General features: G+C 36.0%; 5 protein-coding genes and 3 long non-coding RNA genes across 15 annotated transcripts in view; 2 read left to right on the forward strand and 6 right to left on the reverse strand.

Moving 5' to 3' along the window:
- Positions 1–10738: 10738 nt before the first annotated feature.
- On the reverse strand, positions 10739–12015 carry LOC105046388 (uncharacterized). Its single transcript, XM_010924956.4, has one exon. It carries the CDS (start codon positions 11822–11824, stop codon positions 10973–10975), a length of 852 nt encoding a protein of 283 aa, XP_010923258.2. The 5' UTR covers positions 11825–12015; the 3' UTR covers positions 10739–10972.
- Positions 12016–15693: 3678 nt separating this feature from the next.
- LOC105046366 (very-long-chain aldehyde decarbonylase GL1-8) lies at positions 15694–24493 on the reverse strand. The gene is made up of 8 exons (XM_019850344.3): positions 24215–24493; positions 22240–22377; positions 19389–19534; positions 18991–19110; positions 18707–18919; positions 18541–18621; positions 16145–16221; positions 15694–16076 (listed from the first exon to the last, which is right to left on the reverse strand). Exons 1-7 carry the CDS (start codon positions 24476–24478, stop codon positions 16158–16160), a joined length of 1026 nt encoding a protein of 341 aa, XP_019705903.3. The 5' UTR covers positions 24479–24493; the 3' UTR covers positions 15694–16076; positions 16145–16157.
- A 2948-nt stretch (positions 24494–27441) lies between these two features.
- LOC105046365 (uncharacterized) lies at positions 27442–30381 on the reverse strand. Its single transcript, XR_832255.3, has 3 exons — positions 30224–30381; positions 27779–27935; positions 27442–27698 (listed from the first exon to the last, which is right to left on the reverse strand). It is a non-coding gene; the product is annotated as an uncharacterized lncRNA (long non-coding RNA).
- Positions 30382–33800: 3419 nt separating this feature from the next.
- On the forward strand, positions 33801–43152 carry LOC105046364 (BTB/POZ and MATH domain-containing protein 3). The gene is made up of 4 exons (XM_010924931.4): positions 33801–34533; positions 35167–35515; positions 38823–39099; positions 42794–43152. Exons 1-4 carry the CDS (start codon positions 34121–34123, stop codon positions 42988–42990), a joined length of 1236 nt encoding a protein of 411 aa, XP_010923233.1. The 5' UTR covers positions 33801–34120; the 3' UTR covers positions 42991–43152.
- A 1075-nt stretch (positions 43153–44227) lies between these two features.
- Positions 44228–45374, reverse strand: LOC105046363 (uncharacterized). Its single transcript, XR_832254.4, has 2 exons — positions 44691–45374; positions 44228–44571 (listed from the first exon to the last, which is right to left on the reverse strand). It is a non-coding gene; the product is annotated as an uncharacterized lncRNA (long non-coding RNA).
- Positions 45375–45397: 23 nt separating this feature from the next.
- On the forward strand, positions 45398–52445 carry LOC105046360 (ultraviolet-B receptor UVR8). 2 transcript variants are annotated; one of them, XM_019850685.3, is made up of 12 exons: positions 45398–45761; positions 46661–46734; positions 46838–46922; positions 47162–47287; positions 47391–47624; positions 47760–48005; positions 49360–49403; positions 50615–50797; positions 51109–51199; positions 51963–52006; positions 52097–52219; positions 52359–52445. In XM_019850685.3, the coding sequence occupies exons 1-11, from the start codon at positions 45521–45523 to the stop codon at positions 52217–52219; spliced, it is 1491 nt and encodes a 496-aa protein (XP_019706244.1). In that variant the 5' UTR covers positions 45398–45520; the 3' UTR covers positions 52359–52445. The 2 variants fall into 2 exon arrangements, with proteins under 2 accessions (XP_019706244.1, XP_010923232.1); XM_010924930.4 differs by having other exon boundaries at positions 47766–48005; positions 52097–52445.
- Positions 52289–56612, reverse strand: LOC105046361 (uncharacterized). 6 transcript variants are annotated; one of them, XR_012141719.1, is made up of 4 exons: positions 56029–56596; positions 55307–55542; positions 54647–54993; positions 52289–54556 (listed from the first exon to the last, which is right to left on the reverse strand). It is a non-coding gene; the product is annotated as an uncharacterized lncRNA (long non-coding RNA). The 6 variants fall into 6 exon arrangements; XR_012141718.1 differs by having other exon boundaries at positions 52289–54993; positions 56468–56612; XR_012141721.1 differs by lacking the exon at positions 54647–54993 and having other exon boundaries at positions 56029–56595.
- A 12283-nt stretch (positions 56613–68895) lies between these two features.
- The window catches only part of LOC105046359 (transcription initiation factor TFIID subunit 12b), a 12974-nt gene continuing 10227 nt past the window's right edge, over positions 68896–71642 (reverse strand). The window contains exons 7-8 of one of the 2 annotated variants that reach the window (XM_010924927.4): positions 69571–69606; positions 68896–69451 (exon numbers count right to left, since the gene is read on the reverse strand). In XM_010924927.4, the coding sequence (XP_010923229.1) occupies positions 69272–69451; positions 69571–69606 (216 nt within the window). In that variant the 3' untranslated portion in view covers positions 68896–69271. The remainder of the gene's footprint in view (positions 69452–69570; positions 69607–71642) is intronic. The other variant, XM_010924928.3, reaches the window with a different exon arrangement.

Raw genomic sequence — 71642 nt, forward strand, 5'->3', positions numbered from 1 at the left:
ATATTTGCAGCCATACTGGTATAAAAATAATATTTTTTTTATATTTTTTCTCATTATTTTATTTTTTTAGGTTAGGAGGGGCTAATCCTCACCTTTTCTATCCTATAATGATGAGTGGCAACTGATGAACTGATTTTTACAAGTAATCTTCTTGATTTTAAGTATTTACATAATCTAGTTTTCAAAATAATTTTTATCAATTTATCTATATTTTGTTTCCATTCAGGGGACCAGCAGACCAACATAATATCATGTACTGTTGGATGATAATTATTTTCTGCTGATACATTGCAGATGTTAACTAACAATCTTTATTACACGTGAGTTAAATTTTGATCGTGCTCTTATGTTTTGACAGATACTTTGTTTGGACCAATTTTTAAGTGATCCGCCAGCATTAGTTTTTATATAGAGTCTGATCTTTTTGATGGAGGATCAATATCAATTGATGGTTCTAGAGATCAGACTGTTATGGTGCATCATTTGCGGCAGATTAAGGACAGCTTTCAAGAAATTATGTTCTTCTCTTAAAGATGTTATAAAATTTTTTTGTCATAAAAGATTATTGGCCAAACTTTTTTGGGATGGTTTAGAAGTAAATGATATAATTTAGTCTATCGAACAGTTGATAAAGCTTTGTTCTTTATACAGTTGGAAGTTGACATTTTTTCTGAATCAAATTCCTCACGAGCATTTAATTTTTTGAGGCGGTTGCTCTTGGATCTTATAAACGATTGATTCGGTTATAGGTGAAGAATTTTGTTGCATCATCCAATAAAGTTTGGATACTGAAAAAATGATTCTTTTTCAATATCGAAAGTTATTTTTTAAAATTTTAAATTTTTTTAATTATTAGCGATGAAATTGTTTCATCATAAATAATGAAGTATTTATGATGAAAACTCATTTTTCATCATAAATAGTCAATTATTTATGATATTTTTCTCATTTCATCCCAAATAATTTGTAATTTTTATATTTTTTTATATTTTTTATTTTTTTAAAAATATTGATGATGAAAATATTTTCATCACAAATAATTGATTATTTATGATAAAAATTATTTTTTGTTATAAATACTATATTATTTATGATGTAATATTTTCATCATAAATTATCTATAATTTTTATATATTTTAAATTTCTTATTTTTTTAAAAATATTAGCGATGAATATATTTTTATCATAAATAATAGCTTTTTATAATAGAAATATTTTTTATCTTAAATATTGAATTATTTATGATGCAATATTTTCATCACAAATAATCTATAATTTTTAAATTTTTTAAATTTTTAATTTTTTTGAAAATATTAATGATGAAAATATTTTTATCATAAATAATGGACTATTTATGATGAAAAATAATTTTATATCACAAACACTATATTATTTACAATGTAATATTTTTATTACAAATAATCTATAATTTTTATATTTTTTATATTTTTGTTTTTTTAAAAATATTGGTGATGAAAATATTTTTATCATAAATAATTGACTATTTAGGATGAAAAATAATTTTTTACAATAAATACTATATTATTTATGACACAATATTTTCATCATAAATTATCTATAATTTTTATATTTTTAAATTTTTCACTTTCTTTCAAAATATTAGCGATGAAAATATTTTTCTAATAAATAATTAATATTTTATGATAGAAAATAATTTTTCATTAAAAATACTACATTATTTATGACATAATATTTTTATCATAAATTATCTATAATTTTTATATTTTTTATATTTTTTATTTTTTAAAAATATTAATGATAAAAATATTTTTATCATAAATAATTATCTATTTATGATGAAAAATAATTTTTTATCATAAATACTATATTATTTATGATGCAATATTTTCATCATAAATTATCTATAATTTTTTTTTTTAAATATTAGTGATGAAAATATTTTCATCTTAAATTATGGCTATTTATGATGAAAATATTTTTTCATCATCAATGCTAAATCATTTATGATATAATATTTTCATCATAAATAATCTATAAGTTTTATATTTTTTATATTTTTTATTTTTTAGAAATATTGATAATGAAAATATTTTCATCATAAATAATTAACTATTTATGATGAAACATATTTTTTTATTACAAACACTATATTATTTATGACATAATATTTTCATCATAAATAATCTATAATTTTATTTTTTAAAAATTTTTAATTTTTTAAAAATATTAACGATAAAAGTTTTTATCATAAATATTTTATTATTTATGATAAAAAAATATTTTCTATCATAAACACTTAATCATTTATAATATAATATTTTCATCAAAGATAATTTATAATTTTTTTATTTTTTATTTTTTTCAAGTATTAGTGATGAAATTTTTTTATCATAAATAACTGAGTATTTATGATAAAAAAAATTTTTATTATAAATACTCAATTATTTGTGATATAATATTTTTATCATAAATAATCTATAATTTTTAAATATTAGTGATAAAATATTTTCATTAAAAATAATATTATTTCTGATGAAAAAAATATTTTTCATCATAAATATTTAAATTATTTACGATAAAAATATTTTCATCATAAATATTTAAAAATTTAAAAATAAAATAAATATTTTATTATTTATGATAAAAATAATCATCGTAAATAATAAGTATTTATGATAAAAAAAAATTTCATCGCTAATATCAAACTATTTATGATAAAAAATTATTTTTATCATAAATATTTTATTATTTATAATGAATTTAATTTTTCATTATAAATACTCTTATTGTCGATGAAAATAATTTCATCGTAAATAATTTCATTGCAAAAATAGTCTTTTCTTGTAGTGAGATATACTTGGAAGTATGGACGACGTCGCTGTGATGATATAATCAGAGTATAGATTATCTTTTTCACCTTTGAATATCTTATTTCGGTATTATGAAGCACCTTGCTGGTGTAGTAGATAAGTCGTTGAATTCGATTTTCATCTTTTTGGATGAGTACCGAACTAACTGCTTCTGTTGAAGTTGTCAAATAGGGATACAGAATTTCTCTGATCTTTAATTTTGTAAGTAGTGACGAAGATGTCAGATATCTTTAGATCTTCAAAAGACTGTCGGCACTCGTCTGATCATGAAAATTTTTTTACTTATCTCAAGTTTTGAAAAAGGATAAATATCTTTCTGTCGATCTTGAGATAAATCGGCTGAGTACGACGATCCTTAAATTAAGTTGTTGTATCTCTTTCTTAGAGATTGGATACTTCATATTGATGATAGCCTTTATTTTCTCGAGATTAGCCTCAATTCCTCGTTGCGACATAAGAAATTCAAAAAAATTTTCGGAAGTTACTCCAAATGCACACTTGGTCAGATTCAATTTCATCTGATATCGTCAAAGTGTGCTGAAGACTTCTTCCAAATCTTGAACATGATCAGTAGTTTGAGGACTTTTCACCAGTATATCATCTGCATAGACTTTCATATTTCATCCGATTTGTACCTTGAATATTTTGTTGACTAGCCATTAATAAGTAGCTCCGGTATTTTATAAACCAAACGGCATTACTTTATAGCAGTAGATGTCTTTGTCGGTTATGAAGGCTGTGTGTTCTGTTTTCAGGTGCCATCCGAATCTGATTATATCCTGCAAAGGCATCCATGAAGCTTAAGAGTCGGTTTTTCGAAATTGCATCAACTAGTTGATCGATCTTCAGCAAAGAAAAATTATCCTTCGGACAGGCCTCATTTAGATTTGTATAGTCGATACAAATTCTCTATTTTCTATTGACTTTTCTCACCATCACTATATTGACGAGCCAATCGAGATAATTAACTTCTCTGATGAAGCCAGCTGCGAGGAGCTTGTCGACTTCTTCATCAATGATCTTTTGCCTTTCATGAGCAAAAGATCTTTTCTTTTATCTCACCGGCCTAACTTTTGGATCAATATTTAGCCTGTGAATTATTGTCTCCAGAGGAATGCTTGGTATATTGGTAGCCGACCAAGTAAAAATATTGGCATTTGCTCTTAGTGGATTTATTAATTGTTGCTGCTCTGGATCAGGCAGCTGCGATCCAATTTGAACCGTCTTCTCAGGATCTTCTTCTTTCAATAAGATGAAAATCAGTTGTTCAGTTGGTTCACCCCTTTTTTAATTTTCTTTTTGGTCCAATTTATTAAGGGACAAAGAGTCTTCAGATTTATTATTCTGTGTGGAGAGGAGGAAGCAGCATCGAGCAAGCTATTGATATCCATACATTTCTATAACTCTGCTTTTTGTTGGGAATCAGACCAGCAAAGGGTATGTTGAAACTACTGCTCATAGGGCATTAAGTCCAGATTGTCCGAATATGGCATTATAAGTCGAAGAAACTCGAACGACCGTGAATGTCGAGAGAACAGTACTCTATTGTGGATCTGTTCCTGCAGTTAGTAGGAGAGTATTTCTCCTTCCACAGTAACTGCATCTTCAATGAAATTGACTAATGACGTTGAGACTTTTCTGAGTCAATCAGTTGGTAGTCATATTCGGAAGAAAGTCGAATAAAAAAGAAAATATCAGTTGAGCTTCCATTATCAACTAAAATTTTTTTTACATCATAGTTTGCTATCGTCGTCAAAACAACGACAGCATTATCTTGGGGAGTTTATATTCTCCAGGCATCATCTTCCGAAAAAAAAATTATATTATTAAGTTATCATTTCTTCATCGATTCTTTTTCAGAAGTTGCCCCTCGATCTTTCTGTCGTCTCGAAATCATATTGATAACTTCCGCCATCGATCGATTGTTTATCATTTTCTCAACTTGTGGCTGAGACTATTGGTCGGCGAAAGGTTGAGTCGGACGATCTCATCAAAATTTTTTGAGGTAGTTTTGTCGAATCAGAGCCTCTATTTCATCCCTGAGTTGGATGCACTATTCGGTATCGTATTCATGATCATGATAAAACTGACAGTACTTCTTCCTATCACAGCTTCTCGATGGTGCTTTCATTGGTGGGGGGTGTCGAAGATACTCCTCTTCTTCGATCTCCATCAAGATCTACGTATGGAGAGCAGAAAGAGAAGTATAGGAGTCATACCTGCCATAATTATTCAGCTTCGGATTCTGTCATCAAGGTGAAGCTCGCTTATTGGTAGTCGGTCTACTTGATTCGATTCGAACTTCACTTTTTTTCTGCTTCTTTTTCTGATCTTTTTCGTCTGTTTGACGTCGGTCAGAAGCACCCTCATCCACACGAATATACTTGTATGCGCGCTCTAAAAGTTCAGCATAGGTCCGGAGGAGAGTCTTATCCAAAGAATAGATGAATCTGAATCCCCTCAGACCCCTCTTCATAGCCGATATGATCATATCTTTATTGAGATCTCTGACCTCAAGTATGGCCACGTTGAAACGAGCCATAAAATCTCTCAACGTCTCTGTCTCGTCCTGCTTAATGGAGAAGAGACTGTCCGATGTCCGTAGTACTTTTCGGCTGGTGCTGAAGTAGGACACGAAAGGATGCTCGAGCTGCTCAAAAAAGTTGATTCTCCCCGATTGAAGTCCGGAATACCAGGCTCGAGCAGCCTTCCAAATAGTTGCCGGAAAGTCAATGCATAAGAGGGCATCGATTGCCCCTTGAATCATCATGAGAGCCTTATAGCTCTCCAAATGGTCAATTAGATCAGTAGAGCCATCGTATGGCTCCATCTGTGGTATTTTGAACTAAGACGAAATTGGTTCATCCAAGATGTACTGAGAAAGAGATTGGACAGTACGAAAGTCATAATCATTAGAAGACTTCCGACCTTTCACTTGAAGTCGGACAAGCTGTCGGTCAATCTCCTTGAACTTGCACTCGTAATCGTCAAGCCGTCGTTATCAGGATACTCTGGGGGTAGAATCCCCCGAAGAATTTGAGAATAGAGAAGCAGAAGGTGTACGCGGCTTTTTCTCCTTCCTGATACTATGTACACAGGAAGGAGAGGGAGAATGCCGCAAAGAATGGACGGCTCGATGGGAGCGCCGAGAATGCAATTGTCCATCTCGGTGAGAGTGTCGAGACGGTCATCACTCTGGTGATGAGAAAGATGAACATCGTGGAGGACGATGGTTGTGCCTAGATGGCACTGAATGAGCCATCGGCTTCTCCACCGACGGTTACTGCTGCTGTTGTGTTTATTGCTGCTGGAGGCTTTGGACTGCCTTTGTTAATACCTTCATTTACTGCATTAATACAGCAATTTGTGCGTCTATGGTAACCACAGAACGTGAAGAGCTGGACTCTGTTAATGGAGGTGGGGGAGGAATATCTTTCCGGTGGAAAGACTGCCTCATAGATTCTGTTGAGTGTTGAGCTATGATTTTTGTCATGACCCCCTACTTGGCGCACCAATCTGTTGCGATCAATCTTCTGTTGCGCCCATCGTCGGAGAAGAGCACCTACAAAAAAGTCCACATTGATCGGAATTATGTTCGGCGGAGACCCTCCCATACTTAAGTCAGTGGAAAGTGATAAACAGCAGATAAGATAAGAAATTTGAATAGCAGAGTCTCAGCTCAGAATTATCTTATGAATGCTATTTATTTACCTCCTTTTTATAAGTGATTCAAATGTAACCGTCGAGTACATAGTCTCATTTTTTATGGCGCTAAAAGGCAATTATCTCAATTATCTGGCCATAATCATAGAGTTAATGGTCTGTTTATGCTCATTAATAATCGTGACATATAGTCGATAACCATTTATAATAGTTAGATACGTGGGTTCTGCACATTCCAGCATTATGTGATCATGGGATGGACGGTTATACCTGCCATTGATCACGTTCTGGTCTTCTACACTGACAGTTTCAAATAAGCCGACTATATGTTGGTAATAGTAGTATGTCGGTAGTCGTGGAGGTCCGAATGAGCATCGATCGGTAATTTTGACATACCGATGGTCTTCCATCGGAGATTAATCAAGTTGTTTGTTGATGATTGAGAATAGCCGACTATCGATCGGTCAACTGATTGTTAGTTGGTATATTATGTTTATGAGGCTGATGTATAGTCCCAACAAGCTCTAAGCAGAGCTTGTTGCTCTTTTAAACTGTATCTATAAATTTTGAGCTTTTTAGTCTAATAAAATGGGGGTAGCTCTGCTACCTCTTATTCATATCAAAAAAAAAAAGCTCATTTAAATTGACCATGAGCTGATCATATGATATTTTTGATTAGATTTGTTATACCTATGATTCAATATAAACGGATTAGATCTTTAGCCTAAGAATACTGCTAGTATTTAACCAGAATGGAATATGTGAGAATCCATCTAGGTGTGTATTAATACCATGGTAACTATACATTGGATAGGTTTGAAATACTTATACAAGACTAAAGAATCTAAATAACACCTTCCAACTAGTCTTTTTGGATGAAATTATAAGTTATTATATATTCATTCTCAACACCCACCCACCCCCGCCCCACTTTGATCTAATTCTACTATACATTCATATTAATTAGTATTCTTCTTTCTGGTCTACAATCAACTTGTTTTAGATACCAAACTTTTGAGCCGTAAAAAGTTATGAGCCTTATTTGTTGCCTCAGAAATTCTCAAGCGCGGTAAGTTTCCACACATGATACCTCAAGATCGTATCATCATTCAATCTAGCCATTTTAGTTCTTTAATGTATATCGGCAATAGATTCAAGAAATTTATATGTAGTTGTAGAAAAGATTGAGACTATCTTCACCACATAAAACACCTATGAACCTCTCACGCTACGGGGAAGATTTATCTTCCGAAGAGACATGTGATTCTCTATAAATTTATTAACATATAATTTATAGAGCCTGTTCTTTGTGTTTATAAATTTTAAACAACAAATACAAAATCACACCAATTAAAATTTTGGGATTAAACAGCAACACTTGAATGGAAAATGTTGTTATGGCCTTTAGCAAAGGGGACCAGAACCCTATGATAAGTATGAGAACTTCGTTCCAAAGACCGGACTAAATTTTTTTTGCAGCCTGCTTTTACTAAAAAGGTTCGAGGTTTCCATAAGAAACCTTAGAAATTCTAAAACTTTTAATGAGAATGTTCTAAATTGTATGATTGCATGAAGTCAGGGAGTCCCAAGGAGGTAGGCAATATTGATTACTGAGGAAACCCAATGTCTTCTTAATCCAAAAAGCCAGGAACAGATGACCTGTTCAGTACTAGCTAGGTTTTCTGATCTCCAAGTAGCCAATCACTTATTACCAAAAAGAAAAAAAAAAAAAAAGAAGTAGCCAACCACTTGATCTTTGCAAATCCGTCTTTCATTCGAGACTTGAAAATGTTAAATTCCTACACTTTCCAGTTTCCAACCAACAGTGATATACTTTCCTGCACAATAAGCAATCTATGCACAAATACTTGAAACATGATTTAAGATGCCCCTCACATAAAAGACTCGGTATATATAACTGAAATATCACGTACGTGATGCCATTACTTGTATCCAACAAATATTGAACAGTGCTTCTTATTTTAATTAATTAAACCATCTATATAACATTAATGCATGTTTTCATGAGAGAGGAGAGAGGAGAGGGAGAGGGGAAAGGAGAAGGGGGGGGGGGGGGGAGATGGGGGAGAGGGAGGGAGGAAGGGAGTGAATGAGAGAGAGAGGCATGTTTCTGTGGCTTTGAAAATGTCCGTATGATTGCATGCCTCCTGTGAGCAGGGTAGTGCATTTGGGTTCAGTGAAGTTAGAGAGAGAGAGAGAGAGAGAGAAATGAGAATCTACTACATACCATAAATCGAATAGATATAATGCTCCAGTTGTATATTGTCCAAAACCACTAATAAACAATTACGTATATCATGATCAGCATATTTTGATTTCAAATATTCTTCACCCTTCAGACCCTACTAAACGTTTCCAGCTTACATATACAAATATAACAATCCGCAGCATCTACAAAAAAACAATCCGCAGCATCTACAAAGCTCCTTGAGACAACCGAACCCCTCTTCACACATCACCAGGCACAAATCCTCATTCCCTTTGCTGAATTTTATAACGTTCACCTCCACAAACGACACTCCTCTACCCATGTGCTCTCCCATGTCCACTGCCTGCAGACTATCATATGTACTTCCTTAGATCTCCAATGCCCAACAACCAAGCACAACTAATAAGACAATGGAATGCCTATCCCCCTCCCTTGTAATGACCCTCTGTTACACAGATCCATCAGCCAACAGGGACCCAATTACCAACCCTATCTTTTGCTCTTTTATCACTCGTCTATTACACCAGTATAGCAATGAACACCAACGAAACCTTCTCTGAAACGCAACATCACTAGACCATTCACAGTTTCCCAGTTAACCTTTTAGGAGGACAGCAATTATATATCAGCCATAGTCTTAAATTCCTTTGCAGCTCATTTATGATAAAGTTGACGCTTCATTTGTCTCACTTTGCATTTTAGCTATATAAATGTACTGAAAGATCGCCAGGTATCGTGCATGTAATCTAGCCCTAGGCCTTGTTTGGCATGGGTAAGCTAGGGATGATCAGGGTTTAGATTTAGAGTCTATAGAAATATAAATAGGGGTTTATCCAGTGGGTGATACGTGCTAGAAGAAGAAACCAAAGGGGCGTAAAAGGCGGTTGGGGTCATTCCTTGGGGTTTTATAAATGAGTTATGTGTTAATACTATAATGGGATGATTCCATGAGGTTGGTGGGATTTTTCGGGGGGTGTGGACGTTGAGAAAGGGGAAAACAGAAAAACCAAGGGGTAGATTTAAGCTCAGAGATGGAGGGAGGCACGGAGGAAGAGAGAGAGAGATCTGGCCATATGCTGGACTGCTTCAGAAAAGGGAATCCATGGTCTTATATATCTTAAGAAAAAACTCACATGCATGTAGTTTAGTTCTACTGCTGGAATGTGTCGGTCAGAGAAGTAGGCTGGGGAAAGAAAAAAAGACAACCTCTCCATTTTCCATATGCACTTCAAGTCGAGTCAGTTTCCTTCATAAGTCTCTCTCTCTCTCTCTCTCTCTCTCTCTCGGCCCTTGAGTCAGTATCCTTCGCAAGTCTCTCTCTCTCTCTCGCTCTCTCCCTATCTCTCTCTCTCGCCCCCCACCAATCCCCCTTCCCGCACAAAGATCGATCTCTCTCACTGCACTTAGGATTGAGATTAATTTCCTTGCCTGGTGGTAAGGTCATCAAGACATTCACAGACACATTTAATGATCTACTCACCTTGTTTAGCTAATAAAAAGATCAGGCAACTTCACACAACACACGCTAGCTAGAAGTGGATGGTGATCAGGTCTTAGCTAATTGGTATTAAGAATTATCTTTTTCCCCCACTCAAGAAACATGATTATAAATCATTAACCCTCGCCCCAAAAATGCAGCAGCTGCGGTACTCAGGTTTACGAGAATAGAGAAACAAGCTGTTTAAAGTTATATTTATAATGAAATGAAATTTAATTTGCAATACTGGAGAACAACAAAGTACCAATCTAGAACGACCATTTTCTTGGTAAACATCTAGAAAGACCATTTCAAGTACTATGTGTATGAGTTTTCCAAGAATAGGGTTACTTGATGCATGATGATTAATTGTTAGACTGATCTAATGCAGAGAATGAAAGGACAAATAAATCATCAGCATATTACTGTTGCCCGTATGAGTTAATGCAAAACTAGATGTTTTTCTGAAAAAAAAAAAAAAAAAAGCAAACTAGATGTCACCATAGTGATAATGAACAGCTGTTGTGCCTTCCAGACAATCTCAAAAGAGGCAGCTATTTCATTCTAATATATGGTACCATCAGTGTTATTCTTATAATTTTTGACCACAGATAAATTTAAAGATACAACCGTTCAATCTGAAGATGAGCAAAGCCTTTGGCCAAAAGTTGAGAAGAAGAAGAAAGGAAAAGGAGAACAGAAACCAAGGATACAAACAGATACAGAAGCATGATGGATTTGCAATTCTATTTATATATCCTTCGGAAGCCGTCCAAGCCTAAGCTCAAGATCAAATTCTTCATCAGGGCAAGGACGAAGTTTAGGTACCTCAGAGTGGAGTTTTTGTTGGCCGACTGAAGCAACCCCCTTCAAGAAATATAGTGGATCGGTCCGCTGTCTCTTGCTACTAACCTTCTCCTCCTCATCGTTGCCTAGATTACTTGAAAACCGAAAACCTACTTCCCTGAGCTTCAAATTCTCTCTTCCAAGTTTCAATTCTGGCGAAGTTAGCTGTCGAGAGGTCGTTGGATCTGTGAGGGATCGAGTCGCAGTGAAAAGGGATGATTTCATTGGATTCTCCCGAATAATGGTCGAAGAATAAGGAGGAGAAACCAAGGAGTTTTTGCTCTTCTCTCTGGTGGATGCTGCTGAGACCCTTGGAGAGACAACCGATGCTACAACATCACAATTAGGGTTAGGGTTGCTGTTGCTTACCGGAGAGGGAACCTGGTCCAGATACCATGTGCCTAATGGTGTGCAGGGACTGTGGTGATGATGCTGATGAGTGTCAAGGCTTTCAGTGGTGGGGCTTAAAGATTGTTTGAGCCTCGCCCTGTCCCTCCGGTGTACGTTCATGTGACCACCAAGTGCTTGGGCCGATCGGAATTCCCGTCGACAGAAGCTGCATGCATAGGATCTTGGAGGCCAAACACAACCACCCAAGTGACCTGCAAAGTCCTCTGCGAAGGCTTGTTCTTCCCATGATTCTTTGTAGAAAGAGCTTTTGGAGATTTTGTAGATCGAAGAGCTGACATGGGGTCTCTCAACCGATTTCCTTCTAGTGCACATCCAATACCTTTTTTGCTCCATAGCGCTGTGCATGGATGGAGAAAAAAATTAAGAACTAAGAGGTAGACTTGAGCTTGGAAGAAGTTAGATGTTTGAGGAAAGGTGGATATGGATGGAGGAAAGCGTCTCCATCCTAGAGCTATAGATGAGTACTGGAGAATCTGGAGGGTAGGAAAAGCTCAGCTGAAAAAGTCTACTGAAGGTAGTTGGAATGGTGGGTTCTTGTATTTTTGGCTGGATTTGAGGCATATCTAGTTTGAACTACGGGTTCATCTTTCCACTATTAGTACAGTGATAGAGAATATTTTTTATTTTGAAATCGCAAGAAAGTTTATGTTTTCATGAGAAATTTTTTTTTTTTTGGTGAATTGCATGAGAAACAAATTAATTGGATCGAGTAGTGGGTGTTTAGCATCTCATTATGGGTAGCTTTAAACATATTATAGGGATGGTACAGCCACATTTTCATAAGAACCATGGTTGGTTGGAGTCGCCCCAATGATCAAACAGCTGAAACAAGGACCTACTTCTAACTACCTAGTTGTCACTCTCAGTAACGCTCCTCTTGAACCATTCTTTCTTCAGAAAAGGTTCTTCTCGCACGTTACCTGCAGTCCAGTAAATTTTACCAGGTCATTTAAGATTGATAACCAATCCACAATTCTAAAATCATTAGTGTTAGTAATTACTGATGACTGAAATGTAGCCATTTAATGGCAAACCATTGTGTAGTTCATTATTTTGCTTTCATACTTAATAGTCTTTTTTGAAGAAGACTCTCATACTTATAATCAGTAAATCTTTTGAGTAGAATCTGGACAATTTCCGGCGTGACGAACAAGCCAGTACTCAGGGATTAATTATATGCAGAATTCTACTGAAATAATGTAATAAAACTGTCCTTTCTTCGGTGTCCCATTTGTTTTTTATAAACGTTCAATCATTCTCCTCTATTAAAACGACATACATTCAATAAAATAATGAGTAACTTGTGCAGCTCAACCTTCATTTATGGGGTTTGTTTTGTTTTGGTAATCAAAATAAGAAGAATGCTTTAGTCATCTTCAAGGTTGTGTCGTTGCAATGGGTCAATTGAATCAATTAAATAACCCAGTACTTGCTATAGTGATTGTGTCTTGTGACCCTTGTCTTCCCCTTATTGAGTTTTTGAATTTTTTAGTTGTTCACAAAAGTGATTTCGCAAACAGCCGTTGATCAAATAGCCATTATTGATAGTAACAATAAGTAAATTATCATAATTACTCACAGTAGATCTCAAAAAAAAAAACAAGGAAAAAAAAAAGAATTACTCACTGTAAAGTGTAATAAGTCTACAAGTTTGAACTGAAGCTTGTGTCTCCTTGGAACCTCCAACTAATTAAAAAACGAATAACAGTATATCTGTGATGACTCCTCCCACAAGGTGCAAGATAGAATATGGAATGAATACCTTGCATCTCCCTGCTGCACTCATCCCTTAATTATCAATTCCAGAGAATTAGAAAAATAAGAAGAACCAAACACTTCCATAAAAAATCAGCCTGCCACTTCAGTGAAGTTTTGTTGTTCTTCACTAAATATACTAGTTAAATTATCCTCTATACATAGATTCTACCTAATATATATTCATTATCCACTTGTATTGGGCGAAAGAAGGAAGAAAGGACCCATCTCCTCAAACTTTACCTCCTGAGAAAGGAAAGTCTCTAATAAACACTGAGACATCAAATGATCCGACTGCTGGCGTGGACATGAGATCAGAGTCGCAAAATATTTCGGTTGAGACATGAAACTGAAACACTGAATGATATAATGATTGTTTAATAGCATTAAGATACCAACCAAAAAAATTCATCACTATCCTATGTATACTGGTTCAAAAACATGCCCCTTGAATTCAACCTTTTTTTTTCTTTTTGTGGGCCTTAAGTGGCAGCATTTTCCATACTTCCCTCAATATTTTAACTGACCTCTTGGACCCGTATTTAGATATTCTTCATACTCTGTAACAATCTCGACGAATAATATCCTTCACAAGGTAGGTTGTATCCATTTTTAGATTCTTCTCTTTGAGAGTAGTAGGTGGCGTTGCAGTCCCACCCTTTAAATAAAAGAGGAGGGGGAGAGAGAGAGAGAGAGAGAGAGCAATAAAAGTATAATTTTGAAGCTCTCATTGGAATTTTCTGGCATTCATGTTGAGCCAGTTGGACTGCAGTCTCGTAAGTTCACAACGTAAGTCTCGTAGTGGGTTCTGACCTGATCTATTGACTCATTTTTCTCTTGTTTTCACATCCTTTCTTCCAGTGTCATTTTTCGGATTATTCGTTGTTTTTCAAAAGAATGAAAGGAAACGCTACAAAGTCCAGCACTGAGATTTAGACCCAGCACGTAGACTTGGCCCATGATAGACGGAGTGCAATATTCCACCTGTGTTTACTTTGTCAAAGTCTTGGTATTTTTTCAGTGACAGGGTGTCGGTTGTGTCAACGTTGGGGCCTGGCACAAGCCTACCGATCGAATTCATCTAATGCGTAGGTCTTCTCATTGGCAAGGCTACATGCTAGCTATATTGCTATGGTACCAAACTCTTCGTTAGATGTTGGTCATTACTCCATTAAAGCGCAGGGACAAAACATGCTTGTTGAAACGGGTTGGCCAGCTTCCTATGGTCTCACAAAAAATTTTTTTGGTGTAATGGAAGTCATCGATGCCTATGTTAGGCTCTATAACATTAAATGCAACCATGTTATATTGGTTGCCATTGCGGTATTGCTTCATAAATAACTTAATTCGTATCTAATGCTTAGATTTTGCTTGCCTTCTTGCTTTTTAATAAACCGGTGCTAGTTGTGTCCTTAGTGATAAAAAAATGTAACATTTAGGAAATTCCAAATCTATATTTATGTAGACCTTGTGAATGAAGCATGCAGCGTTGCGCCTTATGATGGTGCCACGCCCAATTATTGGTAGAGGAAAAGTGACGCACTTGCATATCACCATGTATCATGGATGAGTGGATGTCGTGTGTATATGAGGCACCGAAGCAACATGACGGATCGGGAAGCGTCTGTAAGCATGTCTTGTTAGCAACAAACTGTTCCCCAAAAAATTTTGGGACGTTGTTTAATTTTTGGGCGGGGTTGGATATTTGGGATCCCCTGCCTTTCGCTTCTCTCTTCTTTTTTGTTCCTTTTTTTTCTCTCTCTCTCTCTCTCTCTTTGTTTTATTCTCCCTCGGTTTTTTCGAGTTCACTATTTCCGGCTTTTTTCACGTTTATCAGTGAGAAACTTTGGGATGGCTTGCCACAGTTTTGCTCAGAATCCCATATTGAAAGACACTGTTTGGTATAAAATCACTAAAATGACTGCAAGAACGATGCTCAATCGATTTTTTTTTATGAAATGCAAATCAGAATCTTTAATCAAAGGTTTTTGAATGAGACAAAATATCGAAAAACCTTGTTCTATCAAGCGTTTATAATATTCACCACCAAATTACTAGATTTGTTGCATTTTCCTTGAGATCTTTTTAACATAGCATTCAAATAATAGATATAACCAAGGAATTTTTTTCAGATGTGAAAATAATCATCCACCGTCCATTTCAAGAGTGTCACAAACAATATTGTCCTTGGATAACAATCTAATTTTCAGGACCAAAGCAAGGAGGGAACACGTCATTTAGATGAAGCTGAAGAGCTATTGGAACTTGTTGACCTCTTTGTAGGTCCATAAAGTACCATCCAGAATACGATGCGGCTAAGTCAGCTGGAAGAGCTATTGGGAACACAAGAAAAGCTCAGGTCCATAACCAGTCACCAAAGAAAGGGAAACGTTGAACCATGTGAGTATAGATTCATAGACAATCTCTAACCTAATGAATGGACTTCTTATGGTGAGATCTTGGAAAAAGGTTGAGCAATCCCCATGTATTGCAGAATGCCTCCAAGGCAAAGTAATCATATGGCCATTAATACATCACAGTTAATGTTGACCAGCAGCTCCAAAGTTGTTTCTCAGCAGTTTTAACATAAGCAAGATATTTGAAGCATCAGTTATCTAATGCTGCTCCCAACATCAATATTTGCTCGTTCTTAAGCAAACCGAGAAACTCCTCAGATGACATCACTGACAAAAAAGAGTTGCTACATTCCTTCATTAATTCCATCAGAAGCTTCCATTTATTGAGGTGGAAACAGCATATGAACACCTGAGAGCATACTTCTCCAGGATGATTTTACTCTCCATCTTACAAATTGTGCTCATCCCCATGCTGTTCAGATGTTCTACAAGACACAACAACAAAAATTTTTAAATGATTTCAAGAGTAGTCTGGATATTAGGAAGAATATACCTCATACAACTCATCATTGTTTGCCTTCCTTGTCAAGGGTCTTTAGCTTTCGATAACCTTTATCCGTACCAAATAACCTGATATAAAATGAATAAAAGTTGTATTAGTTATAAGAAGTGATCATAAGGATCAGAATACTGCAAATTCCCAGAAAACATAAACCAGATGCTAGCTTCTCAAGACGCATGTCATGGGTCAGGTTTATAAAGAAATGTGGATCAGCATAACTGAAAAGTTGCAGGATTTCCCGAAAAAATGCTCTTTTGTACAAGAACTATCTTTCTCTGAATATAAGACCGGCATTAGAACAAGAATTTCTTCCAGTGTGTCATTAAATGTGGCAGCCCTGGTAATGGCTGAAACATGTAATATGACATCAGCAAAGTGTTTATGAAACAATCAGGAACATCCATTCCCTTTCATTGAACTTGGAAGGATTTCCTACTGGATAAACAAAAAAGATCACATCAATAGAATTATTTGCTTCTTGAAAACGGTGGAACTTTGCAAGACAAAGGAATGAGCTCGTATTTCAGAAACCAAAAATTATACTGTGATAATCACTCAAAAGGTTCCCAGATAATAAGCTTGCAAAGCGAGATGCAAGAGGCACAACAAAAATGCATAGGCATTCATAGGATAGATGCATCTGTCCACATAAATTTTGAGAACCCAAATGAGTACAGTTCACTGACATCTTATAAATGATTTATAGTACATATTCACAATGCAATTGCAAAGGCAACACATTGTAAGAGATCCAAGCTCTTCATATTTAGTCATTATACACCATATGCACCAGACTTTACATCTAATACATTTTTCGTGCATTACAGAACAAATTTGTCCTGCCTATTAAAAAGAGTCTGGCCACTTCTTCGACGAGGTTTGCCCATTCATCTCCTTCTGGATGGAGGTGTGTTGCAACTGGGCAAGCCAGTGCTTGGCTACAATTGAACTACAGGATGCCAAGAATTGATGGATGGAATTTGGGGGAAAAAATCAACAATCTTATAACCAAACAATGCAGTACTCCTGTTAAGAAACTGACTGCTCTTTGCCATCTTTAAGTTCTTGAGATATTGCTGCAATATGGTAAATCCTAAGCAGTGTAAATTGAGTCTGACATCCACCTACAGTAAATATCAGAGTACCGCTGTAAAGAACTAAAGATATTCAAGAGCAGCTACAAAGGCATGCTTACTAAGCCATTCTTTCCAGGAGCCTAAACAATGAAGTTCAGGAGAAAAATACATGTTGAATAAAGTTTATTCAGTTCTAAATTTGCATTGTTGAAACTAATTATCATATCAAAACGCAATGGTCTCACCCAAAAGCTATTGAATATGCATTGTACATGTTTCTAGATCCTCAAAAATCAAATTATAATTCATGGTCAATCCACGTATTTGTAATTTTTAATAACTCTAGATTTAAAGAAAAATAATAATTTGGCCAACCTAAAAATGATCTCCTGTTTTATTCAAAGAGAGACCTGCAACGCACAGATTAACAAATGAGATGTTGTTTATATACATACATGATTACTTTACAAATCTAATTGTGCATATAACTGACAGATATTATTTGTCGATCATGACCAACACCCTAAAGAGTTCCCACCGACGTAAGGTTTTTCCAAAAAACAGTGGATTAAGGATCTTGAAACACTAGGGTTTATACATATATTGCATTCCTTTTGCAGAATGACCATCACTAAGGTTTTCTTTTGCCGGTAACAGCGGATTTAGGATCTGAAACATTCGGTTTACATACCTTGCACACTGTTTTTCCAGATCCTGATTAACACCACATTTTAGTACTCTGATATAATTGTCAAAGAAACAGATCATATTCCAACACTAGGTCCTCTTATTATGTAGGAATTAGAGTGTCTTCCATAAATTTTATCAAAAAATCTGGAAAATAGAGGCTAAAGGATTTTGGAAAATTCATGCCACTGCACATTCATCATGTCAGTACAAACTGGTAAATAAGTAATGTCTAACATCATTAGAAACAAAGATTACAGTTTTAATAGTATCACTATTATGATCTTATTGTTCTTCTTCCCTCTCCCTGTTTATTTTATTTTTTCTTTTTGGGGATAGTTCTTCTTCCCTCTCCCTGTTTTTTTTTTTTTTTTCCTTTTTTCTTTTTGGGGTTAGTTCAGCTTGTAGGCTTAATTTGGCAACACAATGATGGGGAGGGTAGCCCATGCCCATCGACAAACCCCCAACTGGGCAGGGCCAAGAGGCAACAAATAGGCATCTTTTTTCCTCTGTATAACCTTAGTATGCATTATCGACAGAGGCAAGCTTTAATGACTACTGACAATGTTTCTTATAATCATTTAGCATATATATTTATAAAAAAATAAAAAGTAAAAAACTCACCAGTCCATGTAGATAAAAGTCGATGAGTAGTTCCCTGACTTGGTATAAAGCACACGATGATGGTAGTCATGAAATTCCGCACTAAAAAAAGTAACCATTAGGTGTCAAACTGATGAATGCAATACAACTCTGAAGACCACTGCAATCAGTGAAGTTCATTACTCACCCTCCATACAATGGTAAGAAATTTGAAGGGCTCCATGGGAAGTGATACCCACTATGAGCTTCGACTGTCTCCAAGACTCTCAATACCATCCATAACCAGAGAGTAAATAGGTGAGGACCAGTGAGAGCAGGACCAACAATAGTAGCAAAGCCAAGGAATAAAATTTCAGCTGGATGGGCATACTCGGAAGTCAACCCAAATGGTGTCGCATATCTGTACATAATTCATCCATCAAAGGGAAGAAGCACTGAAAGAAACAATATATTGAAGGAATTGGTGCTTACTCATGATGAACACTGTGAACATGCTTGTACAGCCATTTTGTGTGCAGTAACCTGTGCCCCCAGTAGAACACAAAATCCTCCAAGATGAAGTAGAAAATTATCTGAGAGATGATAACCCTCCTACAGAAAAAGGATAAATAACAATCGCTTCAAATAGATAGTGAGCATGCAATGATAATTACAATTAACAAGTCATGTTCCATCTAATTCTGTTGCCTTTTGATCTTATGACTTCAAGATCCTTTCATATACAAGGATATAATTGTAACTTCATGAATGCTTTAAATGTATTCAAGTTGATGTTATTAAAAATTGCTTGAGAATTTGCACAAAAGCATATGAGCTCCCTAAGAAACAAGTCAGCCCAGAGTTTTAGGTTTAAGGAAATCTGTGAATACCAGGGCGGCAATGGAAGACTGCTTTTAAGGCCCATGAATCTGAAAGTGGGATAGGAAATCATCATAACTGGTAAATTCACACAGACATGATACAGTATTAGACGCAAAATACATTTCTCCTGTGCATCTGGAGTGTTATTTTTCTTCTGCAAAAAGAAACATATACTGGTTGTTGAGATATATCACCAAGCAAAGAAACAATACACTGTCTGGTAAAATGAACGTGATGCAGCCTGAAATGAAAATTGCCTTTAATCGATAGCAGATAACTGATGAAAAAGAAGAAAGAGATGCTTCTATGTCAAAACTTAGAAGCTCAATCCCCAAAAGCTGCATCATATCCAGGTAGTACAAATAATGGGAGACATTCTAATATAGATCAAGTTGCAATAAGCACATGTATGATTGGCATGTCAGAAAAGATAAGGCTAAGATTTATACTTTTCAGACCACAGACTGCTAATATGCATAAAGAATACCAGTCTCATGGCCAAGCAATCGCCAATGATATACTAGCTTATTCAATACAAAAACCATCTAAAATTAGAATGATGTAAGAAAGCATATCCTTGATAGAAATGCAAATTGCTCACATTCAAAACATCAATACATATGTAGAGCAATAAGAACTTTCCTTAGAGTATTGCTTTGGATACCAAGGTTTAACATGCTGTGACGATGTCAACAGTAAGATAAATGCAAGATGAACGAAGTAGAAATATGCCTTTCGGCTGTAATTTTACTGTTTTGTCAGTCTGATATAATAAATGGATATCAGATTTCTGCAAGACCTATGATCATAGAGTTACCAGATACTGGTTATACATGGGGTGACAACCAACTTTATTGGCAACTGTGACAGTTACCATGAAATGTAACTTGCGAGAAAAGATCACATTTATGCAAGGCATATTTTATGGATGACCAAAGAAGGAGAGAATGGCATCATCTGGTAGTGAATTCAAATATCTATAATCAAGGTGAGCCTTGGTGGAATGATAAGGTTGCTCCATTCTAAACTAAATACGGAAGCATCCTTTCCACATCTGACCCTCCCCGGACCCTGCAATGGAGGGAGCCTCATCCACTAGGCCACCCTTTTAGAACCAAAATTTTGATAAAGAAAGTTACAAGGCACTAAAATGGAGATCCATGATATGTAAAGTTTTATCATGAGTCTATCAAAAATAAATGAAAAAAAAAAAAAACACTCTTATTAGATGTCACATAGAGTAGTTTCCTTTACTGAATATAAAAGCTCTAATTAGGTTTTTCTGGTTTTTCTGCATGTACTATGTAGTTTGCGGTAGGTCTAGATGATTTAGGACATTTGAAGAGATATCTTGGAACTGTTTGAAATATTTGTATGCAAAACATAAGTAACATGACAATTTCAACTAGACTGGGTTCCAGTCAGTAAAAATATTTGGTCGAACATTTCAACCATGTGCAACCTCATAACTTTTAGATGAATAGTATTACAAGAAAATTTAAAATAATCAGCCAAAAGAAGAACAAAGAAAATCTAAAAGTGGGAGGGCAAATGAACAGTGCAGTTCAAGAAGCTAAATTCAGGAACAGAGAGTTACATAATGTGCTGTGCCATTAACTGAAGTGCAAGCTCATAACAATTACCAGGTCTCCAAGCCGAACTATTTGCAACCTATTGAAAGAATGGAAAGTTTATAACACGTTTGAAGTGCAAATGAGTCAAAGACATCCATAATCCAGAATTCATTATTGTTTATCTCTTTCCCTAATTCACATTTTTTATCTCTTTTATCATCCAATCCCTTATTGTTTCTAATTAATTTTTTCTTTTAAACATGTATTGTACATGTCAGTTGCAAATATATATAACATGTGTATTTGCACATATGTAATCTACACATGCATATATGTACTGTGCAAACACACACACACACACATATGTATGTATGCATATAAAATAAAATTCATAAAGCATAGGTCATTAAAATGACATAGTCTAAACTTAAGACGGCGGCATCAGTTTTCACAAGCTCAAGATTCAGTGATCAATAAAATCCATAGCTCAGTCCATATTTTATGTTTTAATATTAACACGTAAACTACAAAATTAATCATTCATCATTAAAAGTTGGTACTAGAAAAGAATGCAAACACCTTCCTCTCATATTTGGAGGTATCAATTACCTATCTTGAGTATATCCAACAAGTATTCAAAATATTGTTTTAACTTTATAAGTAGAGCTTTACACAAGTATCAGACATGTCTTTGAGAAGTATCCGACAAGTATCATTATCCAATACATATCCCTTATGGACATGGCATGTGATTTGAAGTATCCGCATTTCCTACTATCCCATCTAGTATCTACTTTTGATTTTTAGAAAAGGAGAGAAAGTATTGGCATCATCATAATTTAAAAAAGGGAAACAGGAAGACTAAAATACCAAGAACTTATTAAAGTGCAGATAAAATGCATTTTAGGCAATACCACAAAGTGCTTCCTCTGATGGTATCACCTCTTGCCGCATGGGCAAGGGGGTGGGGGTGGGGGTGGGGGTGGGGGTTGGGGTTGGGGTGGGTATAGGATAGAAAAGGCAGAGATTAGCCCCTCCAAATCTCAAGAAAGGAAAAAAAAAAGGAGAATAAAGAAAACAAAACAAAGAGTATTTTGGAAAATATATCCACATTAGAATTATATTTAGTTGCATGGAAGGCCAACCATGAAGCTGCCATAATGTTGTTAGCTACCATCCAATAGACAAAGTTAGCACGAGCAAATGCATGAAAACATACAAGAAATTTTGAATTTTGAAGTTCACAAAGTTAAAAATTTAAGTTGGGTAATTCAGCTGAGCAAACCTGAATCTTGTATTTGCTGAAAAGTCCTGACCTCTCAAAATATACTGATGGAAGTCCAGACAGGAAAAAGACGCTTTCATGAATCATGAAACTGCCAAGAGTAGCCAGTTGAAATTCACTGAAATGAGTGATTAGATACTGCACCATGAAAAAAAAAAGGAATATCAACAAATTATCCAAATGAGTAAAAGAACAGAGTAAGGAACTCAAAGAAATAAGATTCTTTATGAAACTGTGGAAACAAGTGAGTCCATTACACATGATATAACCTGATACAAGTAAGAGAACTACTTAATATGGCATGGTAATGCAGTTTGATTGTTGACACAGCTATCCGATTGGCATAGTCATGCCTCAAGGAAAAAAGGGAAATGGAATAGAGGGACAGGAGGGAGATAGGGAGTGGGAGTTTGTGCTGGGTTAAGGAAAAGAAGTTCAGGTGCATTTTGCAAGCAATAGTAGGTTATCATGCTGGTGTATCTCTTAGTAATCAACTCCCTTCTATCCAGGGTTTCCATCTCTGCAAGGCCTCTGTTTGCATTGGTATCAAGCACCCTCTAGTATTGTATATATTAAATTCTTGGCCCTATTGTTTAGGACCTCAAGTCAATACAAACCAATAAAATCTGAGATATCAGCCAATACAATATTTTTCAACCATTTCTACTTCCTTAAATAGGCTTTCTTAACTACTAAATCTCAAAATCAATGCTTAAATCTATTTTTTTAATCTAGATTTATCGTATCTGCCCAGATTTCAATATGCCGGTCCAAAAGTGTCAGCCAAGATCACAAAGAATCTCGGTTTTCTATAAATTTCCCCGCTTACCATATTAACTGAGATAAACTGATATCTCTGTTCGTCTCGTTCTCGATCACTCACCAAGATGATTGGTGCATCAATTTTTAAAACATTGCTACCATCATTACAAAATTTCTTAACATTTTCCCATGTGCCTTGACCTTTTCTGTCACATCTGACCCTTCATAAATGGTGGATGAAAGTTTTTTGGATCATAAAAGGAGTAGAAACGAAATTAAATCCAAAGAAAATTGGTCATGATTCCTAAATTTTAGATATATTACTGGGGAATGGCTTCCACAAATGGGAAAAAAAGAAAGAAAACATTTAAGTTCATGTGCTGATTGATAGGCAAAAATGGTCACTAACCTGCACACCAAAACAACATATAAAACTAAAATCCTGAGTTTCCAATCTGCATATGTATGATTCGATCGCTACAAAGGCTACATGGCAGATTAACTTGTAGGTTACATGACAGTGTCAAATCACCAATCTAAGATTCAAAATAATGCAGATATATGCCATGCCAGAAACAATTGCTTATCTAGAATGCATCAACAAAATTGCACCTGCAAGTAATATTAATACTGAAGCTCCTTCTCAAAAATTATGTAAGATGACACAGAAACTCAACAAGCATGGACAGCATTCATCATATAAGAATCAGACGCACATTCCGACATATACACTTAAAACGCTTGTGAGGATAACCGCCTTCCATCCACACCATCGCAACTAATAATATAATGCATCTAATGTATCAAAACACAAGGAATCACTCCAGCTGCCTATCACTTTAGAAAGAAAATCCAAACCTTCCAATCAGATCCGAACTACTATCACCGGCTAGGAATCAAAGGATTCCTTACAAGCATTCCATAACCCTAATGGCTAATCCCATGGTCAAGAAGAACACAGAATTGTTCAAACAAGATCGCAACTGCTGGCGCCGGCAGTAATCAGAGGATTCCTCACAAGCATTGTATAACCCTAATGGCCAATCCAAGAGTCCAATATCAAAAGACTAAGCCGCCGCATAAGAGCAAACGGAGAAACACTGGAAGTCAAAAAAAAAAAAGGACGGAGGGAGACGGTAACAGATCAAATCCTAAGTTTTTTGAAGTGGAATTGAGGAATGCAGGAGAGTGGAGGGAGAGTAGAGATCGGTACCAGCCATCCGGATTCGAGAAGAGACGACGCCATGGAAATGGGGACGGGCGGAGGACCCGATTCGATCTCTGGATGGAGTCTGGGAGCCAGATGATAGAAAAGGATCAGAGGGGAAAAAAAATAGCGAAACGACGAGGCCCGTCCACGTGGTGTTGAGCGTGGCCCCCGCGCCGCAAGGACCGCAACGCTACGGGGCCCCGAAAAGGTTTCCCCACGTTGCGCAAATCCTACTCTTTGTGCGAAAAATTGGCAAGTTTGATCCATGTTTTAAACTATTAAATCATGGTTCAGAAGGAATTCATAACTTAATTTATATTATAATAAAAATTACAAAATTCCAAATCAGATAATATTCTTTTTGGATTTTTTTGATAATACTCCTTTGAATTATTTTCATTTTCTTTATAATATATAACTTAGCCACTATTGTTATCGGTGGTTAAAACATATATAAAAATAATTTTACATTGATCCTAGCAATATCGTTTGATTTAAATATAGAAAGACTTCTTCAAAATCAAATTATATTTTTAAAATTAAATTAAAAATTAATATTTAAAATATAAAAAATAGATTATCTTAAAGCTTAATCTCATAAAATATTTTAAAAAATCATTCTTACTAAATACTTTCTAGAATATAATATCATTTTTATTTTAGTATTATATTCTAGTTTATATGGTACATATAAAATTTTATTTTTATTTTTTTAAAACATGCTTAGTACATGTTTAGTAATGATAAATATTTAAATAATTATCATTATTTAACCAGTTTCTTGTTCTAAGAGTCATGACATGAAAAAGTAACAGTTACTTATTGTTCCATAGTTTTTTTTTTAATTCAGAATTTTACTATTTTTAAAGCATATTAAATAAAAAATGAGTTTTATAAGGAACAAAAAATAAATGGACTCTTATGATCCAGACAATAATGATGTTATAATATCGTTACACGGTTGTTATAGCAAGTACTATTTTGATACAAAGAATTACATGCGTTTTTCTGAGCAAATAAAATTGTTTTTGATAGCCAAAAAAACCTTTATTTGCTCAGAAAGTAATTGTTATGACCTGCATGGCAGCCAACGACGGTTTCAGTGCAAGATCAGTTGCAGTGATGGTTTGCGCCTCGATCTCGCCATGAACCGAACTGTAAGACGGATTACAACAACCGGGGGAAAATATTGGGTAGCTATAGCACGACAGCACGTCTGGTAAAGAGGGAATCCTCGCTGGGCGATGCTGTTGTTTTTAATGTCCACTGCGACGTGGGTCATACCTGGGTGTCAAGATTCGATTATTTCTATACCTTCTTCCGGTAATACCCTCAGGATTTCGTCATTGTTCCTCCAGTCGCTGCTTGGGCTCTTGGCCTCATCCGCAGAGGTTCAGCAAGTGGCGGGCTGTGCGTGTGATCAGGAGCGTTCGAAAGATCGTGTTGTCGGCGGCTTTACATTTGTGGATGTGCTTGGCTCGCAATTACAATCAAAATCAAAATAGGTCGAAATCAAAATGATCATATTTTTTGATATATTTTATTCATAAAAAAATCAAGATTAAAATAAAATTTGAATATCAGATGAGAATTTGGATTGGATTTAGAGAGATCTGAACATGTCAATTTTCCTCTAAAATTGAAATGAAAGTAAAATTCTTGGAATGGGATTATTTGTTCACATCCTATTCCGGCACCTAACTCCCCCCCAATCAAAAAAGCCTCCAATTCTTTGCTATTCTCAATTCCCTATTTCTTTGTTGTAAAGGCCACCTCATCTATTATATGCAAAGTCAAGCTTAATGTGACCTTGTCCTGCATGGATTGGTGTCACAAAAAATAAGTTACATTTACTATATCCTGCTAGCCTTTTGGATTTCCATATCACATTTGCCACACATGTTTGTGTGAAGCAATTCTATTAAAAGGCTATTCTTTATTTTAAAATTTCATTGAACTACCTGTCGGAAATCAAAATTTCTGATCAGACAGTAGACGAGATTCTCAGCTCAACTTGCACTAAATTTCAACTGATCATCAAACTAGCGTGAAGAAAAAAAAAGGTTGCATCAAAACATTAAAAAAAAAAAAAATCAGTTCACTCCATTTCTCTGTGGTTTCATATCAGTTGGTGGTGTAATTTGATGAGGTAAAAGATGTAGCAATCTTCTCTTTCTGTTACAATTGTCTTATTACCTACCACAAAATGCTTATGACGGTAACGACCTAACATTGTCATTCTTCATTCTCTAGAATTAAAACTTTGTCATCAGAATATGCTTATATGTTACATTACAAGCTTATACAACTTAAGCCAAATTGAACAGAGCAAATGCATGCAAAACTTTCATTGAACTTACATGACATGCTTAGACTGATATATAAAAATGCCAGAATAGTTAATTCTATGACTTGCATTTATATTGAAGCGGTACTATTTTTACGACTGTATTCGTATACTTGATTGCCGAAGAGATGGGCGACTCTTGTGAAGGAGGCCATGTTAGAGGCTGGCTGTGATTGCAACAAGCATTCATGCTGGGACAAATGGGAAAAGTCGCATTTATGCATCTCCATTAACTTTTTGCCTGAGGAAATGTTTGGGAAAATTAAAACCATGCAGCAAAAGGAACGACATCAAGGACTTATGGCAGCCAAGGCACTGCACAGGAAATGATCAAACAAACCTGAGAGAGTATAGGGGTCACATCTGTTGCTACCCAGCCAATAACCAAATAAGAGCCACCAGTGCATGGGATGTTAATAGGCACATAAGGTGGTAAATCTCTAATAAAGAGATGCACATAGATCGCTGGAACCTTCTAATTTGCAGACCTGTCATAGTTGAATGACAAGAAAGCCTCAAGGTTTCTCATTTTAAAACATCACTTCCTCATAACTTAATCTCACATCTAAACTATTCAGCAATGGACTGTCACATATTAAAGAAAACCAAGTCCGCCAAATGCCAAGCATCTCCTTAATTTCGTCTTGCTTTCCCATAACCAGTTATGCAGAGAGGGAAACATGTCCAGATACCTCGAAACCTTATGGTTGGGGTATATATCTTCATATAATTCGATTGTTAACCAATGCCCGTAATGAAACATGGCATATGGATGAATATATAATTTAATTAGGGAAAACGCAAACCACTTGCAAACGACAGATTAGAATACAATCAACCAACAAAAGAAAAAGGCCCAACATAAATTTCAGCTCACTGTAAATTAAGTTTGTAAAGCAGCAGTATAACCCACCAACATAAATCTTATTCAAAGCACTCAGTCTGTGTTTTGATAGAAAAATAGAAATAAACATGTCCAAACAAAGTTGCACTTTGTGATTACCATTACCAGAGACAAATAAATAAATAAATAAAACCTTTATCCCATGTCAGACACTGGATTTATTGACAGCAAGCAGCAAAGAAAAGAGCTCATTCCTTCTTCCCTATCCCATGAGACATGTTGTATATGCCACGTGCCTGTTTACAAATATAACGGTAGGTCACAGAAGCCATGAGAGACCACAAAACAGGAGATAAATGTCCAGACGTTTACTCACAAGCAGAAATGTGGTAGAGGCTGCTAAGGCAAGGGGGATAGCAACAGAGGTTATCTTATCATAACGGCCTTTCAGGTGAGTATGCTTGTGAATGCTCTGGAAGTATTGCTGATGCTTATTGAGCCGCTCTCTAGACACAAAAGGTAGTTCTGTCATCCTGCATTTGGAGGAAAAAATCGATGAGATATTTCTTGCATCAAAATTTCATCCTTTTGAATACATAGCTTTTATGCTCATGGGCCTTGGAGGCTATGGAGCTAATAGCCAAACCCTCCTCCCACCCTCCACCCCGAGAAAAGAAAAAAGAATTAAAAAAAAAAAAGAAGGAAAGATGGTTGGATTAAAATGTACATGCGTTTTTGGTACAAAATATATGTTTAATATACTCCAGGACAAAAGTAAATCCATGAAACTCCTTATATTTCATGTTTGGAGCCATGCGTAAAGGCCACAAAACTGTTCGATAGTTTTGAGCTACATAAAGCAAAATCAGCATCAGAACAGAATTTTGAAAATGTCTTACCATGACCTTGCTCAGTAAGTTTTAGGTATTGAAAGAAAAACAGAAGCTACTTATACAAGATCATAGCAGATCCTAAGCAGGATTCATGTTCTCAGATTGCAAATACATAACCATTAAAATACCAGGAGCAAAGACAACAACTGCATGACTAAAACCAATATGTAACTTGCTTGATTGCACAACTCCTAGTAAATGTGTCTGCTAGCTTGTCAATCAAATGTAAGAAAAAGTATTAGAAGACGTCTTCACTAACTAATAACTCTCCAATATTAACGGGCTTTTTTAGCTGGTCTCCATGGTGCATTACCACCTCTATTCTAGGAATTACATCAAACATGTCCTTTCTATACTCACCATAGGCCTATTAACAGTAAAGAGATGATCACCTCAGGTATATCAGCACCTATATTAAATTTTGTCCCTGAATGACCTAAAATAGAAGTCCAAATAACTGAATTTCTATGAAGATGGAGCACAGACTCAATTCCCTTTCTTTTCATGAAAAATAGAATATGATGAGAATATTGGTTTGATGGCGGGCATTCCAAAGTGTGCAGGGAATGTAGGGGATCAAAAAACAAAAAAAAAAGGGGGGGATGCTGAGATTGGTGGATACATATTGAACAATCATAGATATCAACAGAGATGCATTCCACGACAAGGCTGGCAGCTGGCAACAACAGGGGATAAAAATCTAAACTGGTTACTCACTAAATACAGTGATAAAATAAGTAAAATACACTATAGGCTAAAGTAGATTAAATCACAGCTTTGTTTTTTCTCTGTTGTTCAATGAATACTAGAAGTGCCAAATGACAAAAAGTAACTAGAAATAAGAAGCCATATACTTCTTTGATAGAATCTTGATTACTTGAAAGCAGAAGAAAATAAGTTGAACAAACAAAGCTTACTAAACACAGTCAACAAAGCCCTAAAAATTGCAAATGAGCACGCATATCATCCTACAAAGAATGGTAGTCCCTTTAAATCAGAGAAGGAAATTAAAAGGCAGGAATGTCAGCCTATCAGAAGAAAACAACTGTCGCCCACACCGTCAAACTGCCGGCGGCAGTACAGAAGACATTGCTAATATAAACATCTGTATTTGTCAAAGCCAAACATGAGTACAAATCCCACTCAAGAAAATCCATGACTGACTATGCATATGATGTGGTCCCTTGGATGCCACCATAAATTATTGCAATATTTTTGAGCTATTTCCTACTTGAACTAGATTTACTTTTCCTAATTGAATTAAGTTTGCTTGTCGTATTACAATAAGATCAATGGTTATTAATTGTATTATTTTTTTCAGAGTTAGGATTCCTACTTTGCTTGGGGGTTTATCCCTGTATAAGATTAGATGCCGCATAGAATTTTCATTGTTGAATAAAGTTTCAGACTCTTGTTTTTGCAAGCTAATCACTCTACAAGTGATTTATTCAAGGCCTGACCCCTTAGAAGTGGTCATTCCAAAATCTGTTTTCTTTTATTTTATGATATATTTATTTAAGCATGTAATTAGTAAAGGAATGAGGAACCGTTCATAAGACAGTCCAGATTCAAGAATAAGGCAATGCAAGATCGATACCTGATGGTTGAAATCTACCCAATTGCTAATTATGTAAGATATACAAATATGAGAGATCATATTATAGAAATACATCACAGGACAAAATCGAACTCTAATTTTCTTCAGGCTTTCCTCAGTCAAAAGAACCAATAATTCGCCATGAAATAGATCGCAGACTCTAATAAACCATAGATGTCAACGGCATCAAGGACGAAGGGAATAACAAAGCAATAAGAAAAGAAATTCCAAAAGAAAACGACCAAAAGCGATCCAAACAATGGATTCTCCCCCGGATCTATGGATCTCACGAACCCTGGAAGGGTACTGACATTGGAAGTAAAAACTTTACCTGGAGATTGGAGGAGACCTTTTCGACCAAGGAGGGCGGCGGGAGGCGGCTAGGGGTCGAGAGAGAGAAGCGCGAAATGAGAATGGAATGGAGCCCCAGGCCCACAGAGCTTGGGGCTATAAAGTGACTCCATTCGGAGAATCCAAAAGATCCAAGATTATCCTGGATCGTCGTCGGTTCTTCATTCGAGGGTTAAGATTTCAGCTGAGTGCTTAAAAAAAAAAAAGAAAAGTAGAATATGGCGACATCTTAAAATATATTAATCTTAAAAATGTAAAAATTTTTATTTAAATTTTTTTTTTTAAAAAAATCATGCCAATATGACTAGTTGTCGTAATTTTTCTGCGAGCAGCACACGATAACCCTGAGATTTTGTGTCATCCACCAAACTTAGTTGCTTCTCTCCTTTGCAATCAAGGATGCGGTTGTACGACTCTACAGAATAAATTTTGTTAAAATAATTAGGAGATCATAGCTAACGATTATTGTATGTCAAAGAATAAAATTAAAATCGGATCGAATATTAATATATTTATATATATATTTATTTTATCTGATAAATATAAATATTGATACAGATATTATTTAGATGTAAAAATTTATATACATATTTATTTTAAATAAATATAAATATAATTTGGATATTAAAAATATGAATATATTTATAAATATAAATTAAAGAATTAAATTTTATATTTATAAAATCAAAAATATTATTAAATAAATAATAAATCAAATTAATAATATATTTATGTGACTGTATATTTTTTAAAAAATTAATAAGTACTATATAAAATGATATAGAATTATAAATAGATTTAAATATTCGGATAGTTGTCCATCTCTATCTATATCTATTTTTGTTTGACGAATATAAATATGAATAGGATATTAATCAAATCCTCAATTTTCTGTTCATATCTGTATTGGTTTCGATTCGAAAATGGATCCAGATGAATATCATCCATATCACTTTCATCTGTACGATAGAATCTTATCTCCAGGATTAGCACCTTTCATATAATTGATTATTGCTTGGTTAGGAATAAAGATTGCTATCACTAAATTTAAAGCCACTCATATTATACTCAAAGGTGACTCCACAATAGTGGTATCTTGTCTTAATTCTTTTAAATTATCAAAATATCAGCATCTCTTTTTTGCAGGATATTTGGTAACGGAAATTTTCTTGTTCTTTCTTTAAGATTGTTCATATTCATCGTGAAGCTAACCAATTAGCTGACTTTCTGCCTAACAGAGCATTGAACACTAATTTTCAATGGAATACCGAGCAAAATGTTGATTTTAATTGTCTTTATTTGCTTCATGTAGATGCTTATGGTGTTCAGTTTCATCGAAATGGATAGTCCATTGGATCTACAGCTACTATTGCAGCGGAAGGCTGGCGATTCTTTCAACAAGAACATAGTATATGTTGCTAGGTTTTTACTGATCTCACTGATTGCAGGTCCACACTTTTAAACTTCGTTATCACATGATATGTTATGTTGGCTATTAGCATTCTCATGGTACGACGGTATTGCATTGGATTGCAACATATGGTTTTACTTGTTAACTTGCAGGTGCTTCATTTTGGCGTGGATTATATCACTAAGTTGTTCTTCCCCACTTATTTCCGGCCTTCTATCTCCTTGTTCAATCACTCATACATCTCTAACCAACCCTCTTTCTGGGCTATCCTCTTCCTAACTATCGCTTCCCGTTTTCATTGCTATTTCCTTCATCGATCCTCCTGCTATCATCTTCATTGTTTTCCTGTTTTTCATCACATTATATTTAAGACTAGTGAAGATACCGATGTAATACTATCTCAAAAAGAAAAAGATGCAGTGGAGGATGAACAAGAAAAAGAAACAATTGAGAAAGAAGTTGGGCTGAAGTCTAAATATCAAGACATTTTATTAATGGGCGTTTTAGGTGTTTTACAAGCACATGTTTATCTTCTCAATGAGAGCTCTCGTTGGCTACGAAGTTTCAAGCTGAGGGAATTATGTTCTGTAGCAATTTCTTCTCCTCTCCTGGGTGTCAGCTTTGCTTTATTGATCATTATAATTGCTACTTCAATATCAGCAACTTCCTGCTATCAAATTTCTTGGAGGTCAATTGTCATTAATCTGCGCTACGGAAGGGTCCCAATGCTGCTTTTTAGTTGTCATCTTTTAAGAGAAGTTGGAGTCTGGTTTATTATTGCTTCCTATCTGTACTTATGATGCTGATACATGCACATCTTATGGCATGGAGTTGCTGTTTTCATCATCATTGTGGCATAGATGTCCCAGAGAGTGTTTGCTGTTTCCTACAATGGATTACTGCTCTTTGTAATGTATCCCTTCATCGTCGGATGCTCATCTGCAGAATTTACTCTTTTTATAATGGCTGGGACAGAGCATTACTATTCTGCTTATTCTGGAAGTTCCTTTATCTATTTTTACTACAATCATGTTTCAGAGCTTTTACTCTTCTCAATTTTATCTGGTCTTCACTACTGAATGCTACTTTTAGAGTACTACCATTACCTCTGGTGTTCTTTTTAATGATGGTATATGACTGCTATTTCAATCCAGTGTGCCTTCTATTTTCATTCTCTGAGGTTCAGCTATACTGTTTTCAGGGGGGTTAAAGTTGGTTTCTTCCATTCTTGTCCACACGGTGGGGATACACCATTTTTATTGTAATTCTCAAGTCATATACAAGTCTGTACATATTGTATATTGCACAAAAGGAAAAACAGCATATGATAACCCGATACCATAACCATTTTTGAAACGCCATGAACTTTTATCACGCGACACTTACCTAATTACCTTCTCCAATTAACCTCTTTAATTACCCCCCACAGGAAAGCACGTTGCAGCCACCAGCCTCCCCAAGTTCACCATCACGGATGACCTTGCCGCACTCATGCCTACTGAATGAAAGATTTTTCTTTTTTTTTTTTTTGTTAAAATTGTTAGTCATTTTTTTAAAAAAAAATAAAAAACATTGGACAATGGCCTCTCCCCTCGCTCTTCCACCCCGTTCGCGTTCTATTTGTAACATTTATTATGTGACGATAAAAAATGACAGATTATATAGACGACCTTTTGTATATTTGACAAGCAACTAATCAGTGATTAGATGTAACCATAAAATGTCTCATTTTAAATGATCGACGTACAAGCTTAAACCCAATCCTAACCTACTCTTTAAACATGTCTGAAGGCATTTATGTGATATATGAGATGGATTAAGCAAATCAAGTTTCAAAACTTATCATCAATCATTTAAATATTAACGTTTTTGGACCAAATTAAAGTTCAACGTTGATTTTTTTGTCCCTATGCGTGTGTTTAAAAGATAAAAAGGACAAGTACGTATAAAATGTGCATAAACGATTTTAAAGCAAATAGTGGGTGCCAAGATCATGAAGAGAACCGCATTCCCGCATAAAAATTTCCATCCGGACAATCCGCGCTCCCCGTCGCAGTCGCAGTTCGCTTCACGGTACTTCTTCAACACCGATATTTTGGTGTATAGTCCTCACATATCCACCCTTCTTTCTGCCATAAAAATCCTTAAAACCTCACCTACCTTTTGCCTACGGGCCGTAACTCCCCACCTCCCTTCCTCCTTTCCACACCCCCCCGGTCGTCGTCCTTTTCTGCCACCCTCTCGCTACCGCCAGTTCCAGCCCCTCTTCACAAGCTTCGATACCAACACCCCCTCCTCCGTTGCGACGAAGAACATCATCGAATTCCCCATCCCATTCGAAACGCCGGCACCCTGAAATCCTCGTTTCCCCTCCCTCTTCCTCTCTTCGTTCCCAATCCTCAAACAATTAGGGTTAGGGTTAGGGTTCTTTGTCGGTGACCGAGGGGCTGCCAAGTGTTTGATGAAATGGCGAAGCTCGAGGAGGAGCAGGGAGGAATGAACGGCCATCAGCTCAATCCGCTGAATGTGTCGCGGTCGCGGTCCGTGTGCGAGACGGTAAATGGGTCTCACCGGTATACGGTGAAGGGGTTCTCGCTGGCGAAGGGGATGGGTCCTGGGAGGTACCTGTCCAGCGACACCTTCACCGTCGGGGGATACCAGTGGGCCGTCTACTTCTATCCCGACGGCAAGAACCCGGAGGATAACTCTCTTTATGTCTCAGTGTTCATTGCCCTGGCGAGCGAGGGGACCGACGTGAGGGCGCTCTTTGAACTCACGCTGGTCGACCAGAGCGGCAAGGGGAGGCACAAGGTGCACAGCCACTTCGATCGAGCGCTAGAGGCCGGGCCCTACACGCTCAAGTACCGGGGGAGCATGTGGTATGTCTCTTTCTTGCTCGCCTTGAATCTGTACTGTTGACTGCGGTTTTGATTTTGCTTGTTGAACATTTCTTTATCATGTCTTCATGTTTCCTTTATCTATTCTTTCTTGGTCTGCGGAGTTGGATCCAAGAAAAGATTTTGCATTTTCTCTGTTTTTTTTATTTCTTTGTGTTATTGGTACTTTAGACCCTTTTGTAGCTCGGCTTTGGATTATTTAGAGTAAGAAGGCAATTCTATAGTTCAAGATTTAATCCTCTTTGTGGGAGTTGGTTTTAAGGGAATGAAGGAAACAATTATTCTTGGTAGACTTGTTACATATCCCTCAAGGGACAATCGGTAGCAGAGTTGCCGTGCAAGTTCATGATATCAATATCATAGCATTGTATTAGATCACTCTTCCACCCAATACCTACATTGTACTGCAATAGTTGAAGGGGATCAATCACTATCAATCTTCTACCAATCTTGACACATAGTCCAGATTCTGGCAACACTATGTTCCATTTAGTATCTATATATTTGCTCTACATACACTCTGCAGTCCACCACATTTTTTTTCTTGTTTTTATAATTGTTGATTAACATGTTCTTTCTTCTTTCAACATTAAACCCATATGTTGTATATCTCAGGGGATACAAGCGGTTTTACAGGAGGACATCTTTAGAAACATCGGATTATCTCAAGGATGATTGTCTAATTATGAACTGCACAGTGGGTGTTGTTAGAAACCATATTGAAACACCAACACAGCTTTCAATTTTTGTACCACCACCAGACTTGGGTCAGTGTCTCAAGGAGTTGTTCACATCCGGCATTGGTTCTGACATAGATTTTGAGGTTGGTGATGAGACATTTAAAGCTCACAAGCAGATTCTCGCTGCTCGCTCGCCAGTATTTAGTGCACAATTTTTTGGTCTTATTGGGAATCCAAATGTGGACAAAATTGTTGTGGAGGATGTTGAACCTCCTATTTTCAAGGTAGTGGTCATGCAATTTCTGATTATATGTTATATCTTGCAGTTATATGCCTTATTATTAGACAATGTCCAGTATGCTAATATATATAACTTGTTTGTTGAAAAGAAACATAAAAAAGTTCTTTTACCTCATCTTGTAAGTTCTTTAGTATACCTTTGTTAACTTTTGTAAGATTCTTTCTTGCTTCAAGTTTTATTTGGTTATATGTTACATTTAAGTATGCTGCTTCATAAAATCTCATATAACTTGAACAGATATGACAGACTGGAAGGCCTTGCACGAGCTTCGGTGTTACTCAGTAGAAGATTAAGCAGGAATATATGATTAAAATAAAACTTAAGCCTAGAATTTTGAAAATAATTATTGAATTTTAAATCTAAAGGCAAAGGATCTAGATGCTAATAAGGAAATTAGAAGAAGGGGTACCTAGTAGCTTCTTGTCTTGCCAAGAAAGCCTAGTCATTGTCAACAAATCTACCAATTGGCTCCATGGCTAAGGACTCTACCAGCTAGCCGCATCATTGTTCCTAGAATCCACCAGGATCACAAAGAATCTACCATGCAGAAAGAGATAACACCAGAGTGCTTCCAGTAAAAGAGAAGCTTTATTAATTTTTTTTATAATCTAAATCAACTAGAAGAGGAGATACTTATCGGCTCTAGGGTTCCTTATAAAACTTGGGACATTCGTATACTTGTAGAGTTAAAAAAAGAAAAGAAAAAAAAGCAACTTCTAAGCTAGCTATGTTAAACTATCTCACTGTTCTCAATCTTCTACAAGAAAATTGGTTTCGATGGTCTCCTAGGCTCTTTTACATGGGGGCTTTCTGCAAATGGACAACAAACCAAAATCAAATCACTAGGGTAAATCTAGGTGGACCTGAACAAACTGTCAGACCATCCTAGATAGGACAAGATGATCTAATCGCTCTCAACTCAAGCAGAAATAGCGAGCAGAGGAGGAAATGAGTTCCACTGTGAGCAGTATGCCTTATTCTATGTGAAAAGGAAGCGAAAGTTCTGAAAACAATTGAAAGTTTGAAGGAAACTAGAATTTCATAAAATAAAGTTGCTAAAGTAATTGGTATTTTTATTATGTAAGAATTCAAGTAAACTAGAAATTTAAATCCCAAACAAAATATAAATCTGAACTAGGCATGCTTGCATCGCAAAACAATCAAGATCTTAAAAGAAAAATTGCTAGCAAGAAGAAACTAGGAAAGACTTCACTTTGATACCCAGAAAGCTAATGCAGGTAGGAGGGCCCAGCACTAGATTTAGAGATACATAGCAGAAGATTAGGCAAGCATATGCAATTAAAACAAAACTTAAGCCTTTAATTTTGAAAGCAGGTATTGAAGATTAAAATGTAAAGGCAAATGATTTAGATGCTAAGAAAGAAACTAGATGGGATAATTAGTAGCTTCTTACCTCACTATCAAAAGGACCTCGTCACGGCTAAGGACTGCACCACCTGAGATCTTTGAGATGCTCCATGACTTAGTGCTCCACCAACTAGCCATGTCGTTGTCCATGGAATGCACTCGAGTCACATAGGATCACTGAGTAGAAAGAAAAAACCAGTGCCTCTAGGAAAACAGAAGCTTTGTTATTTTCAATGCTTAAAATGGAGTACAAGAAAGGGTATTTATAGGCTATGAGGTCCCTTACAAAGCCAGGGATGTTGAGGTACCCTCAAGGTTTGAAAAGAACAAGGAAAACAACTCCTAAGCTAACTAAATTATCTTGCTAATTTTGGCCTTCTAGAATATAATTGCTTTGACCATGACCTATCCACCATCAATTTGTCTTATGATTGCAGGTGTGGAGGATGATATGACAATTAATAGGGCTACCATCAGCTCCTTGGAACTTGGGACCCCATCTTGGAATAAGGCTTGAAACCTTTAGACAATGGGAGCTATTATTGCAAGCCTTTTGATGGTGGCTAGTGCATTGTTGGTTGAATTTTGATGATATCAATAGATTCTTGGGTCCTATGATTTATTGTTGGGCCTAGCTTGATCTTAGCCTACATTAAGATCTTGTCAAATTCTCAAGTAACCATAACCAAAATTCTCATAGTTTCGAGGTGGCTTTACATATTCTTAAGAATTTCTTCTATTAGGTCTGCATCATTATCAAAACATATTCTATTTGAAATCATTCCTCATGACCTCTGCGCACTCTTCTCCTATTTTATACATGCACACAAAGTGGAGCCCCTCTCATTTTAGGGTTGATGTAGTTCAGGTTGAATATGGCTTGCCATAGTAGATTTTTGTGCTCACTAATGGGTATAACATACATTATCCATAGCGAACCTATAGTTAATATGGGGGGCATATCGAGTTTAGAAATCAATCTGAATCAATACTGTACTAGCATGGTACTGGCATGGATATTGAAACTGGTACTACCAACCATTATTGATAGAAGTGTTTCGAGATTTTTTTGGATTGTGCATACTTTACTTCTACGACTTGATATTTAATTAAGAAGAGTAACATTGCCGTTTGAAGGCATGACTGGGGGCATCCAGAATGCATGCCTCAAAGCTACTCCAAGCTTTATCTTGTTTGTTCCCAATGTTGCCCAAATGTTTAGTTAAGATTCACCTATTTCTTTATTAAACATATGTCTGTGCACCAGTGCACTTGATTATTGCTTTATTTTCTCATTCTTATTTTCTTCTACTTTGTGATTTTTGTCATTTGCGCATTGAAGATGCAGTTGAGAATTGGTTGGAGCATGAAAACTGCTAGATACATTTCCTTGCAATCTGGTGTATGTGATGACATATATCAAAATTGAAACAGAAAGCAAATGCCTGGTCCAACGATCTCTTCTGCAATGTCTGATCTGCAATTTTTTTTTTTTTTTTTGCACTGCATTCCTCACATTTTGTCATGACTGCCACATGTAAAAATCACTGTTTCCTAGTATCTTAAGAAAAACTAAATATTGTGATTGAAACATCTCAAGGCAGTTGCTTATACCATGATTGAGGAGCCTTCTGGAAACTCAGTGACACTCTTATCTGTTCAACTGGACCTAGCATTCTATTATTAGCTTAACAACGTTAGAAGTTAATCACCCTATTCAACTGCTCTTGCAACATTTTGTGACGAAGCATGTCATGTTAAAGATTATTAAGCATTTAATCATCTAAAAAGAACTGCTGTTGATATAAGGGAATTTGTGGTATGTGAATGTCTCAATTATTACGTGCATCTGTTCAACTGCTATGCTCATGACTGTTTCTTTTTGGCTCCCCCTGTGATTGGTGATTCTTTGCTTGCTGCAGGCCATGCTTCTGTTTATATATTCTGATGAACTCCCTGATGTGCATGATCTAACTGGATCAGTTTCTATGTGCACATCCACGATTATGGTACAACATCTATTGGCCGCAGCTGATAGATATGGACTGGAACGTCTAAAACTGTTATGTGAAGCAAAACTGTGTGAAGAAGTCACTGCTGATACTGTAGCAACAACCTTGGCCCTGGCAGAGCAACACCAATGTGCTCAATTGAAGGCTGTCTGCTTAAAATTTACAGCAGCTCGAGAAAACTTGGGAGGTATGTGTTGTTGACTCTCTAATCAGAGATGTGCTTTTTCAGTTTATATCATGTTTATGTGATTTGCTTGATGTAGGTTTGAGCATTTAAAGAGTCTTCTTGCCATCTGCATATGCACCACTGGCCTTCTAGAAATAGTCAATGTGCCTTGGGTGTCCACCTAATTTGCTAATGTTATCTGTGAGAGGAGAAACCTTGTGGGCCAACTGTTTGTTCTGCCAGAGGGACTCGCTCTGAATCTTATGTTATTAGCCAGCTAAAGCATTACCTTTCAAATGGATTGGAGCGTGAGCATGGCACAAGTTATATTTGTTGCTCAAAATGTTGCATAAGATGTGTAAACAGTGCGGTGGTGACTGGTGAGAGAGGGCTTGATAAATGCATAGTGGGGTGCTGCACATAATTTGGCTCCATTTGCTTGCTACTAAGCATGGAATAAGGATTACATGACTGTGCTGTGCATTTAGACACTTTAATTTGGAGCAATAGCTAGAACAGTGGTAGTCCTATTGGATATTAAGGAGGCAGGAGAGCATTATCTAAAATGGAAGGAGAGAAGTTTTATTTATTTGTAAGAGAAAAGTTTTGAATGATGTGAAGGTGACATGCTGAAGGATCCAGCTTTAGATGGGAAAGGTAGTCAGCTACTCAGAATGGTGAGACAAGGCCTTTTGGTTATGGCATGATGTACGTTAAAGGGAAAAGGGAAAAAGGACATAATTCTCAAAGGATGGTTATAGGTGAATCCAGAAGAAATTGATTTCTGAGAAAGAATATTGACAACGTGTCTTATTTTAAATCTGAAGATATATTAGATGCAGCTTTTCAGAATGATAGCCCCTAGAGTTGGTTACCTTTTGTCATGCATGAATACTGCTTTGTAAGTTAGCCAATTTCAGGAATTATATATAGTATTATACTAGACCATTACAATATTGGTATTGTACCAATATGCTATCTTGTACATACTGACACTCACTATACTATCTCGTACCACACCGAACCACGTACCAACACTGTAATAAAATGGTACTGGTATGGGATCCGGCACCGAGATGGCAAACCTACTATTATCAGAATATATAAAGATTTTGGACGGTGGAAGCAAATCAGTTCTTGATATTGTTACTGTAGAATTTCTTCTTCTTCTTCTTTTTGTTAAACGGTGAAAGCAGACATGTTGTGAAATCGAGGGTTTTATGTGGCCGCGGGGGGGGGGGGGAGGGGGTGGGGGTTGTGGCAGATTCAGTTATTATGTGAAAGAATGCGAAAAGAGGGATTCATTTTAGTAATTTAGAGGGACTAAGGATCAGAATGCCACAGTACATACTATGTCATGTGCTTTTTCTGGAGAGGCCTCATTTTAGGTACATTGATGCTTTACATATTTGCAGGCTATATAGGTTGCATCTGGACCGCCCTTTGATGTTTATATTCTGTTGAATATATAGTACATAGGGGTAATGCATGATATGTGTATTATATTAGAATTTATGTTACAACTTACAATGGATATTGTATTGATGTTTGTGTAAAAGTAATGATTGTATCTCTTTTCATATATATTCAATTCATGTTACAAGTGGCTCTATATGTAGAGCAACAAAGGTTTAGATTCAATGAACCATATAAATCATGATCTCAATCATCAAATATTCTGTTACCTAATTTATCTCCTCCTAATTTATCTCTCATGATTGATACATATCTCGTAATTGATACATTTCCCAAACAAGATTATTCTCAACAGTTTGATTCAAATTGCTTTTTGAAAAATTAACCAATTTCTTCCGTGAAGGGTATGCACTCTTTGGCATCTTATTGAGAGGCAGAGATGGACAAAAGACCTAATTTCTGTGCTTTCTTGTGTATCTATTTTGTAACAATATGAATAAGTGATATAAAAAAAAAACAAAATCTTGTAATAATTTTAATGCAATGAAAGAAATTTGCTGGTTAAGGTCACTTGATGTGAAATTGCATTACATACAACACATGGTTTATGTATGGAAAGAACTAGATACATGCTTGGTTTTGTGTTTCATAACTATTCAAACAAGTGATCGGGAAAATGAAAAATTTAAAATAGTTGTTTTGACAAAAAAACAATCATGTGATGAGGAAACTTGACATGGAAATGCACAATATATGGCTCACACATGGAAGTAGGTTCAGTTAAATATTTTGGTAACTAATCTATCCAAGATCTTTAGTGAAGTTGTTATTTGTGCTGCTTTTGATGAATAACTTGCAAATCAAGAAGGATGCTGCTTGCAACAGGAAGTAGCACCTCATAGTTTACAATATTTTCCCATTTTGATGACACATCTAATTAATATAAATTTTAAATAATGGGTAATCCACTGTAATGCATACTTAATCCACCTTTCAGAATGATTGTTTTTAAGAACCTCTTAGTGATATATTATCAAGATACCATGTTCCTTCTCCAGAATGTTTTATTTCTTATTGTAGAACTATAGATTGATTTCTGCATGTGTTTTAGTAAGCTCAGTTTTTTCGAATGGGTCAATTGTGGTTGGATGGAGTAAGTTTTGAGTCATCAGAACTCCAACATACCATTTCAGTTGACTGAAACAAGCCTATTTGACTTGCTTCATGTATTCTTTAAAGAAATGAATTGTCAAGGAAGGCAACCGATGGCTTTTCCCTTACAAGATTTGTAATGACTTACTTGGACGCACACCGCTATCTTCATTTGAAAGATGTTACCTTAAGGTTGTTTGTTTGAAATATCTATACATTTCATTCGATTGCAATAATTTCAAGTTTGTTAAAGCCTTAAATTATTTACAATTAGAGCATAAAAAAACAATGTATAAAATAGGGCTGCGGATGGTGCTCCTAGTGTCTGAAGATTCACAAAGCATTAGCAAATTCTCTTTCAGTCCTGTCTATGAACTTGAGCTGTTCTCTGACTTCTTTGTTGAGGTGTGTGTTGTAGGTGAGAATGTAAGGAATAAAACAGTTTTAATTCTTCATTGTAGGTATGTAATATGATTATAACTTTTGAGAAACATGTGCAACTTATAAGTTCATCAGATTCATATGGGTGGAAGTTGCTTAATTCTGATTTGGTGAAATGTTACATTCTGATTTGATGGCTTGGAATCAGTTTGTTAACTTAATCTGATTTGAAATAACTAACAAAGACTAATATTTGTTTTTTAGCTTGAATTATTGTAGTTTATTATCTGGTTACTGATTTGCTTCTGTCTGTCTTACCTATAGGTGTGGCATCTCGTGTTTTCTGTCTGTGATTTTCTCATCGCAGCATTTTAATGTCTTGCAACATGGTTGCTAGCATCTTTGGGCAATAACTGACTCTTTACAGCATCTTCACCATAAAATACTTATAGTAGGCTCCTAAAAGGGTAACTAGGGGTGTTTGGCTAGTCTGAGTGATCTGTTGCTTATGAAAATTGATTCTGAAACTGTTTTGTGTGCCTTGATTGTGTCAAGGACAACTGATTTTGAGCTGCACAGTTGAATAGTTTTCACTTTCTGTTTAATCCATGGTCACAAACTTGTATGACCTTTTGTTTTAGTTTTTGCTGGAAGTATGAATTCAGAGAACTGTGTGAAGCTTTGCTTTTGTTATTAGATCTTCTTGAAGTAAAAGACCATATTGTTTCTACTCATATTCCCTGGTTTCTGGATCGTCCACTTGCAGCTGTGATGCAGACTGAAGGGTTCAATTACTTGGAGGCGACGTGCCCATCTTTGCTGTCAGACTTGTTGGCAACTGTTGCTGTGGTAGATGACGACTCTAGTCCTATCAGCAGGAAGAGGAGCGGTAGCAGTAACATAGGGCTCAATTTAATGGACAGTGTTGATTTGAATGGGAGGCGTATGAAGAGGCGGATGTAGCTTGCAATTGATCTTAGGATAGTCCGTAAGTATTGTAGCGTCTTGCTGCTTCCTCCACAGACCTTATCTGGGTGTTCAGATCTGTACATTTGTGTAGTGAAGTGGCATCACTGATTTGATTTGAACTTTAGTGGCTTATAAATAATTCATCCTTATTATCAAGCAGTTGTGCGGTTGAGCTTTGAATTTAACAATGATATCACTGAACGGACCTGGAGCTTTGAAGGTCTCAGGAAGAGCTCTCTGATGTTGTCTTTGTAAATGATTGTTTTATATCGATCTGTGTTTCTTCTGTCTCATGATATGTACAATACTAGGCTTTAAATCGGCAGAACGTGGGGCCGTAAGATTGGATCCATGGAAGAGCCTAGGGTCACTGTTTGTTGGGAGAACCCATGAGGTGTACGTACATGGAGAGGGAAACATCTCATGATTTTTTTGTTTTTTAAAATTTTGATTAATTTAACAATGATGTCTATGCGAACCAATTGAATAGTTCAGACTATTTTCTCTTAATCATTAAAATTTTTGATTATTAGATATTTACGGCATCTTTCAGCTTCAAGAAAAATGTGAGCAGATGCGCGCCTTTTTAGAGAAACCATCAGATCGGCAAGGCAGGGCTTCTTGATTTTTCTGCTTCATGTAGGAATATAAAGGAATGCATGCTTAAGCGTTGGCAAGTTATGCTGCTACTGAAAGTAGTTTTTGATTGGCCGTGTTCTTTTGGTAAGAGAGCTAGTTCGAGGCTTAAATCAAACTCAATTGACTGAGCTTTGCTGACCTAAACTACTTTGGTTTCCTAATGGAACTAACCGGACAGAATTGAATGTCTAATAAGAGCCAACTTATCTAGACTCAACTTTCTTCTACATCTTCTTCTTCTTTTTTGCTTTAATTGTGTTTTGTATGAGATTCAAGCAGTTGATTAACTGAGTGCTATGATAGCAACATTGATATAATTGACAATCTCCCTATATGTCTTATTTGGGTGGACGACTTCTTGTTTTTTTTTTTTTTTTTCCTCCTTTCCCTTGATTAGGAGCTTTATCAGAAACTTTTGTTTATCGCACCTCCGGTGTTCTAAATGTTAACACATTGAGATATTATAATTCATTAAAAAAAAAATCCATTTTCATGACAATTTCATATAAATTCCATCCTAAAGGCGTTATGGTACCCTCTCTTTTCTTTTTTCTTGATTGCGGGAAGGACAGATCTCAACAAGAAAGATACATTTAAAAAAAAAAATACTAACGCATTTTTGCTCGGTTTGGAAAAAATTGATCCTTTCGAGACGGTGGCAAGGAAGAGGTCGTCATGTTTCAGGTTTGGGCCTCCATCGACAAAACCCAAATCAGAAACTACCGAATAGAGACCAGCTACCACCAACACGTAAGCTGGATTTTTTTTTTTTTTTTTTCCTTCGCCCACCAGCACCATTTGAACCTGCGCCCTCCAGCTCCACCATGGATTCTGGAGCATTCCGCTTGCTCATTGTCCTCTTCAATTTCCTTTTGTACGAGTCTACTGGTTGCTTAACCCCAACCCCGCCATCCACATATACCGTGCCCCCAGTTCCTTCACGGAAAAAAAAAAAAAAAAAAGAAAGGATTACTGGAAGATCAATTTTGCAAGTAAATGTCATGTTATTCGATAGCGTAGTTCATCTGTATTTAACCTCTTCCGGACCAGATTACCTCGAACATCGAGATAAACTCGAAGAGGCATGGGCGATGGAGGCCATCAAAGAGATCAAGGGGGCTATCGGCGAAAAGAACTCGGCGAAGTTAAGGTGGGACTCATGAGTAATGATGGTATCCTCTCCAATATGACGACAAAGAAGAGGAAGATAGCGTTGAAGATGAGGTGTGCATGGCTAGGTTGAAGGTTGCACAGAAGAGGATGGTGGCTTTTGTGAAGGGGCCCCAGCACTCGAGTAGAGGTGGGGGAGAAAGGTGGCCCCTTTTAGCCCACCCACCCTTGGCGGAGCGTAAGGGAAGGAGGTGGCGGCAATTCTCTGTCTCATTGTGGTTAAGAAAGATACCATGGTTGTCTAATTTTCGATGGCGGAGATGGAGCGGAAAGAAAAGAGGGATGACGTGTCGGTGAGATGAGAGGGAAGGCACGTTTTCTGGAAGTTTCCATTATTCTAACCCACAAATCCACCGGTCAAGTATAAATCGACGGACGATGATTAGCCAATAAACAACGCTCTCGGTTGAACAACGTGGCATAATGAACCGTCGACACGCTAGCCCTTGGGCCCGGGAGCCTTCCAGAAGCTTCTGGGAACTCCTGGCCAGGAACCTCCAGCAACCCTCATCTCGCCACGTGTCGGGTGGCCACCACGTGCGCGTCCGACGTGGCGTCCGCCGTTCCCAAGGAAATGATACGGAGCGAATTAGGGCTCTACTGCTTCCAATCTCTCCTCCAACTCCGAAAGCCGGAGCTGAGAGCTCTCGAACAAGAGGACGTAACAAATCGGAGTCGAGGAAAAGAAGGAAGAGAGAGAGAGAAGAAGGTTTATATGGAGGAGATGAATGGTGGAGGAGAGGGGGTGGAGGAGATGGAGGAGAACGGGAAGGAGGAGAAGGGAAAGGGGAGGGAGAGGGAGAAGACGGTGCTGATGTGGGGGTATCTTCCGGGGGTCTCGCCGCACAGATCGCCGCTGCTTTACCCGGTGGCCGTACGGATGCCGGAATCCGCCACCGGAGATGGCTGGATGGATGTCTGTGGGGGCGGATGTGGCTTCGCGATGGCCATCTCTGGTATCCCTTTCAGATCTCTCTTCTTCTAGTTTGCTTTTCTTGGTTTCTTTTTCTTTTTTCTTTTTATTTCTTTTTTTTTCATTTTTGATTTTTGAAAATATAAGATAAGAGACCATATCTTGATCCGTACACACTTGACTGTCGGGACCGATAGATTCTTCTTCTTTGCATTTTTTTTTTTTTTTGGAACTTTTGACAATTTATGGACACCAGGGAAGAACTTGTTGTAGTAGTATTTTCAATTTTTTCGACTAGTTGACTGTTTATGGATCTCGCGTATTCAAATTTCAGAGTTTTATCGTGGTGCATGCCGAGTCTTAGATCTTGGATTATTGCGATTTTTTCCCTTTTTTGCACCCTCCCCTATGGGATAAGTAATTTTATGCTTTCTATATGTATATTTGTCCGAGGACAACATGTTTTTTATTAAAATAATGTGACTTCTGATTGTGACATGCAAGAATTAGTTGAAGATGAATATGAACTAATTGTTTAAGTGTCTGGAACAAGTGCCCATGGGTTTCCTATACGATACAATAAAAGCTTATGGCTTTCTTAATATTTTAAATCCATTATTGCACACTATGGACAAGAATGTAGAGGCAGGAAATAGCTTTTCGCAGAATTAATTGTGAACTGTTCCCAGTGATGATCACGGTCAGTGAGAAAATATCTGAGCTTTTTTGTTGTTTTTAGGTTTCTCGATATATTTTTCTTGTTTATGGTAATGTATCAGTCCTTTGAATCAATTGATGCCTGTGCGAAGCTACACAAATTTGAATATTTATTAGTGCTAGTGGTATGGAAGGTTACTGGTCATTAGTTTATAGCTTTCCTGTTTAAATATTGCATATTGCTTCTGTGATTTAGGGTTCACATTGCCTTCTTTGTTGCATCAGGATTGGGCAGACTCCTTACATGGGGTTCGACGGATGATATGGGTCAAAGCTATCTGACTTCTGGGAAACATGAGGTACTTGACTCTTTGATGCTCTAGGTTATTGGCCAGCTGTTTTCTTCTTTCTAGAACTTGAACATCTTAAGTAAATGGGTCTTGTCATTTTGAATCCTTTCAGAAGTCTCCTGAGGCATTTTCTCTTCCAACTGAAGCAGCCATTGTCAAGGCAGCTGCAGGGTGGGCTCACTGTGTTGCAGTTACAGGTGCTATGCCTATTTATATTTGTTCTACTGATGAATGACAATTGGTACTTTCTTATAGTTTCTTAGCATATCGAAGTAACATGAGAAATGGGGTGATTCTACATGTAGATGCTACATGTATGTTACCACAGAAAAAGGTGTATTACTTTTGATAGAAAATATATAATGTCTTGTAAATGCATTACATTGTTAGCTTTCCCGAGCTGTTTTTAGTAGCTTAAAATGCTTCTTTTGACCAGCTTATGGAGAAGTCTACACGTGGGGCTGGACAGAATGTGTTCCAACTGGGAGGATCATAGGAGACCAATCTATAGGAGGAACTTCAGAAAAGGATGAAATGCATAGCGCGTCATTGAACGATCAAGGTGACTGTACTTTCTTCCTTGGCTGTGAGAATGTTTGGTAGGAAAACATAAGCTGCTTTAGATCAACTGGTTACAGATATAACAAAAAGGCAAATTATTACAGGGAGTCCCAGGTCACAAATGTTAAGAACTAGTAGGGGAACTGTATCTGGTCCTGAGAGTAGTGGTGGGGAGGAAAGCACAAAGCGTAGAAGGTTATCTTCAGCTAAGCTGGAATATGAAAGCCCAACATCTGGTGATGAAACTCTTTCAGCTCCCCCATGTCTAGTGACACTTAACACAGGAGTGATTATTGCTATGGTAGCTGCAGGTGGACGTCATACACTAGCATTGTCAGGTAACTCCATTTCTTTGTTGAATTAGTAAGGTGACAATAGACTTATTCTAAACATTTTTGTAGTTTGTTGTGTTTGAAAGAGGTTCCCTCACCACAGAAAGTAGAAAATACTGATGTGATTTGTTTTCTCCGAAGTTTCAGATGTAGGTCAGGTGTGGGGTTGGGGATATGGAGGGGAAGGGCAACTTGGGTTGGGTTCTCGTATCCGCACAGTGTTTTCTCCTCATCCTATACCTTGCATTGAGCCGTTTGCTTCTGGCAAGGACCAATCACCTGCAGCTACCAAAGGGAATAAGACTTCAGAAGGGCAAGCTTATAAAGTCACAGGAAGCTGCATCAAGGCAATTGCTTGTGGCGGCCGTCATAGTGTTGTGGTCACAGGTAACAACTTTGGCCTCACTTCTGCTTACTTTTGGCAAAATAGACATTACTGTGGGATTTAGTTTGTTTACTATTTGCTCTTGTAATACATGAACAATAAATCCAAGTAATCTTAGTTTTAATGAATTATCATGTCATCTTGTACCGTCTTTAGGCCATTAACATCTGTATTTCCTTAGTGGAAATGATGGTAATAGTAGTTAAGGGAACGTACTGATATTTATAAACTACTTTAGCACATAGCAATTTTGGCTTGTTGTATTAAGAGTTGTTTGTTAATCATAATGTTTGTTGCCTTTCTCTAAGGTGGGTATGGATGACTCAGGTTAAGGTCAACATTAGAATCAATGCCCATGAATTTGACAGAGTGATTGTCTTTGTTTTCTTGGGAAACTTATTCGGAAGCATCTGGGGAACGATGAGCCAATTGTAATAGATTCAACTGTAGGTGAATGGAGCTTGGGTGTGTATCTGAAGTATTACACAATGCTGCATCCAGGTGATTTATGAAAATATTATGAAACAACGGTAGATCTCAGTATCTCACTGTAAGTGGATTAGAAAGTTCAGAAAAAAAGGTGGGGCAAGAACATTACATGAATGCAACAAAAATGAAATTGTTGATGTAAATTTATGGTAAAGTCGAGGGTCACTATAGTTTTGTATGAACGCAATAGTGGAATCTGAAAGTTGCATTGTTAGAGGACAAAGTGACAGGTGACTGGTTGAAATTGCAAAGGTTTGACTAGTGGTGTGGTTTCAGCTGAAATGTGTAAGGAGGAGAATGATAGATGAGGAAGCCTGCTCCTGAAGCTGTGGCTGGATTTGATATTCCCATGATAGCAGCATGTACAGACTTTGTTATAACAGGAGAGATACTTATGAGAGTGTTTGTTATCCTTTTAAACTCTGTTTTATTATGTTGTCCCTTTGAATGTTGTTTCATTATCTTGTCTCTTGTTGCTAATTCTTCTGGCTTGATGCTAATTCATCATATTTTTCACCCAGGAAACACAATCTTTTCTTTTTAAAAATCTACTCATCAAATTTAGTAGTTTGATGAACTTTTTTTTTTTGAATAAAAAGAAAGGCCTGGCCATTTGCTTTCTCAATTGTACAGGCTTTTTTTCTTCTAGTTTAATTTTAAGGCATGAAGCTTTATAGCTGACACAACATGAAATCTGATAAACAGTCTAACAGCTCACAAAAAAGCAATAAACACCTTGTTGATGTGATCTTCCTCACATCTCTCCCCATTGTGTTCATGCACACACTATACTTCATTAACATCCCCACTGTTACATTATACAATACATTCCTAATAAATTTTAGTAATTTTGTTATGCATCTGCAGATACTGGACTGCTGCTAACTTTTGGTTGGGGACTTTATGGACAGGTTAGTATCTACCACATTTCCTCTGCATCCATGCATCTGCATGGTTTAACTAACAATATCAACACTATTCTGCATGAGTGCACACGGTCTTGCATAGCACAGTACTAATTACACAATTATTGAAAAGAAATGGTGGGGACGCCACCATTTTATATAAAAAAAGGTATGGATTCTAAATGGGCTACAGCATGTTCAAATCAGAAATTATTTAGTTCTTTCACAAGGCTCAGTTTGAGCTGTTGATGTTCCAAATTCCACCATCATGCAATATCATTCTTATCCTATTTGTGGTTTGGACTATGTTTGTATAACTGGCTTCATTTGGGGTTGGTTGGTGATGTAAGTAATGGTGGCGCATTAATTATATTGAACATTAATAGCTGCACATCTATTTTCATACCCGAGATATAAGAATCTGGTGTCTCAATAAATGTTCTGTGACATGCTTGCATAAGAAGAAAAAAACGAATCAAGCATGATCTGTTAGTGCCTTTTAGTTATGTCAGTGTTTGGTTCTCTCTGGTTCTGAGGGAATAATGGAAAAATTGTTCCAGTGCATCGAAGAAATTAGAAGACAAGGTTCTTGTAGAATCATGGATATTGTGTAGATCTTCAAACACATTTTACACACCGGCAGTTGGCTTATCGGTAGCACAAAGCACAAGATTTTAGTTTCTGGAACTGTGTTGTTCTATATCCAAGAACATAAAACCTTGGGTGAATTATAGTTTCCTGAGAATGTAAATGATGGCAGCATTAACTTGGTATAAAGTAAATGATTTGTCACCTTTCATCTTCAGTTTTATTGCTCATATAATTTCTTGCTGTTTCTCGGTAATCTGCAGTTTGTAGGGCTCAGCCAAGAATAATGTAGCTATATCTTCCTCTTTAAGTCCATGAGAAGTATGTAAATATCATTGACTTCATGGTGCACATTAATGAAATTACTGGTTTGTTGGCATATGGTTCGATTATATATACATATATATCCAACAACATGCTCTGACTGGTCTCCAGGATTAACATGTAGGCATTGTAGAAAAGATGGAGAAAAAGCAGAATATAATGTTGAAGATGAGGTCTACTGTAATATGGGAAACGGCCTTTGTTGCTCTCTGTTGTGGATTCTATATCGCATTTTTCAGGAAAAAGGCTAACAATGCTTTTTTTCTTTTTTACGCTTTTCCCTCTTATTGGCTATTTTGGTCCAGTGCGGACAAGGAAGTACAGATGATGAGCTGAGTCCCACATGTGTGTCATCTTTGTTGGGTATCGAGATCCAAGGTATTGCTGCTGGTCTGTGGCATACTGTCTGCACATCTGTTAATGGTGATGTGTATTCTTTCGGTGGGAATCAGTTTGGGCAGCTAGGAACTGGTTCTGATCAGGCTGAGGTGAGGTCTTCGTCACAACTTGATCTGAAAACCAAATTAGTAATTTCCCTGTGAAATTATTAGATAAAACATCACTGATTGCAAGTCAATGAACACAACATGCATTGGCTAGCACATGGTAATTTCCAGGTCTCGGTTGGAAATTTATGGTACCAGATGTTGTATCTGATCATCTTGTTTCTTCAGTGTCCTGGATCGCATTATGGAGAAATAAGTTGCTACTTTCTTTTTTGTCAGAACATAAGATATTAACAGAAGTCTTTTAAGTGAAGAAACTAATGCAGCTGTATCCAAAATGCTCCTGTTTGCAGACTCTCCCCAAGCTACTAGATGCTGCATGTTTGGAAAACAAGAATGCCAAGATGGTCTCTTGTGGGGCACGTCATAGTTCCATGATTACAGGTAGCACTTCAGATCATCTTCATGATTATTCATTGGCAGATTTAGTAAAATATCCATATGTTTTTCCATATCGAAAAATTATGCTTCCAGCCACTCGATTTGCTGTTTTGTTCTGAGTTTCAAATGCTTGCTGCCACTAGAATAACTTTTCACTGGGTCGGGCAAGAGCTGGTATGCTGCTTGCTTCCAGGTCATGCCCTTGGGAAAGGGTTATTACTGCTCTGCAATTTCTGTGGGGTTTCATTCAATGTAGATGACTTAGTACTGCACTTCTGTCTTTCTAAATGTAGTGGTGGTCAAGGCTGAAGAGAACTTGCTTTGTGACTCAGGCTTTTCTGCTAAGTATTGCAATGCTTTTGTTGTCACCGCTTTAGCAAGCATTACAATAGCAATAGAAGTATTAAGGCCCCCCAACTAAAGTTAGTTGCTTTTATATGTTTGAGAATTAAGATGGGAGAAAACGTGGTAAAATTAGGTGAGGCAAAATTTGAACTCAGGTCATTAGTATCTGACATACCAATAACTTTATCAATTATATCAATTGGCACCATTCTTTGGGCATTTCTTTTTGATAAATGTAGTGTTAAAAGGATTATAACTTGGAATTGCATGAGGAAATAAATACAAGTCTACTTGGGCCACGTGCTTCAGGTGCTGTTGTTGTTCCTGCAACTTAGATCGAAGTGAAGTGAATGTACTTCGTTTCTTGCAAGAATTTTCCAAACGTGAATTGACATGTCACTTTTGTTTTTGATCTTTATAGAAGATGGAGAGGTTTTTTGTTGGGGATGGAACAAGTACGGTCAGGTATTATTGTTGTTACTACGTCCGTTTCAATTTCTCTTCTTTCCCATTTCCTGCGTATACAAATCAAGCGTTTCTTGACCGCATGTGCAGCTTGGCTTGGGCGATGCCAAAGACAGAAACATACCATTTCAGGTTCCCATAGAAGCTTACCACCCCACAGATGTATCTTGTGGTTGGTGGCATACGCTAGTACTCGCCGAATCACCTAATTGAGTATAATTCTCGCTCATAGTTCTTCTTACAATTTTGTTGGATTGAGTAGGTTTTGCTGAATGCGACATGTATTTGTGCAAATCCTAGCAATGCATACCGTATGTATTCATTTCTGTTTCAAGTCTTTGACATGCTGCAGGGTGTACTCAGTCCATCAATGACGAGTTATGCAACTAAAGCAGGCAATCCTGCATAAGAGTTAATTTTACAGCTTGACACCTTGAAATCTCTTCAACAAAATGTTCATACTGATAGATGTGGTAAGATTGATCGACAATCAACCATTATCAGACAAATCATCGGATTTTGCTTGGAATGGATGTGCAATCTTGTTGCAGCAGCTGCATGAACGGCCAGAGAATTTGCATTCGATTAAAGGCCCTGGAAGCCTGAAAAAGCAAGTTTCATGTTATTCTTGCTTCAATCTAGAATGGTGAATTGGTGTTATCTTCGACCTTAACAATGAAATGAGCCCGAAGCTTGTTTGATCGACCGTCCGAAACTCCTTTTAGAATGTTTAGCTCCGTGCTTCAGATGAGATGGGCCTTTTGTCAGAAAGTACATCTTCCTCGCATGGCATCTGAAATAGAAATGCATGATTAGCAAGAATGTCTATATACTGCACGAAATTTAACATGTATATGGTACAATGCCTCTAGGTGCATTTGATCTGGTTGGCCAAGGTTTTCAAGGGGGCAAAATTCAGGTTGGATTCCATCTTATAGGCCCAGATGGCTCCTTTAGACGGAGATTGAGATGTCACTTCATTCCAAACCTCGTCTCTCATTTGCGGGTTCATTCCCATTAGGGAATCAATACTTACTGATAATTATAGAGAGAGGAGGGAATAGATACCGTCATTTTATGGCAACGTCAATAACAGAAATTTGGAGAGCATAGTGGGAGCAGAAGTTTTATTCATTGATCATCACGGAGCATGATTCATGGTGATCCAAGTAATAGGAAAAATAAACTAGCGACTCCAGGTGCAAGCTAAAGATATCATGGAAAGGGACAATTCAATGCCAGCAACAGAACATATACGGTAGTTTTAGTGGCCGCTGCGTGGACATGAGGGGCCAGAATATGGACAGAATGTGGAGAACTTCCCCGTTTCCTGAAATCTAAATTATGAGGTTTCTAATAAAATATGATGTGGTAAAAACTTGTCCTTGAAACAATAAGGCAGCCATGTTTTTGTGGCCTTGCTCGAGCAAGCTTCCTTGACGATGGAAAATGCCCCAGAAAGGAGATTCAAGCTGTGTGCAGGAAATAGCCATTATTGTGAACTTACAGAATTGTGAGCGATGTTGATATAATCATACAACACCATTTTTGGTAAAATCGGTTTTGAAGAGAGGCTCCACGGTGGCATATGTACCTTCAATTTTTCACCTTGACTGGAAATGCTTCGCAGAAATAAAATGTGCTTCGCAGTTCCATCCAACAACGCATCACAAGATGATAATCTAAGTACATGTGCAGATATGTTTATGTCATAATATCCCAAGGATTACAACAAAAATCTCTAATCCAATTAATTTGGTCATGGAATTGTGGAGGAAGTGGGATAAATGCAACTTACATATGATCCGTTAGAGTTTTGCTACTGTCTGTCCCTTGGCTTTGATCTGTGAGTTTTGTTACTTTTGCCCCTTCTTTTTTTTCAGTCTGGATTGGATTTTGAGCCACGATGCCTGTAAACCATGGTGCCTTACTTTTTGTCATTGAGGGACCTACAAATGCTCTTGGATGAAGAATCAGAAATAGAAGTGAAACACTCATTTTTGGAGACAGATGCGTGGCTTTTGACAACTCACTGAGTCCAAGGCCCCTCCTTCGCTTCTGCTTACATGACCACAGATTTTCCTGCAGGGTTGCTACACGAGCTTAAACATCTGGATAACTCACATGCATCATCACTTGAAGCATGATATACATTGCCTATCACTGCATCCAACAGATGCTCTGCATCACCTTCTGCCATGAACGAGGCATTAACCAAAGGTTCATGAACTTCAGATCCTTCTGTTTGGAACATGGTAAACTCGTCGGCTTTTGATAGAGCGGTGCTTGATATACAGCTATCATACCCTCTCACAGAATCCATTCCAAGGACTTTGCGCAGCTCAGATGGTAAAGTTCAAAACTGTGTCATTTGGTACACATGCAACCTTACCAGCAAACTCCTTTCCAAATCCCTCAGTCATATTTTTGATATTACAATGATCATAACCACCACATTGTGAATATTTCACATAAGACTGACATGATAGATTGTGCAGAAGTTAATCCATGATCAAAGGCATTTAGTTGTGAATCTACATTTATATCTTCCTGTAGGAGGGGGAAATTGGACATATCAAACTCAAGTATCTTATTTGAGTAATTCAACACACTAGGTTCTTAAGTAGGATCTATCCATACATTATCAGATATTGCCTTCCCTACACTTTCCTTTGCATGTGGTCTTGTATATGTATCAAATACTTGGCCCATAACATCTGGTGTTGATTGGACATCATCTTGAATCATGAATGATGGTAGAATATGAGGCCCAATAGGAGGCAAACGTTGAGATTGGTTCAGATTAAGGAACTCATCATATTTTCCATGGCATATGGTAGAATATTCCCCATAGAGGCGGTGCTAATAGACATAGAGAAATTGAACAAGACACCAATGGGCCTAAGGAACTGTGAGTTCCTGAGATATGATGAAAGAGTACAAAACAAATTTATGATGTGAACCACCACTGTTGAATCCTCCATGACCTGATGCATGACAGGGAAAGTATAACTCTTTGAAATGATGTCTCTGATAACCATGTGCCATGGAAAATATGACAATAGAACAAGCTCGTAAAGATTCAAGTAAATTACTATGTTCTGAAAACAAATAATTAAGTGACACAAGGAAAACAGTTAGTTAATTCAGAAGAACTAGGGATTAAAGAGATTATAACTTATAAGTCTAGGGCTCTGCAATGTTTTCCTGATCTACTTGTTCTGGCATGCCCAAAACCTAAAAATGCTTCAAAGTATCCATAACAAGAACAAATTAACAACAGTGATATGTATTACATACCCTTCTCCAAGTCCATTTTGATGAAATGGTACGTTTGCAGCTGCTACTTCAATAGGACTCCTTGCAGTGTTTCACCGTGAGCATCCTTGACCCAACTGAAAGAAATGGTCCCAGATACAACACACAGGCATTCATCAGGCTGAGTAGATTCCATAGTAGCATCTGCATTTCTTTTCTTCTTCTTCTTTTTTTTTTTTTTCTTTTTGTCAAATTAGCCATCCTCCCATGTCAATATCCTAGAACCATGACCAAAAACAGAGCAAGAAAAATTTAGGCAAACTACTTTCAAATCCTAAAATAGCTTTTAAATGACTCATAACAGAAAGAAAGAAGTTGCATGATTATGCTCCCAAGAATAGAATGATTTCCTGGTTTATATTTACCGATATAATCCTAGACCAGGGAAACAACAAGAATACCTTGCATCTAACCTATGTATCTCTAGTACGATGCATCTTGAAGTTTAAACTGTGTCATGATCCAAAAGATAGACATAAAATATGTTACACATGCTCGATGTGAATGTTTATCCTAAGATCCAAAAGATAGACAAATGTTCTACGAGTGACTCATAATCTAATACACAAGAAATGTATTCTAAATCTACGTCTACAGACTGATAGTCCATTGAACGAAGAAATAGGAAGAAGCGGAGGGCAAAAACACGGGATCTTGATGCTTCCTTGTTTGCAATCAAGCAAAGAAAACCGTATCTCTCATACCTTTCGATACTTTTCTCTCTATTCGCATCGAAGCAAGAGATAAAGCAGTGTTTTCGCGTCTACACGGTGATCATCCACGAAATTTAGAGACCTCCAATTTACTCAATTTATTGTTAAGAAAAGATAAAAGGTGCTCCAGATTGGGTGGATCCAGAAAAACCAGAAATTAGCAAAAGATAACTATAGCGCCATTTTTCACCTTTCAAGGCTATTTTCTGGAGCTCAGAAGGATCTTTGTGCCCAAAAAAAAAAAAAAAAACCCTACTCAATAAAACCAGTATCTGGAATGTTTTACCAAGATAACAGCACAATAGATCCAGAAGAAGACCGTGATCACCAAGTAGATGCAAATCACTGGGAGAGACTTGATAAAAAGAAAAGAAATTGGACGAGAGGTTTAAGAAGTGAGGAAAAACAAAGCTTCGGACCAGGTTCTTGCCCTAATTTAAGAGAACGACGATGACCGGAATCTGCTACTGGGTCTTCTCTCCTCCTCGTAGGACGAGGACGAGGACGAGGACGAGGACGAATAGCTCCCTCTGGGTCTCGTCGCTCTCTGTCGTCACTCTTTATCTCGCCTTTCCGGACTTGAAGGCCAAGTTCGTTATTTACAAAGGAGCTCTTTTCCAGAATAATATAAAAAAAAAAAATTAAATATTAAAATAATTTAAAATCAAATTTATTTATCAATTTAATGTAAAAAAAAAATATATTATTTTGAATGACGTTTTTTCTCCCTCCACGTCATCCTCCTTTTCCAACATGGCATCATCCCAAAAAAATAAAAAAAAAAACGCCAATTAGAATAGCGTCTTTAAAAACGTCATGTTGAATGGCGTTTTTAAAAACGCCATTCAAAATGACGTTTTTAAATTTTCCCACAAAAAAAAAAGAAAAAATCGTAAAATAATGATAAATTTTTTTTTAAAGTTTGAAATTAATAAATAAATTAAAATTTTAATTTTGATTGAATTTTAAAATATAAAGATTTGAATTTGTAATTCATTAAAAAAATTAATTTAGATATTTTATTTCAAATTTTTTTTAAAAGATGTCAAAAAAATCTTAAGAAATTAAAAAAAAATTATCATAGAAAATAAAAAAAATAGAAAGAAATATGAAAGAAACAAAAATTTGAAATTTAATTGAAAAACATCATTCGAAATACTTGTCGTAAAATTTTTTAAAAAAATTATAAATTTTAAAATTTTTAAAAAATCAAAAAAAAAGAATTATAATGTAAAAATTAAAAAAAATAAAATTTTAAAGATTAATTGAAATTAAAATATTATTTCAAATTACTTGCTCAAATTAAAAATAATTAATTTAAAAAAGATTCAAAAAAATTTGAAAAATAGGCTAAAAAAATTTTATAAAAATATAAAGAATTGAAAAAAATAGAAATTATAATTGTAATTGAATAACAAACTTTATAATTTTTAATTTTAAGAAATAAGAATTATAATTATAAATGAAATTAAAAATTATAATTTAAATAACTAAATTAATTTAAATATAAATTTTTAAAAAATATTATAAATAAAAGAAAAAAATACGTAATAGAATATCAAAAAGATAAAAATAGAAAAAAATTAAAATTAAAATTTAAAATTATAAAAATTATAAATTAGATTAGAAAAAATATATCATAAAAGAATAAAATTAAATTAAATTAATTACAATTTTTTTTTAGGGTATTTTATAAATGTGACTTAAAAAAATAAAATTTGAATTAAATTTTGATAAAAAAAAGAAATACATTAAAAAGTTAAAAAAATGAGGAAAAGTTAAAAAGTTAAAAAGTGAAAATTTTTAAAAAGTCACAAAAAATAAGAATTATAAATTAAAAATTAAAAAAAAAAATAAAGTTTAATTGAAATTAAAATATTTTTTAAATGTATTTTATAAAATTAAAATTAATTTAATTAAAAAAATTTCCAAATAAAATTTAAAAATGACCTAAAAAATTTCATAAAAAGATAAAGAATTGAAAAAAAATAAAAATTGTAATTGTAATTGAAGAACAAAGTTTATAATTTTTAATTTTAAGAAATAAGAATTAAAATTGTAATTGAAATTAAAAATAATATTTTAAATAACTAAATTAATTTAAACATTATTATTTAAAAAATATTTTAAATAAAGAAAAAAATTGGAAGGAAAATTTAAAATTTAATTTGAATTAAATTTTGATCAAAAAATAAATACAGTGTAAAGTTAAAAAATGAGGAAAAATATGAAAAAAAAATTTGTAAATTGAACTTTAGAAAAAATAATATTTTTTTAATTAAAGGAAAAGAATACGTAATAGAATGCTAAAAAGAAAAAAATGGAAGAAAACTGAAATTATAATTTCAAATGATAACTATTTTAAAATAAATAAAAAAAAAGTATCATAAAAAAATAAAAAAATAATAATAAAATAGGAATTGTAATTATAAATTTTAAAAAAATTTAATTTAAATTTAAATTAAAAATTATCATTTAAATTATTATTTTTATTATTTAATTTAATTTATTTATTAAAAGATTATAAATAAATAATTAAAGAAATTAAAAAAAAAGGAGAAAACGCCATAGAGAATGGCGTTTTCCCCTTCCCAAACCCTTTCTCCCCTCCTTCTTCCTTCTCCCCTCCTTCCTTCTCCCTTCTCCCTTCTCCCTTCTCCCTTCTCGATCTTCTTCGGCGTCTCTCCGGCGGCACGGCGGCGAGGTCTCGGCGGCGGTGAGCTCTTCCCGCCTCTCTCTCCCTCTTCCTCTTTCTCTCTCCCTCTTCCCCTCTCTCTCTTTTTCTCATGCCGGCGGCGGGCCGCGCGTCCCGGCGGCGGGTCCCGCGTCCCAGCGGTGCCCCCGGCCCCCTCCTCTCTCTCTTCCTCTCTCTCTCTCTCTCTTCCTCTCTCTCTCCCTTCTCCGTGGCCGCCGGCCACAGAGGGCCGGCGGCAGGCCGCGCGCCCCGGCGGCGGGTCCCGCGTCCCGGCGGTGGCCCCCGGCCCCCTCCTCTCTCTCTTCCTCTCTCTCTCTCTCCCTTCTCCTTGGCCGCCGGCCACAGACGACCGGCGGCGGGCCGCGCATCTCGGCGGCGGGTCCCGCATCCCGGCGGCGGGTCCCGCGTCCCGACGGTGGCCCCCGGCCCCCTCCTCTCTCTTTTCCTCTCTCTCTCTCTTCCTCTCTCTCTCCCTTCTCCTTGGCCACCGGCCACAGACGGCCGGCGGTGGCCGCGCGTCCCGACGGCGAGCCGCGCGTCCCGGTGGCGGGTCCAGCATCCCGGCGGTGGCCCCCGGCCCCCTCCTCTCTCTCTTCCTCTCTCTCTCTCTCTTCCTCTCTCTCCCTTCTCCTTGGCCGTCGGCCACAGACGTCCGGCGGCGGGCCGTGCGTCCCGGCGGCGAGCCGCGCGCCCCGACGGCGGGTCCCGCATCCCGTCCTTGGCCCTCGGCCCCCTCCTCTCTCTCTTCCTCTCTCTCTCTCCCTTCTCCTTGGCCGCCGGCCACAGACGGCCGGCGGCGGGCCGCACTTCCCGACGGCGGGCCGCGCTTCCCGATGGTGGGCCCCGACCCCGGCTGGCGGTGGGCCCGCGCCCCGATGGCCAGGGTGGGCCCCGCGCCCCGACGGCGGTCCTCAGCCCCCGCCTCTCCCAGCGGTGGGCCCCGCATCTCGACGGTGGGCCCAGACGGTTGGTGGGGCCGCGTGCCCTGACGGCGGGCCCCGCATGGCGATGGCTCCGATGTGATGGGCTGCGATGACGGTGGGGCCCACGGGTTCCGGCGCTCATTTTCTTTTATCTCATTAATTTATTTTTATTTTTATCTTTATCTAATTAGATTCAGTTGTATTTTAAATTTTTAAATATATTGCATTTCATAAAAACGTAGACCCGTCAATTGATCAATGTATAATATTCTACGTTATCCGTATAAAATATATATGAAATATATATTTTTATATGGATATCGTAAAATACATACATTGGTCAATTGATTGTCCAATTTGGACAGTTTGGAAATTGCATTTAATTCTATAGATAATTACATTTTTCGAATGATATGTGGAGGATTCGAGAGAAATTTCGGACAGTATTTTTCTTTAGTTCTCCTCACATATTTTGAGTCGTGTGGGGAGAACTAAGGGGAAATGCTGCCGAAATTTCTTTCGGTCCTTTTTGCGTATCGTTTGATTAATATAATTAATCTATAGAATTAATGCAATTTTCGAATGGGATAGGATCTATCTGTACCTATTTGTTGATGATATGATGCATGTATCATGTAAATCTTTTGTAATGATAAAATAATTAATAATATTAAATATTTTAATTTTGATTTTATTGTAGGTTTTTTTTGAGAAAATGGCTAGTACTCGAGTTCGTGTTTTATTGTATTATGATGGCATGATACAGAATGATCAAACTGGTGTGCAGTATAGTCACCCTGCAAATCGGATGATTAGAATATCTTCATCATTATCACGTCAAGAATTATTGGATCATTTATACAGCAGTATTCCTGTAGACAAAGAAAAATATGAAATAAAATTGAAATGGAGATCTCCTAATCTGTCGGGACAGTTAATGCAGAGTAAATATATCTTGGTTCCAATTGATGACGATGATGATGTCGAAGAAATGCTGACATTTCCTTTGAAATATTCAGAATGTCGATTTTTAGAATTATATATTGAAAAAGAAGATGTACCAAGCTTTGGATATCATAGTCGGTTTTTAACTCAAGCGGATAATAATGTTGGGCCTTCCTCACCTTTCGTAACTCCTATGATACAAACCGATAGTGTTGAGGTCGGTTTTGCAGAACAACATTCCACTACTGCCGGTCCTAGCTGTCCAATTATTCCAAGTGCTGTGGTGACTTCTCCTGTGTCTTCTGCTATGGTGACTTCTCCTTTGGTACAAGTAGTGGTAAGTGCGGGAGACGACACTCATATAGAAAATGATGATTGGGTAGTCGGTGGAATAAATTCTGATAGTCTGGGTTTTGAGTCAGATGAAAATGAAGATGAAGACAGTTGGATGGATGAGGACAGTAGCAGTAATGATGATGATGATGAAGATGAGAATGATGATGAAGATGTTCAAGCTAATATTAATGTGGAAGAATCTCAATCTCGTTTGCATGAACCTCCATAATATTTTAATGATATAAATTTAGATGATGGTGGTTGTGTTAGTGCTGGTCGAAGATTGAATTCTGACAATCAATTTTGGGACTCTTCGATGACTGAATTTTCTAAAGGTTTAATGTTTGAGAGTAAAGATGATGTAAGGAGAGCTGTTGATCTTTATCACATTATGAAGCATCGGACATATAATGTAGTTCAATCGCATTCGAAATTATGGTCCGTACGATGCGCATCATCAGATAATGTTCAGTATTGTAAATGGAGGCTTCGTGCTGCATTGTTAAAAAAACATGGATATTTTCAAATCACAAAATATGAGGGTCCTCACACTTGTTTGTTTATGGGATTGAGTCGAGACCACAAACATGCCAGTGGAAAGATGATTAGCACATTAGTCCGACATATTGTTGAGAAAGATCCCGGTGTTAAAGTTGAAGCTATTGTGGCAGCCGTTAATGATCAATTTCAATATATAGTATCATACAGAAAAGCATGGTGTGGAAAGCATAAGGCATTGGTTGATATTTATAGAGAATGGGAGCCATCTTATGCTAAATTACCTTATTATATGGCTGCACTTCAATATGCAAATCTTGGTACAGTTGTTTCATGAAATTTTTTTCAAGCTGGGAATTTCAATGTTCGTGTTTTAAATTATATTTTTTGGGCTTTCGAACCATCTATTCAGGGTTTTATACACTGCCGTCCTGTAATTAGCATTGATGGCACGCACTTGTATGAAAAATTTAAAGGTAAGATGTTAATTGCAACAAGCATTGATTCAAAGAATGGGATATTTTCATTAGCATATGCAATTGTCGATGAGGAAACGACTGCAAGTTGGAGTTGGTTTCTTTTCCAGCTCAGAACACATATCGTTAAAGATAGAAATGGAATATGCTTAATTTCTGACAGGCATCCAGGTATATTAAATGCTATCGCAGATGAGTCTATTGGATGGAGTCCACCACGTGCTTATCATCGATACTGTTTAAGACATATCTGCAGTAATTTCAACACTCATTTTAAAAATATGCAGCTGAAAAGAGCAGTATGGCAAGCAGGAAGTGCTCATCAAGTTCGTAAATTCAATTTTATCATGGGTAGGATTAGAACTATGAATGAAGAAGCTTGGAGCTGGTTGTCCGAGATAGAAAAGGAGAAGTGGACATTGGCACATGATGATGGCCTACGCTATGGTGTTTTAACTACAAATTTGTCGGAGATTTTTAACAGTGTTTTACAAGGAGCTAGAAATGTGCCAATTACAGCTTGTGTTCAACTGACATTTTATCGTCTTGTCAAATATTTCAATACGAGGCATGCCCAAGCCTTGAGATATGTAGAGGAGAATTAAAATAATCTTTTTACTCCTCATGTTGCAATTAAAATTGCTGAAGATCAAGTTAAGGTTAACCAGCACCGAGTAACAGCATTCAACCTTCAAAGAGGTATATATGAAGTACTTACGAGAAGAGCAAGCGGAGGATTACGAGGTGGAGAAAATTCTCATACTGTTACATTAGCTGAAAGAAAATATTCTTGTGGAAAGTGGAGCACGTACAAATATCCATGTTCACATGTTTTAGCTATATGTCAAGAAATTGCTGTACATTTTAGTGCTTTTGTGGATGATGCATATACAATTACAGCATACATGAATGCTTGGAGCGGTAATTTCAATACTAGCTTGTCTATACCGAGCTATGTGTCGGGGTTCCTATGCTGATCAGAGCGAGATTGGCGGTTATCTTGTATTATTACAGGTATGTGAATTAAAATTTTTAATTTTTAATATTTAATTATATTTTACATTCGATATATCATTTATTTAATTTTTAAAATTTGCAGATTTGGGTATGGGAGCGTATGCCGACTATCAGTCCATTACGACGACAGTTGCTCGAGATGCCATCAGAGCAGCAGGATCCTGATGTTCCATTCAGACTAAACGGACCATTAGGATACAGGTATCGAAATATTATTTTTTTATTTAAATTTTATTATTTTAAATTTATTTAATATTAATACATTGTGAAACAAATGGAACGTTGCATTCAACGTTCATCACGTATTGACAAGAGTGGCACGGGTTTATAGGTGCCAGTTGGATACATTAGTTGACACATCTAGTCGGATAAATTTTGAATTTTTTACAAATATCAATTTACAGTATTCATAATCTATTATAATTTTTTACTAATTTTTTTTATTTTAACTATATTATATCAATTTTTGTGGGAGCCATATACAGATGGGATATTGGCTATACTGCCGCAGATGTGTACAGTTGGACACGACATATGGACTGCTAGGGTGCCACTTATTTGTTTTGATGTGGTAGAGTGGCATCTTCCCGATCGTGTCCTGCGACAGTTTGGTCAGATTCAGGGCATCCCAGAGCAGTTTGATACCAGCCAGGGACTTCATCGTATTGATCGACGAGGGAGAGCTCGTATTGACTGGCGTATCAGACATGCATAGTACATCGATATTTGGGATGCACGTCGAGATCACATTGTTCATGGTGATCCTATTTTGAGAGGTCGTTCATATACTGATGACTACATGGCTTGATTTTTTAGCATTACGGTGCGAGTCATTGGACAGTCTCAGTATGCAGTTTCTGGATACGAGGGTGAGGGTTCTACTGTACGTCTTTTGGTAAGATTACGAAAATTAATTCATTTTATTTGTGTTATATTTTTGTTTTATATTGTACACTATACTGATTGTTTTATACTAACTGTTCTATTTTTATTTTATAGACTGATTCTATGTCGGATCTCGTGTTGGACGCTCGTCGTGCTTTATCTACGACTGATGAGGACGAGCGGATTCAGATACTGCGGGAGATGGAGAGAACATGTTCCAGAACATTGGTGGCGATTGGTGTTGATCCACATACCTGTGCGCCTTGGTATGGAGCAGTTCGGGCGCCAGATATGAGTTATACGCCGTCACCATATGTTTCACATATGCCATCACCGCATATTCCGCATATGTCATCATTCGATGCTGCACAGATGCCACTGCCTTTTCATCTACAGATGGCAGCGTCTTCTTCTTCCTACATCCCCCAGATGCCATCACCGGGTACCAGTTGGCCACATGAGTATGATACTTTTTTTTCAGGTCCATCCGTGTATCCAGATGAGAGAGTTGAATGGGTCTCTCAGTCCGTAGATGATCCGACAGCATCAGTTATTTCTGAGCAGCATGATCAGCAGATCTCCTCCACTGATATAGAAGAGGAGCCATCACAGCAGGAGCAGCCGGCGAGGACCTTCCTGAGAAGGTCCAAGCGACCACGGGCGCCGCGACGTCCTTGTGGGACTTAGTCTTTGTTATATTTGTATTTAGTATTTTTACATTTTTGTTGTACTATTTTTTTTTGTACGTTTGACATTTTTATTCTATTGAATAATATTAAATGTTGATTTCATTTTATATTATTTAATTTGAAATGATTGGATATTATGATTTGTGCATATGGATACACATACTCGAACGTGTCTCAGAACATTAGGAGAGAAAACGTTATGCTGAAAGAACTATAAAAATTATAACGTAAATAATAATATATCGAATGTTGCTCTTTGAATTGATTTTGACGGATACAAAGTATTTGAAGGGATTATTAATGATTTTGGTTTGAAAAAAGATTTATTGTATTTCAGGAATAAAATCATAATTTTATCAAATATGATTCTGAAGTCTCAAAAGCAAGAACAAAAGATGTGTAATCTACTGGAGGCAATTTCAACATTTTTGGAAGCGTATTTTGTAAGAAAAATAGGTTTATATTTTTGAGTCGACCTCATGAATCGACTCATGGCTAAAAGAGCTTAACGGCACGCAAAATTTTTGACTGCCACACTCTGTGAGTCGACCCCTTGGCTTTCTTTCTGGTAATTTTTATTTTTTAAATTTTTTAAAAAGAGGGAGAGAGAGGAAGAGGGAGAGAAAGGAGGCAGCTCACCGCCGTGCTGTCGGAGAGACGCCGGAGAAGGGAGAAGAGGGAGAAAGGAGAAGAGGGAGAAGGAGAGAAGAAGGGGGGAAAGGAGAAAACGCCATTCCCTTCGGTGTTTTTTTATTCTTTTTCTTTTTTTTAATTTTTTTAAATTTTTTTCATAATTTGTTTAATTATTTTTTTTTATTTTTTTTAATTTATTAAATTTTTTAATGAGGATAGTAATTTGAATGATAATTTTTAATTTAAATTAAAGTTAATTTTTTTTTTAGAATTATAATTTCTATTTTATTACCATTTTATCTCTTTTATTTACTTTTTTTATGATATATTTTTTTAATTTAATTTATAATTTTTATAATTTAAAAATATAATTTTAGTTTTCTTCTATTTTTATGATATATTACGTATTCTTTTCCTTTACTTAAATTTGTAAAAGAAGAAGGAGAAGATCGAGAAGGGAGAAGGGAGAAGGAGAAGGGAGAAGGAAGGAGGGGAAAAAGGGGTTCGGGGAGGAAAAAACGTCATTCTCTATGACGTTTTCTCTTTTTTTTTATTTTTTATTTTTTTAATTTCTTTACATATCTATTTGTAATCTTTTAATAAATAAATTTAATTAGATAATAAAAATAATAATTTAAATGATAATTTTTAATTTAAATTAAAATTAATTTTTTTTAAAATTTATAATTATAATTTCTATTTTATTATTATTTTATTATTTTTTTATAATATTTTTTTTGAATTTATTTTAAAATTTTTATCATTTAAAATTATAATTTCAGTTTTCTTCCATTCTTATCTTTTTAGCATTCTATTACGTATTTTTTTTAGTTAAAAAAATATTATTTTTTTTAAAGTTCAATTTACAAATTTTTTTTTCACATTTTTTCTCATTTTTTAACTTTTTAATGTATTTATTTTTTGATCAAAATTTAATTCAAATTAAAATTTTTTTATAAAATACCCTAAAAAGAAATTGTAATTAATTTAATTTTATTTTATTCTTTTATGAAATATTTTTTTTTATAATTTTTATAATTTTAATTTCTAATTTTAATTTTCTTCCATTTTTATCTTTTTGACATTCTATTACATATTTTTTTTATTTAAAATATTTTTTAAATAATAATATTTTTTAAATATTTTTTAAAAATTTTAACTTTTTCACTTTTTAACTTTTCCTCATTTTTTAACTTTTTAATGTATTACTTTTTTTATCAAAATTTAATTCAAATTAAATTTTAAAAAGTCACATTTATAAAATATCCTAAAAAATAAATTGTAATTAATTTAATTTAATTTTATTATTTTATGATATATTTTTTCAAATCTAATTTATAATTTTTATAATTTTAAATTTTCATTTTAGTTTTCTTCCATTTTTATCTTTTTGATATTCTATTACGTATTTTTTTTCTTTAATTTAAAATATTTCTTAAAAATTTATATTTAAATTAATTTAGTTATTTAAAATGTAATTTTTAATTTCAATTACAATTATAATTCTTATTTCTTAAAATTAAAAATTATAAACTTTGTTCTTCAATTACAAATATAATTTCTATTTTTTTTCAATTCTTTATGTTTTTAGAAATTTTTTTTACCCTATTTTTAAAATTTTTTTTAATCTTTTTAAAATAAATTAATTTTAAATTGAGAAAGTAATTTGAAATAATATTTTTATTTCAATTAATCTTTAAAATTTTATTTTTTTTACATTTTAAATGATAATTTTTTTTGATTATTTAAAAATTTTAAATTTTAAATTTTTTTAAAAATTTTTAGGACAAGTATTTCGAATGATGTTTTTCAATTAAATTTTAATTTTTTATTTCTTTCATATTTCTCTTTTTTTTCATTTTTTATGATAATTTTTTTTATATTTCTTAACATTCTTTTTGACATTTTTTAAAAAAAAATTGAAATAAAAAATCTAAATTTATTTTTTTAATGAATTATAAATTCAAATCTTTATATTTTAAATTTCAATCATAATTAAAATTTTAATTTATTTATTAATTTCAAATTTTAAAATAAAAAATTTTTTCATTATTTCACGATTTTTTTTCTTTTTTTTTGTGAGAAAAATTGAAAACGCCATTTTGAATGGCGTTTTTAAAAACGTCATTCACAATGGCGTTTCTTCTTTTTTTTTTTTTTTTTTAGGATGATGCCACCGTGGAAAAACAGGGTGACGTGGAAGGAGAAAAAATACCATTCAAAATGACGTTTTTTTCTTTTGCATTAGTTTCGTAAATAAGTTTGATTTTGATATATTTTGATATTTAAATTTTTTTTTTATATTATTCTGAAAAACAACTCTTTAAAAAGCCCCCCGGGTGATTTCACCTTTCTTAACGCATCCAGGTGGCAGACAGCATTGATAAAATTTCTAATCAGTAATCACAGACATATTTTACTAATGGCTATCACCATCAATTAGTCTATCAAAATCATGCCACAAGTTACAAATATATCTAATAAATAATGCAACCCTAGTAAAATATGTTTGAGACCAGTGAGAAAGGTGTTGGACAGGTCGATAGGGCGACTGGGAAGGTCTCTTTCGTCCAATAGCCCGGCTTATAACTAACAAAACGAGGATGAGATCATGGAGGCAGCCACCCAACCATAACAGAAAAAGTCAGTCCTCCATAGATATGATTAGAAAAGGAGGTATGCAGTGGAGATGGGGCCTGCCACAATAAAAATACTAGGATGAAATCCAATGGCGACATAGCTCATGAAAGGAACCAGGGCAGTCAGGACTCGCTGAATCCACATACATTGCAATGTTCTCATCAGAAAAGAAGGTACTACACGATAGTGAATCATGCATCAAAGAGGCATATGGGAAGGATTGCAAATCTGAGGTCCACATTGCCATCCACCCTTTTTTTTTTTTTTTTTTCATTAAGGAATTCTCATTATCCATGAATGATAAAGCCAAACGCATGTCTGGCATGGCATGTCAGGGGGCACGGCACTAAAAGCTTCACCTCCATATCAGATCATCATATAACATCCTGTCTTTGAACTCTAAATACCGAATAGCACTTGGGAAGTTCTGCATAGATTGAGAAAAGTGATGGCAAACAAACAGGAATGGTTCCAATCTTGCCAGCTGCAGATCGTACTCCTGGATATCCAAATATCGTGCCAGGAGTTGAAGCAAATCCAAAAATTACAGTCATGTAAGATTGGTCTCGGACAGAGGTCCACAAGCATGGTCGCTAACAGTCTGTGTAGAGCCATCTACCTCAGAAACTTGTGATTGGGAACCATTATGGATTGCCAGAAACACAAGCATGCCCGGTATACACAAAGATCTGATGCAAGAAGAACTGCTCATACTCCACAACGATGCATTGCCACGAACACAAACCACTCAAAAGAGGCCTGCGTCCACGATTATAAAATTACAAGCATTCTGGATAAAGCCTCTTTTTCACAGAAAGGCTGCACCACAGTTTTTGAACCAAGGAACATCTCTTTTCTAAAGTGAAAGAAAGGAGGACACCATGCTGCAACATAAGTGGAGTGCCGAGAACAGAGAGACATCGTGTCCACCAAATCTATGCTTCAGTCAGTAATAAAGTAGGGATATCACCAATATCCTACTCCAAAAGCATTGAATTTTGCTAACTAGAACCTGTAATAAGGCACTCAACTATCTGTTTTTGAACCACCAGTATAACTTGAAGTCATCCAGATTTAAGTGCTCCAGTTTTTATCTCAACATGGGCATAATTTACTCAAGCTTTTCAACATAATGGGCTCTTGCTATTCTCCTGTTATTTTGCTAATTATAAGATTTATACATGGCTATTCAAAAAATAATAATAATACATAAACATACTTTTCCTATCTTGATTATTTGAAGCATCTATGACATAAAGCTGATCGAATAAATTAGCTGAAGACACATGAAGCCGCTCTTATTCCAGTACCTACTGAAGCACATCTTATTCCAAGCCTCACATGGTTGAGTCGGATGGTATGCCTACCCGACAGCTCAGGCTCACAACATAAAACAGTCATGAAAGAGACATGGATCTAAACCTACCGAAGATATTTACATAACTGGTCTGGCTAGCAAAAAGCAACGGAGTGGGAGCATGTAAGTGCAAAGAACGGCTAAAACTGGTGTACTTTGTGCAGCATCTGCGAGCCAATTGCCGAATTGGATAACTGCTCTGAACTTGGTGAAGCTTTTATTGGATGATCACTAGCTGAATCGCTTGTAACCTGTTTTGTTGTTCCTTTGGCAACACTTACATCTCTTTCTGACAGCTGGGACTCCATCAATGACCGGACCTGGTGTAAATTTCTATCACCATCAGTACTTCTACTTGTGCATGTAAATGGTAGTGTGTGTATCAACAGAACTAAATCATAATCATGTTAAGAAAAAAACCAAAAATTGATAGGAATACCGTTTCCAGACGTTTCTTGTGAACATCGACAGGTACCTGGAATAGTTACAGATGTGCATCATGATTTGTGGAATCCTTAGAGAAAAAGAAAGTGTGTCTATAAATGATCTAGTGCTTTTAAGATATAATTAAAACATCAGATTGAGATTGAAGGTTTTTAAGATTTAGAAGGGAAAAACCAAATCAGTAAAACAATAAAATTGCAGTTAGCAGAAGAGGATGAAAACAAAGGAAAATTCAAGATGCAAAGGATAATAATGAGCAGTGCTAGCATGTCTGCATGGTGCTTTCAATCAAATGACACGAGAACTAGTAATGCAACACATACTATTTACTTTTAGAGCATACATATGAATCATGCTCAAAATCCAGTACCCAACTTTCTCACTTTCCTAAGTGTCTCTTGTTGGATACTCATCAAAAGAATTATTTGTTTGCAACAATCGCTGTCAAGCTGCAGTTTCATGTCAAAATTCACCTAGTTTTTTTTTTTTTTTTCACAGATACATATCATTTAATGTTGCTCCCTCTTTTGTGTTATATCGTTTCAAGCAATTGTTGACATTAGAACTATAGAAGACAAAAGCATCACAGTCCACAAGAGGTGCACTTTCATGTCCAATCTTTCAACTTGCAGAGGTTCTTCTAATCCTTTCTCACTGATGCATCCGTTCTAAGGTTGCTTCCACCTCGCATTATAGTCATACCACTCAACACAACATCAAAATAAACATGCATATACATGAACAAATGCAAACATGTGCATGCACATATTATATTACGAAAGCAGCTTCCTGCATTCTTCATTTTAGTCAAACAAATCTTTGGCCCTGATTCTCTGGAAAACTTTTCATGGGATTTCTTTTCTTTTTGACTCTCTGGTTTATGATAGATGCCTCAAAAATGGACCCACTATCACATTCTGCATTTATTTTCTCCAAGTCTGGCAATCAATTTACCCACAAAAGGCATAGCACACGTGCTCAATTTCTTCACAGTACACCAAATTGGTTTCGTAAGATCCCTGTTACTTGTACAAATATTTATTTCATATCCCTTCCACAAATCAAGCAATAATGGCTTAATACCTCTCTTCCATAGGGGTAGGTGTGTTATTGTACGTCAAACTACTCTTTGGAATTAATACTGCAAGGCTTCTCTCCCAGTTGCCAGCATTTCATTATCAGTGATTTAATCGACCAATTTATGAATCAAACCGGCTCAGAACTCCTCTACTGCTTACCCATAGTTAAAACCTGAATAAAATGTCAAATATCTACAGAACGACTTATAAGTTGAATATCAAAAACTCCTTTTCATTATGTAATCATTGATTCTAAAGTAAGATCAATGGCATTACAATTATTTTCTTGACTTCATACCATAATTAAAAGGAAGAACTTGAAGCCATCACTCTGATAACATAATATACTGCACATATAGCAATTGTATTATTATTTGGACAAGTTGACAGAGTACCATCCACTGACAAACACAAGCAGCATATGATGCTCTTAACAGAAGCAGAATTTGACACGGATGAAAGGTTTTAATCTTGTGGAAGATCTCAGTTTCCATCAGTGTTGGACATTCACGGATATGATATTTATAAAATTTTGGACTTTCTATCTTGGATTTTCAGATATATTGGCTGATACGGTCAATATATTAGCCAACTTTTTTACTCACTTATTCTACTTATATAAACTTTTTTATTAACAAATTTCAATATCAATGTCTAATAATGGCTGTTAATCTCAGTTCTACCATATCAACCAATATTTCTATATCTCATTCCTGATATATTAACCAAGATCTTGGAAAATCTCAGTCCTTTCCAAAGTTCCCCAACTTCCATCTAGCCCAAAATAAACCAAGATCTCAGTTCATCTCAGACTCAGTAACCCATGTAGATACCAAATCTCAGCTTTTAAAAACCTCGAAAAGATGTGAAAATATACAATGATAGAATAAAGATGGATGTTAACTTCACATCCTAGAATAAAATGAGTGGATTGCAGCCTTATACAAAACTTCAAATTTCTATTTGGCTGACCTACACAAAGGAGAAT

Source organism: Elaeis guineensis, chromosome 5 (genome assembly GCF_000442705.2).
Source record: "Elaeis guineensis isolate ETL-2024a chromosome 5, EG11, whole genome shotgun sequence".
NCBI classification, from domain to species: domain Eukaryota; kingdom Viridiplantae; phylum Streptophyta; class Magnoliopsida; order Arecales; family Arecaceae; genus Elaeis; species Elaeis guineensis.

What these genes read in the sequence shown, in the direction of transcription:
- LOC105046388 (XM_010924956.4), bottom strand. Translation starts at nt 11,824, where the DNA reads ATGCACAGCGCTATGGAGCAAAAAAGGTATTGGATGTGCACTAGAAGG.
- LOC105046366 (XM_019850344.3), bottom strand. Translation starts at nt 24,478, where the DNA reads ATGGATCAAACTTGCCAATTTTTCGCACAAAGAGTAGGATTTGCGCAA. An exon ending in TTCTTACCATTGTATGGAGG is followed by an intron (nt 18,622 to 18,706) that starts GTGAGTAATGAA and finishes TACTTTTTTTAG; the next exon opens with TGCGGAATTTCATGACTACC. An exon ending in ACTTTTATCTACATGGACTG is followed by an intron (nt 16,222 to 18,540) that starts GTGAGTTTTTTA and finishes ATTTTATATCAG; the next exon opens with GTTATTTGGTACGGATAAAG.
- LOC105046364 (XM_010924931.4), top strand. Translation starts at nt 34,121, where the DNA reads ATGGCGAAGCTCGAGGAGGAGCAGGGAGGAATGAACGGCCATCAGCTC. An exon ending in AAGTACCGGGGGAGCATGTG is followed by an intron (nt 34,534 to 35,166) that starts GTATGTCTCTTT and finishes TGTATATCTCAG; the next exon opens with GGGATACAAGCGGTTTTACA. An exon ending in AGCTCGAGAAAACTTGGGAG is followed by an intron (nt 39,100 to 42,793) that starts GTATGTGTTGTT and finishes GTCCACTTGCAG; the next exon opens with CTGTGATGCAGACTGAAGGG.
- LOC105046360 (XM_019850685.3), top strand. Translation starts at nt 45,521, where the DNA reads ATGGAGGAGATGAATGGTGGAGGAGAGGGGGTGGAGGAGATGGAGGAG. An exon ending in TCACTGTGTTGCAGTTACAG is followed by an intron (nt 46,923 to 47,161) that starts GTGCTATGCCTA and finishes TCTTTTGACCAG; the next exon opens with CTTATGGAGAAGTCTACACG. An exon ending in GATGGAACAAGTACGGTCAG is followed by an intron (nt 52,007 to 52,096) that starts GTATTATTGTTG and finishes CCGCATGTGCAG; the next exon opens with CTTGGCTTGGGCGATGCCAA.